The 70242-nt window shown below is 41.1% G+C and overlaps 7 protein-coding genes and 4 pseudogenes across 13 annotated transcripts in view; 6 read left to right on the forward strand and 5 right to left on the reverse strand.

Moving 5' to 3' along the window:
- Nucleotides 1–6113: 6113 nt before the first annotated feature.
- On the forward strand, nt 6114–9026 carry LOC149096299 (uncharacterized). Its single transcript, XM_089281126.1, has one exon. The coding sequence runs from the start codon at nt 6116–6118 to the stop codon at nt 6935–6937; it is 822 nt and encodes a 273-aa protein (XP_089137252.1). The 5' UTR covers nt 6114–6115; the 3' UTR covers nt 6938–9026.
- Nucleotides 9027–13175: 4149 nt separating this feature from the next.
- Nucleotides 13176–21129, reverse strand: LOC149096300 (DELTA-actitoxin-Afr1e-like). Of its 3 annotated transcripts, none has more exons than XM_089281339.1 (7): nt 21092–21129; nt 17550–17658; nt 17128–17154; nt 16959–17027; nt 16098–16197; nt 14575–14769; nt 13176–13725 (listed from the first exon to the last, which is right to left on the reverse strand). In XM_089281339.1, exons 2-7 carry the CDS (start codon nt 17649–17651, stop codon nt 13322–13324), a joined length of 897 nt encoding a protein of 298 aa, XP_089137465.1. In that variant the 5' UTR covers nt 17652–17658; nt 21092–21129; the 3' UTR covers nt 13176–13321. The 3 variants fall into 3 exon arrangements, with proteins under 3 accessions (XP_089137465.1, XP_089137464.1, XP_089137466.1); XM_089281338.1 differs by lacking the exon at nt 21092–21129 and adding an exon at nt 19081–19181; XM_089281340.1 differs by lacking the exons at nt 17128–17154; nt 21092–21129 and adding an exon at nt 19081–19183.
- A 2973-nt stretch (nt 21130–24102) lies between these two features.
- LOC149096301 (uncharacterized) lies at nt 24103–27207 on the forward strand. Of its 2 annotated transcripts, XM_089281127.1 has the most exons (3): nt 24103–24638; nt 25597–25693; nt 26879–27207. In XM_089281127.1, exons 2-3 carry the CDS (start codon nt 25630–25632, stop codon nt 27106–27108), a joined length of 294 nt encoding a protein of 97 aa, XP_089137253.1. In that variant the 5' UTR covers nt 24103–24638; nt 25597–25629; the 3' UTR covers nt 27109–27207. The 2 variants fall into 2 exon arrangements, with proteins under 2 accessions (XP_089137253.1, XP_089137254.1); XM_089281128.1 differs by lacking the exon at nt 24103–24638 and having other exon boundaries at nt 25579–25693.
- An 8372-nt stretch (nt 27208–35579) lies between these two features.
- On the reverse strand, nt 35580–36801 carry LOC149096302 (uncharacterized; annotated as a pseudogene).
- Nucleotides 36802–42146: 5345 nt separating this feature from the next.
- On the forward strand, nt 42147–44090 carry LOC149096303 (uncharacterized). The gene has a single exon (XM_089281237.1). It carries the CDS (start codon nt 43228–43230, stop codon nt 43987–43989), a length of 762 nt encoding a protein of 253 aa, XP_089137363.1. The 5' UTR covers nt 42147–43227; the 3' UTR covers nt 43990–44090.
- Nucleotides 44091–44627: 537 nt separating this feature from the next.
- Nucleotides 44628–45807, forward strand: LOC149096304 (uncharacterized). Its single transcript, XM_089281236.1, has one exon. It carries the CDS (start codon nt 44725–44727, stop codon nt 45805–45807), a length of 1083 nt encoding a protein of 360 aa, XP_089137362.1. The 5' UTR covers nt 44628–44724.
- Nucleotides 45808–47382: 1575 nt separating this feature from the next.
- LOC149096305 (uncharacterized) lies at nt 47383–49159 on the reverse strand. The gene has a single exon (XM_089281235.1). The coding sequence runs from the start codon at nt 49157–49159 to the stop codon at nt 47960–47962; it is 1200 nt and encodes a 399-aa protein (XP_089137361.1). The 3' UTR covers nt 47383–47959.
- A 62-nt stretch (nt 49160–49221) lies between these two features.
- Nucleotides 49222–50613, forward strand: LOC149096306 (uncharacterized; annotated as a pseudogene).
- Nucleotide 50614: 1 nt separating this feature from the next.
- Nucleotides 50615–52348, reverse strand: LOC149096307 (uncharacterized; annotated as a pseudogene).
- A 3650-nt stretch (nt 52349–55998) lies between these two features.
- On the forward strand, nt 55999–57735 carry LOC149096308 (uncharacterized; annotated as a pseudogene).
- A 9318-nt stretch (nt 57736–67053) lies between these two features.
- LOC149096309 (DELTA-actitoxin-Afr1e-like) overlaps nt 67054–70242 on the reverse strand; it is a 7910-nt gene continuing 4721 nt past the window's right edge. For all 4 annotated transcript variants that reach the window (XM_089281387.1, XM_089281388.1, XM_089281385.1 and 1 more), the window contains 3 exons: nt 69943–70042; nt 68453–68647; nt 67054–67603 (listed from right to left, as the gene is read on the reverse strand). In XM_089281387.1, coding sequence (XP_089137513.1) covers nt 67200–67603; nt 68453–68647; nt 69943–70042 — 699 coding nt within the window. In that variant the 3' untranslated portion in view covers nt 67054–67199. The remainder of the gene's footprint in view (nt 67604–68452; nt 68648–69942; nt 70043–70242) is intronic.

Consider the following 70242-nt stretch of genomic DNA (forward strand, 5'->3'; position numbering starts at 1 on the left):
CTTTCACAAGCCAAAAGTAAAATTTTTATTAGCTTTCTTGTCCCACCCACGCACGCTAACTTCCAGCCGTCAAAATCATTTTCAATACCAAAAAAATATCAACATCATCGTCCCAAAGTCGTAACATCGACTTATCCTCGGTTAATCAACACGTTAAATCTATCGTCGAAGAAGAACCCTCGTGTGTACGGTTCGAATGTAACCTGTCGGACCAGTAAGTGTAGTCTTATATGGTATTGTATATTAATACATATAGGCCGAGAAAGGAGACTCTTAATTGAAAGATAAGACCCTAGTATGCGGCATTTTAAATGAAAGTATTTAACTGGACCTTCTGTTAAAGAAGGAGAATAACCAAAGTGATGAGGAATTGAATGAAACATGACAGGGTACATGAGGCGTGGTGTGGCAGCGGGTGGTGTGGTAGCTTTTACTGCCAGACTCGCCCCCAAAACTGAACACGAAGAACAATAGTAAAGAGACGAAGATCAGTGCCCGTATAAACTTGGCAAGGAACAGATTAAGTGATTGATAAGAAACGTCTTTCTTCACAAGTGGATAGAAGATTAACAGTGAGTGCATTGATATAGGTCAATAAGTATTGCGCGAACGACGTTTTATGAATAACCTCGAAGAAGCATCTCACTCCAAGCTCCGTAATTCAAATATTAACTAGCTATAGATTAAGCAAGAGACTTGGCTTTTGTTTTCTGTTTTTGTTGTTGTCCTTGTTGTACGTACAATCTACTTAAGTGCCAAATGCGTCAAGTGGTGTCCATTTAACATTACTTGAAACATGACAATCTCAAGATTCAGTAGCTAATTATCTGAAAACGATGAGATTATCTTCCTTCAGTGAGTCCTTAATTTATTCTGAGCAGCCATCAAGTATCAAGTGAACGAAGGATTACGATAAAGGCGATCACTGAACTAAGGATATTGTGTTGACAAACCTCGCCAAATTCTTAGAACTATAACATCTGACAATTACTACAAAGAATTGATTTTGCGCTTGAAGTCTACAAAAGTGGTCTGGTAGAAGTGTCAGAAAATTTTAACTCTCTAGAACTAAGTGACATATATTCCAGTCAAAGTGATATGACAAATTAATGTACTGGCAGGTCACGACGTGAAGGGCCTCAAAAAGCCAAACCCTTTATCTCCAAATCAAAGAAAGAAAGGAAATATTAGTTTTATGATTGTCCTTTCGATCATGTCAACACCTGTTGGTTTCGATAGGTCGATGGTATTGCAAAACTTCTTTTACTTACTCGAAGGCCCGTCCCGTCCCGGCATTCTCGGCTAACACCAATACTTGGCCAGCATTCATGCAAAAAACCGGTTAGAGTTAGGATTTGTAAGAGTGAGGCTACTAAATAATTTAGACAACAACATTCAAAACTGGCCTTACACTTGCCACTCAGCAGACTGGCAGCTTAGCTTCAGCAGGTAACGTTATACAGGTCTTTTCGGTACCGTGATGTTAGATGGGTTGCAGCTTTGCGCGATTATTCACTCGAGTCGGTTCAGATGCTTGATGACATGCAAGAATTTTTGCCACGACAACAAAACGGCAACAGCAACAACATCCTTTATTTAAAGATGATGCTATAAAAAAAAAACAAACTAATAAAAAAACCCTCTTCTACCGTAATTGATGTAATCACATTATCAGCAGTCTTAATTGTGCCATCGGTTAATAATGAAAGCACCATCATCTATTCTATCTGTGCGATAAATCCACAAAACGTAAGTCCTTTACGTTCCTTTTTTTACGGTTGACAAAGAACATGAGATAACTGAACTAAGCATAGGAGCGTTCTGTCTTCCAGTGAAAAGATCTTATCGGTCATAGTCGATTTTTTCATTGTAGTGAAGGCTGGGCCACATGCTCGCATGGATTCTTTCTTCGAGGGTTCCACCGGGGGTCTAGTGGCGAACTAAAGAGTATCTAATGGGCAGCCTGCTGCAAGCCTTCTCTTCATCCATACTCGTACCCAGACTGTTATGACCAGGATGCTGGACAGGAAAACCCGCGGCAGTGCAGAAGGGATGTACCGAGGAGCTGGAGAGCAATTGTCGAGCATCAAAAAGTTCAGGTGTTGCAAGATGCTTGAAAGTAAGTTGATACACCTTCACCAACTTTTATGTGTATTAGCCGGGCACGTAAAGAAGTACTGGAATAAGTAGAGTACTTGAAATAAGAAAAATGTCGATCAGCACAGTTCACCGTCCTTGTGTTACATAACGACTCTAACCTTTAACACAATAGCCTGGTACATGTATTTAAGGGAGTACTGGAAGTAGGTTATTTGAATAAAGAAACAAAATCGACCGGAATGTGGAGCATAGCTAAACATTCTTGGACTGCATCAGGGCTCCAACCTTAAATACTCGACATTCTGTCGGATTCGATTGCAATAAAACATGAAAAGCTCTGACATTGTCCCCAAATTGCTCGGATTTATTAGCGGTAAGTTTGCATTTCGTCTATTTGCAGGTTCAAAAATTACTTGCCGATTGCTATCAACAATTAGCAATAATATGTATCGGCGTAACTTTTAGAAATAGCTTTGAGATAGTTTTCGTAATTTTTATTGTTAGGTGCAAGGGCGCGGACATCACTTGACCAAGCCAAATCGCGCGTTATGGACGTAAGTTTAAATAACCTAGGAACACTAGCGCATGCTATGGGCTACGGCTGGACAGGAGGTTGCAGAACCAAATGGCCTGGGATGGACTTTAGAAGAGAAGGAGAATAATTGTGTGTAGTAATATCATAGCTGCAACATTGTGACAGATACACTGTATAAGATTATTAAGAAACGCCTATGATACATGTATTAACTAATTATTTAAAGTGTCTGTTAAGTTAATCAGTTTTTCTTAGAGGTAATTTACTCACCATGTCATGGTTTAGTTAAATAATTGCTTTTTTGGCTTGAAAATGATATTTATTGTTCTTGGTTTATGTTGCTCTTAAATCAATTTTGTGATAACCTGCATTGGGCATGGCATAAATTCAGTAATATTTTGCCAACACGAAATGGAGAACTGGGTCTTAAGCAAAGTTCCAGGATTAGTATTTTTGTAGAAAGAAAGAGTTGAGAAATTTGTGACATTCTACCGACAGCCTTGCCATTCGCAACGTCCAATAAGGCTTATTTGTTCCCTAGTGTTGTTCAAATAATGTTCTCTAATTTATATGGCCCATTATTGACTTAGCGCGATAATGGATTTTATGCTGAGGTGGGGCCTTATCTTATCTTACGGTACAAGCTGCAGAGGTAGATAGCCGTTAATGGGTTAGACACCACACGCAGAGCAAGCTTTAAATTCGTGTGCTCTGCTAACCCTCTCCCCTTTTTCTGCCAGCGCCGATCGTGATAGCTGTTTAGCCTTAGAAGCGTACTTTACTTTCTTTCTTCGGAGTCAGGCAAGTGTACCTTTATAGCCCTTACCTTTACTCTAATTAGTCTGTCCTTCTCCATTTTGGCTATTGTTAACCTTCGTTTCAAGTTGCTGTTAGTGCCCTCTCCTTTTATACATCTATGGCTAAACATCGCGTGTTAATAATAGGGCACTCCTTCGTTCACCGACTTGCGGCGTTTGTGCAGAAGAAGCGGCATTTGCATGCGTTTATCACTCTTAGTGATATTGCGGATATTCATTTTCATGGCGTTGGGGGCCGCACAATTGAGAAATTTCGTAAGTTTGACTTTACAGTCTTGCGCCAAATTGCTCCCAAGATCATTATTTTGGAGCTTGGCTCCAATGATCTCGTTAAGGTCGCGCCTGAGACTGTTGGCTCCGAGCTAGAAAAATTAGTTCGAGATTTGCACGATGTATATTCAGTCGAATTTGTTGTAGTAGGGCAGGTACTGCGGCGACGTACGCGGGACTCAGAGGAGTACAATTGTAAGGTGGGCAAGCTTCACCAATATCTTAAGGTAGTGCCCGAGCAGTTGCCTTTTTGTTATTACTGGCGGCACAGAGGTTTCTGGAACTGCAAGCGAGACCTTTATTTACCTGATGGGGTCCATCTAAACAATTTAGGCTACTACAAATTTATGCGTAGTATTCGAGGGGCTGTTTTGAAGGCTGTGAAGTTAGTGGGTGTGTCCGCCGATTAATTGCCGTTGCCCAAGGCCACGTAGCCATCGTGATCTTTTAAAGGCGGTATTACAAAATATTTAATACATGCATCAAAGATACAGATTTCGCAGGCTATATTGGAATTTGTAGTTTCTTGCACTTGACATTTATGGCGTAATTAGTGTGTTATCACCTGGCGGCTATTGTTATACCACATTAGTGTGCCCAACACACTCAGGCCATTATAGGACAACTGTCCTTTTGAAATGTCTCGGATTGTTTTACAGTATTGCACTTGACATTTATGGCGTAATTAGTGTGTTATCACCTGGCGGCTATTGTTATACCACATTAGTGTGCCCAACACACTCAGGCCATTATAGGACAATAGTCCTCTTGAAATGTCTCGGATTGTTTTACAGTGTTGCACTTGACATTTATGGCGTAATTAGTGTGTTATCACCTGGCGGCTATTGTTTAACTGCATTAGTGTGCCCAACACACTCAGGCCATTATAGGACAACTGTCCTTTTGAAATGTCTCGGATTGTTGGTTTTGTTATGTTGCCTGCTTCTATGTGTACTTGACATTCGTTGGCTTTCACGTAAGCCTTTACGAAATGTCTCGGATTTGTTTGTGCCATTTGTTTTCAACATTAATCGCCCTTGGCTCATTGGCTGAAGTGCCAGTCTGCTAAGACAAGGGGAGTACACCCACTAGGTTTGAGCTTCCCAGCGTCTTAATCTGATCTACGTTTGAGTAATGTAATTTCAATTTTTCATAAGCATGCCTCCTAAACGAGCCTCTAAGCGCCAGGCGTCAAAAAGTTCCACACAGGCGGTATCGGCGAAACAGCGCCGTTCAGAGGGTAAGTCTGCGTCTCTGCCTAACAGCACGACGTCCTCACCACAGTTCAGCCTCACCGCACTGAGTGAATTGATCTCAAACGCGATTTCTGGGGCCTTACAGTCGGCCGGCATCGGCACTCTCAACATCTCTCCCGCAGTTGGCGAACAGAGACCTAGTAATCAGTCCACGTCACAGCCCACCGTGGTTGAAGATGCCGCCTCAAAAGAGATTGCAGATCTGACGAACACCGTGGCTGCGGGTAGGCTAACGTTTGCGTCCGAGAAAGCGGACGGCACGTTTTCCAGTGTCATTTTTGACCTCGAGTCTCGCGTCTCGGATCGTATCAAGGCAAAGATATGGGCAAACGAATATGTTGATTTCGGGTCTCTCCTCTCCGTATCACCAGACGAGTCCAAATATCGATTATCTGTCGCAAATGACCATGATCACCCTAGTCTTTGCCTTGAGCACGTTAAGCCAAAACGGCGTAGCTTATCCATTGACCAATGGGTGACTGCATTTAATGTGTTTGTAGCTGTTTATACAATTAGGGTACCTAAGGCGACAAGTTCTCTGATTTCGGACTATCTTATCCAAGGCTTTATTCACGGTTTCTCAATACGATATTTTGGTTCTCCCCTTGCAATCCGATCCCCAAATCTGAAGAGCACCATGGACAATCCGACTAGCGTGAATAATAAGTTGTCAAAAGAGCTCGCAGCGGGCAGAATTGTGGGTCCGTATGATACGCCTCCCTTTGAAACTTTTAGGGTATCGCCCCTAGGCATCGTTCCCAAAAAGTTACCGGGAGAATTTAGGTTAATTCATCATTTGTCTTACCCGGAGGGGTTATCTGTTAATGATGGTATTCCTAAAGAGTTAGCCACCCGTAAGATATGCCACTATCGATGATGCTGTTAGGCTCATTAAAGCAATCGGACAGGGCTGTTTTCTGGTTAAGACAGACATTAAATCATCGTGCAATATATGTGAATCACTCAGCACTGCGTTAGAATGGATCGCTAAATATAGATTGCACGCGTCGTCGGTCATCCACATTTTAGATGACTTCTTATTTATTGGGCATTCGGAGGCCAAATGTCAGGTAGATCTCGATAATTTTCTTTGCGTTTGCCGTCGTATAGGCGTTCCGATAGCCGATGAGAAAACTATGGGCCCCACTAATGCTCTGCAATTCGCAGGGATCACTTTAGATACGGCATTGATGGAGGCTCGTCTTCCAGAGGACAAGCTTGCCAAATGCCGTACTCAGTTGGCGTATTTTTGCTCTCGTAAAAGCGTCACGCTGAAAGAGCTACAATCTTTAATAGGGCTCCTCAATTTTGCCTGCTGTGTTGTGGTTCCCGGGCGTTCTTTTCTGCGCCGTTTGATAGACTTGACTAAAGGTATCCGGAAACCCACACATCACGTCAGATTAACCCAGGAATGTAAACACGATCTCAACGTCTGGGGGGAATTTTTGAGCGTGTACAATGGCAAATCGTTTTTCCTAGGATCGCGATGGGCCACTTCCCAAAACCTCAATTTATTTACGGACGCGGCGGGTTCCTTGGGCTACGCCACAGTATTTGGCACACATTGGTGTTTTGGAGAGTGGCCCGCCGCTTGGAAACAACTCCATATTACTGTCTTAGAGTTCTTTCCGATTGTCCTGGCGCTTGAGATTTGGGGACCGCTTATGCGTGACAAATGTATTGTTTTCTTTTCGGATAATCAGGCAGTTGTTGCTATAATCAATAAGCAAACTTCTAAAGATCGTTCAGTTATGGCTTTGCTTAGGCACTTCGTTCTCTGCACACTTAAATACAATATTTTGTTTCATGCTAAGCACATCGCTGGTCGCGTTAACCGCGAGAGCGATGCTTTATCTCGCTTACAGGTAGAGAAATTCAGATCACTAGCGCCTTACGCAGACGAACAACCGACGCCGGTTCCGCCGGGCTTACTACCCAACAACTGGCGCATCACTTGAACGACCTTCTGCATTCAGCCATTACTGAGGGTTCGCGTAAGACTTACCAAAGAGCTTGGTCGACATTTGTCGATTTTTCATCTGAATTTTGCGAGTCGCGTGCCTCGCTCCTTCCGGTCTCGGTAAACAATTTAGCATTGTTTATATCATATCGCTCAGCGAGGAAGTTTGCCTCCTCGACAATCTCGACGTATGTCTCCGCGTTAAGTTAAGTTCACAAGCTAGCTAATTTCCTGATCCCACTAAACAGTTTTTAGTGCAGAAGATTTTAGCGGCTCACAGTAAGCTATACTCTTCACCAACCGTTCGACTTCCAATAACACGTAGCGTGTGCAACGATTAGTGCTCGCATTAGATCATACCAACTCATCAGCATATCAAAGGCTGTTGTACCAGACCATGTTTTTGGTGGCCTTCTATGGCTTTTTTCGAGTAGGCGAACTCACGGCCAAGGGTGCGATTTTGAAATCTTTAGTACAAATACAAGATCTTCATTTCCAATTTAAAGACAATTGCGTGACCGCCGCGACAATTGTCATCACCGACTTCAAACATAACTCGGGTAGGCGCCCCTTTTCAGTTGTTTTGGACTGCGCAACGGGAACAGAGTTTTGCCCAGTGAATTATTTACAACGTTACTGTTCTATGCGGGGTACCACTCCGGGTACCTTGTTCTGCTTTTCCGATGGATCCCCAGTTCAAACTAGCCATTTTACGCAACAACTGCGGCAAGCACCAAATTTTTGTGGACTTGATTCATCCAAATACAAATCTCACTCTTTTCGGATCGGCGCCGCATCGTTGGCGGCTGACCAAGGTTTACCGGATGCCCAGATTCGCCACCTTGGCCGTTGGAAATCCGTCGCGTTTAAACTGTATATTCGTCAACCTGGAGAGGTGTTTAAGACTTAAGCTCGCCTTTCAGTCAGGGGCTGGGGCATCATAATTATTATTTCTAGTCTTCAGTAAACTACTTCAGCTGTTAGCTGTAGCTAAGATCAATGCTCGCCTTCCAGGCATGGGCTGGGGCGGCAATTTTAGCCTAGTACGTCCTATTTTATTTTTCCAGTTAGTTATTTTATTTTATTCCGACAAAGAACGGGCAAGTGCTGGCTTTGTCTACTATTATAAATTACTATTATTACGATTAATCATAACGTGATCCACAATTTCGCTTATCTCCAGAGTTAGTTTGCCTGTCAGACAAGGGCTGGGGCAACAATTTTATATTAGAGTAGTTGTTAATCTAGAGCGCTGGAACGCGTGCTCTTGTCGAGCCCGAGAACTAGCCGTAACTCGTTGGGGCTTCAAGGACATGTCAGAGAAGGGCCTGGTGTTCCTGATGCCTTCATATTACATAGTTTCCATTATCTTTATATTTGGTCGTTTCTGCACTATTTCATAGTGCGTGCGTGCGTGCGTGCCTGCGGCTTGGGTTGGGGCTCGCCACAGGATGTGGCTTGTGGCTGTTTTTCGCCCCAACTTTATTCACTGAATCAAATATAGCGATGTTTAATTGATTAATTTGACACCTTAGCATTTGAATGGTTTGAAATAAACGCCACGTGAGTGGCCAAATTAATCCAAACAAGTGTTTCAGTGATTCAGTGGTTTCTGGCCGCACGCACGACCGCGATTATAACCATTTCATTATAGTCTTTTGTGCGCTGGGTTTATAAATAGGCGTCGCTCTCGGCATAAAAATTATTTCAATCTGTTGTTTAAATGATTGCCTTATAACCCCATGTCCAGCTTGGGTGCATGTAGGATATTGATGTATTGTTTATCCATGTTGCTGTAAATTATCTTTAATTGATGTGTCAATCAAAACATATCTTGGATATGCTGGCTTTTTCTGGCAAATGTACCTATGCCTCATAATCTTTGAGTGCGTTTGGTTGTGCAGTGCAGACAAAATACAAATACATAATATAACATACTCATAGCTTACTTATAATTCTTGGTATAATTTATTAATAGCAAAATTAACTAATGGTACCCAATTACAGCTCCTGTAGTCCACAATCTCAGTCGAGAAAAAGAACAAATCACTTTGGAATTGAATAATAAAATTATTATCCGAAGCCTATGCAAGTATTCATGATCAGTAACAAAATATCATATTTATCGTTCATGCCAGAGGGATTTTGCTTATACTTATACTTTGAGATATGGTGCAAACTCTTTCAGCAGGAGGAGACTCCATACGAAAATGAAGATGGTTAATGATCTTTGGGGATCAAGTTAGAAAACAAAACTTTTTAACTTTTTACATGTGTATACTATTTTGGTATTTTTTGTGAGATTTCATTTGGTAGAGATTTGGGGACTGCGTATTTTGTAACCACTGCATTTCAGTCATACCCCACAACAACAAAAGATGTGTAAAATTCTTTTGTGCGGGAGTCCCCATGTTAACTAAGAAAGAATATAATGATTAATAACGATGTCTTGTGACCAAAAAGCACAGAAGACAGTTCTGTTATGTGATCAACGTTTTTGGTGGCTCCCCTGATATCCTTGAAATCATGGCGCTATTTTCATCATCACACCATCTTACACCTCAATCTGCTAATGTAATCCTATTTCGGGCTGAAACTATAAAATCGTTCGCAGTTTACCTCACATACATGTACATGTTGGATTATTTTCATTAGCAACAACATCCCAAAAAATTAATAACTGACGAACTCCGCTTTTAGGCTTTGCTAAATCTATATATTAACTTTTTCTTCTATACAAATGTTTTTTTGCTCTTTTGTTTTGTGTATATGGTGATTATTAAAACTCAAAACAGAAGGTTAAACAAAATAGAGAAAACCTCACCGCAAAGTTACAAAACTCAAATCAAAATTGTATCTTTTCCTGGGTGAGCCTAATCGGGCTTTGAATAACCCGGCCCAGGAACTACGCTTTTAGGCTGGCGTAAATTTATATATCATGTTTTTAACTAAACCGAATAAAATCTGTCCTCTCTCTAAATGGCAAAACTAGCCAAAAAGCAATCAAAACAAAACTAGCCGTTTCTCGCGTTTTTTTTTTTCGCTGAAATTCAGTAAAATTTGGCAGACTGTTAGTAAATGTTTGACGTTAGTCGAAGCTCGTTTTTCAGGGAAATTTATGGGGAGTTTTTTGCAGCGGTAAAAGACATAAATTTGGAAAAATCGGAAAAAACGGCCTTTACAAACAATACTTTTTTCGTGTTTAAAATTCGTATCCCGCAGGGTGCGATGCGCTGTGAAAATTTGGAAGATTTCACCGAAGGAAATTTAAGAAAATCACAAATAAGGCCACAAAAAAAGCAAAAAAAAAAAAACCACATCTGTTTGGGCATTTATAATTCAAGACTAAGACCCAAAATTTTAACAGATATGATAGTAAAACACTATTTAAATATTGCTTATTACATGTAATAAGTTCGAGAGGACTGGGTGTAAAAACAAATACAAAAACTGCATCCAACACATAATACTTGCGCGCGCAACTCCATAAATGACTACCTTATGGAGCCACCTTGATTGCTAAGTCCAGTGTAGGGTGGGATTTATTGTACAGTATATTTTTGACTGAAATTCGATGGTACATATATATGTGGGTTATTATTGACCAAGCTTGCTCTGTCAAGATTGCTGGATTTTGACCAAGTTCTTGTTTTCGCTGTCTATGGACGAACAAGACGGAGTCGAGGTCCATAAATACGCAAAAACAGAAGGAGGCTAATATCTAGCCATCTTGACCTAACCAGCTCAGTCAATAAGGGATTTATTACTCGGGCCTCCGTAGGAAAGCCCGAGTCATAAAATGCAAGCGTTTTGGTCGCCAAAATGGGGGTCATGATCGCAAGCGTTCCATGCGCAGACCATGGAAACTGGGGACGGGAAACGCGACATTGCACGCTCTTCGTGACAGAATGCGGTGTTTTGCGAATAAAGTTTTGGCAAGAATCGCGCCTTATTCGTTCATCTAACATACAAAGATGTCGATCGTCTTCGGAAAGGGTCGGTACAAGAATTATATTGCTTGAAAGCCAGCCAGTTACGCAAAGTTCACGCTTGAAACGTGCTCGTGAGATAACAGCTGAGCCGATCGCGGTATGAATTCAAACTACGAAAACACTGACGAAAAATAGCAGTCAATGACTGAATGTGGCTACTGCTGTTATTATTTAGAACATTGCAGTAAACCAAGTCGTATTGCAATAAAACATGCGACTTGCTACTTGCACCAGGCAAAATGTCGATCTCCAAATTTGTCAAGATAAGACTTTTGGTAACTTGAATTAAATATCTTACGTCCAAGTTAGTTGGCTTTCTAGTAGGGTGCAGCAAATAAAAAATAACGTGTGATTTTGGAGGCAAATTGTACCGGAAAATTAAACCGATTGTGCAGAAAATTGTGCGGGATTGTTGACGAACCAATGTTCTTGCTAAGTCCTAAGGAAAATCTGCATTCTGATTGACGATAGTTTAGCCAGTAATTTCACTAGTAGTTCGAATATATTTAGCAGTCTTAGCAGTCGCTAATTCTTTTAGAAAACTGTGTCTGACTGCTAAAGAAAATCGTGTTGCGTGACAAAAACTAGATGTGTATGAAACCAAAATAAATAGCAAAACAGAATGCCGCATCTTCCCTTATAAATGAGAGTCCGCTTTAAAAATACTTCTGCCTTGATTCAATAAAAATATGTAGCTTGAACATTTCTTCATAAATTGCGTTAAGGGTCGCAAATTCTTGGAAGTTATCCGCAAAATACACAACTTGAAAGTTTATGCAAATTATGCGCAATGCAATTTGCACCTTGTCATAGGTCTGCTGTTTTCGCGAAGGAGTATATACATTAGCCCTCCAAAGGAGACATGACTCTTGAAAAGGGTTTAAGATCGCAACACGGCAAAGATGTTCAGCTGCACAATTTACTCGGATCGCCACGACCAGTAAACGAACTTCGTACAATTTCTGCTAGCATGTAAAATGTAATCGCCACAAGTTGTTAAAAGACCTGGAAAGTTCTTTGCAAACAAGTTCTACTTAAATGCGTAGACAGCTGTGCTTCATTCTTGAACCAAAATGGTTTAAACTCACAACTTGCGATTAGATTAGGAGGATACCCAACGAAACAACTTGAATAGTAAATATCTAAGCGGAACTCTTGTGCTTTAATATCCTGATTCTCTTGTTTGCATTGTGTCCATTACGCGTTTTCGTAACATACGATTTGATACTGCGCTGCGAAGTCCGAGTAAACGTTCTCACAGCGTCTAGTTATATGGAAAAAGAACACTGTTTTCTCGCGAGACACAGTGGGCTATCTCAAGGTGGCGTCATCTTGTCCGCTCGGGTAGCCAATGACAGTGCAGGATTTGTTCTTCTTACCCGCTCACAAAGCCAGTCATAGTCAATTAAAATTAAGCGATCTGCTTTAGCAAGATATGTAACGGCTCCAAGTGAGCATCCTTTCATGAGCAAAGTGATTTCGCTTTAGTGTATCAGCATATTTTAAGGCGCTGCAGTAAGTCATTAGACTATGACAATTGAGAAGCCTCGAGTTCAAAGTAAGCCCATCGATGGAAAGTTTAAAGGAAAAAAAGTAGCTTTGATTTCAGATGCAGATACACAAACAAAAAAAGACGTACATTTGGACTTAAGACTATGGATCAGAAAGTATTTATAAGGCTCTCAAAGGGACTAAAGAAAACCTTAAAGATTGAAAGAAACCAGAGGTACTTGGCTAGAATTTCGGTATTGATGAACAATGAAGTTTCACTCACATTATCGGCCAAGGGAGAATAAAAAAATGCATGTAAATTAGTTTGCACTTAGTTCAATGAATTTTTTCCAGAACAGTTCTCCACGGAACCATTCTAGTCATGATAGCTCTGTAACTTAGCTCGGTGCTGCACAAAAGTTTTGGTTACGGGGTAAAGGGAATTTCGTGATTCGGGAATGGCTTAATTTTTTCCCCGTGGAATCAGTTGCCGACAAACCGTTATTTTCCAGAACAATTCAGTTGTGAAAGGCCCAACTTATTTTCTGTGAAAGGTAATCTTGCGCCCCCCTCCCCCCCCCCCCCCCCTCACCCTTCACTTCACCACCCTCTATTGTGGGAGTTTAAAGTTTCTGCAAACTAGGAGTTAGGGGTTAAAATGAGGAAGCCATCGGCGTCTAAGGAAGAGCTCCCCTGACTAACCCATTTAACTTTTGGGTGTAAGTTCAGTTGTGAAAAACAACAAAATACTAGTTTCTTTTTTCCCGTACGTTTATTTGTCACTTCAACTCTTTAGTAATAAGCCCCACAGATTTTCAACTAGAAATCTTTCATACAGCGAATGATCCGACCGTGCTAACCATCACCCCCTAACTAAACTTACTACACAATACAGCCTGTTACTTCTTGACACCGGTTATGCGAGCGCGTGAGGCAAGCATGCTTGTTTCGCTTTCGCAAGTTTCGCTTTCTTTCAGGACATGGATCTCCAAGGTAGCTTGACCAGAGCTGGACATAGAGCCGCAAAATTTTAGACCAGAACCGAGGAATCTCCCATGCCAACCATTTGCCTTGAAGGGCTTTGCGTCATGATACAAATCTACGTACTGATTATGGTTGGTGTGTTTGTTTCCAGGGTATAGCTTAGCATTCCACCAGTTCTCGTGCAAGTGATAATCAAACGGGACAGACCACATCACAGCAAGTGTTTTGTCGATGCTTGGAATGTAGTAGGCCAGGACTCCGACAACTCCCGTTGCGACCGGTCCATTGGTCTTGCGAGTCCCGTAAAGTACGGCATACCCTGTGGAAATAGAAAAGAAAAAAAAAAAAAGGAAAAAGAAAGAAAGAAAGAAAGAAAGAAGAAACGGAGAAACAATTAAAAATGATTGATCTCGGTTCTCGCAAAATATCATGATTTGTTAGTGGCGAGCAGATCAATTATTTGCCAAAGCCGAAGACAGAGGAAAATAATTCTTCTGCGAGACACTGACGAATCACAATATTTAGCGATAACCGAGCTCAATAACTGTTCTTGAAAATGTTCTTGGGCGCTTTGTTGACAACGGTTTTGATTTCCTTCTTAATTATTAATCTCGGTCCTATTTCAGAGGCTCCAATGCTAAAAAATGGGGATATCACTTGAAAAATCATGTAACAAAACAAGCATGGCGCGAAAAGGTGAAGGAAGAAGATTTGTGCAAGAATCTTGCCGAAAAAAAACCTAAATAGAAATAAAACTGTAATGTAAATGTGAAGATTATTTATAGTGGTCATTCACTTAGCTATACAAGCAGTAAGCTTAGCTATTTTACAGGCATGCCACTGAAACAAAGGAAACAAATGCTTCAAATAAACGTAGCATAGTTCAAAATCTAACTGGCAGAAGGCAGACCAGTTGGCTGTTTACAAACCGTGACCCAGAATTTGAACTGAGGGATACCGAGAAACAAATCCCGCTAGTGGCAGGGTGGAGGCTTTGAACCCGGGACCTCCAGATTACAACACCAGCGCCCTAAACCACTCCGCCACGCTGCCTCCTTTGATGCCTAACAGGGTGAAACGGTCGTGTTGGTCATATTGTGTTGGTCAAGTTCAAGCATGATCACTACTATACTAGCGAGCCTCTGTAAATGCTAAATTCACTTTTTACCATCACGAACAGAATAGGGCAGGTTTTCATCTGCAGTGCCAGAATAAAAGTAGGTAGAACCTTCTTGCCACCTAAATCCACTTTCGTTGTCAAGGCCAACGGCGCATTTGCGTTTTACGTTACTGAGGACATTTAGGAGGTTTTTCAGCAGGCCGATTGTAAGCTGAGCACCTGCAATAATAGTTCCTGCAGCAACTGAAATTAAATGAGCAAGCAAGTGAGATCTTAATAAAAGCCCTGCACAGTCTGTATCAACCGAAATCTTGTTAAAACCTTACCAGAAGTGGAAGCGATCTAAGGAAGCATATAGAAGACGTCTGGTAAGGGTTTGTAAAAATCAACGAATCAAATATCTCGACTTGTTACTTGTATGGTCCACATAACGCTCTCCACCGGACAATTAACAATTATTCCACGAGGGCGCGCTCGGTATGAGATGGTAAATAGCCAACGAGGCCGCAGGGCCTCGTTGGCTACGATTACCTCATATCCAACAAGCGAGACTGGAATAATTGTTGTTTTAGAAACGTTCCTAAAACATAGAAGACTAGATCAAAATAAACATTAAAAGGCCCCCAAAAATCACGCGTTTGCATACTTATGACGCATGGCTTATGACCCATGATGGCTAAGCCAATAAAAACTCTTGAATTGTATTATCCACTAGACAGTGGGGATTTATCCGGAGGAGGGCGTTATCCACCTTTCGAACAAATCTTGCCTGGCCCTTTCTCTGTCGCGCAACTTTGCGCTTACGGAAGAGGGACTCTCTTTCGAAAGCGTAGCGTTGCGGGACAGATAGAGAGTCATAACTTGTATAGTTACTCGTTTAATGACAAACTATTGCCGGAGTGGGGTGGGGGGGGGGGGGGGGGGGACTCCCAAGATAAGCTGTGTGGGTTTGTGCCGCTGTGAAGGGAATAGTTTTCAAGCAATTTAGTCTGGGACAAATAGATTTGGTCTAGAGTAGAGTATAATTTAACTGACAAGTGGCCAGTATATATAATTTAGTCTAGAACAGGGTTCTTTACCCTGGGTTCGACAATGGAAATTAAAACTCGAAAGTGACTTTGCAAGATATTGGCTTAGTTAACGTATGTTGGACTGCGATAGTGATAAAGTTTCAGCATGGGAAATAGCTCGTCTAGGATAGAGTACGGTTTTTGGTACCTTGTCCAGAATAGGGTCGCAAAATCAAGCTGATCATGGCCTAGTATAGGGTAAGGGTTTCAGTGTCCCCGCGTCACACCCCTACCCAGGCGGGCAAACCATATCTAGCTAGTGTCAGACTACTTGCTAAACTATCAGATCTTGATTTTCACTAGTTGGTGCAAGCCCTTGCCATCTTTAGGGGGCTCACCTAGCTGGAGTTGCAACTTCCTATGTTTTCATTTGTTTGTTTGTTTGTTTGTTTGTTTGTTTTTCTTTTTTTTCTGCGACCGTCTCTAACTCGGCTTTACAACTATCGAGACAATTCATTTCATGTGTCCGTCCACTAACTACAATGACTAAAGATCATTTACTTCTGCGCTCGGGCTTTTCGCTGTCTTGGTTTTCCAAGTCCATCGGCTCCTGCGGTATAGCTTCAGCCTTATGAGATCGCTTCAAAAGGGCCGTCAGTTCCTATGTAGCAGAAAGTAAAACAGTCAGCTCATTCAGTTGGTTTTAATTCTTCATCTCTTCTTTTGTTATCAGCCGATTTTAGAACTACCTTATGTAACTATAGCATCAATAACATGGCCGAATATCTCCCATAGAAAGTACAGCCAATCGGAATACAGGAAACCCGTTGAATATTCGACGGTATTGCATCAACCTTCCCATCATGCAATGCGCATACGTCACATTGATTGCGTTGGCCAATGCATTTCTATGGCGTGGTATAAGATAGTTATGCAACGCCCTCTCGTGGTATACCATGGAATATTCCACTTATCATTTGTATTATCTTGGAATACACGTTCGCCTAAAAGGGTCGGGTGTATACCGAGGAAATGCAGGGACGGGTAGGATATTCCGTGATATCCACTATCTCTAAACTGGTAACGGTTAAACACAGATAACGAGAAGGTAAATTTCACACGCTTTCAACAATCGATCACTTACTAAATTCATGTGCCGAATATATCAAATATTGTGAAATGTTACTTTTTTAAAACAGTGAAAGAAATGAAGTAATATGGGGCATTAGCAACAGAAAAGTAAATTTAATTTGTTAAATAATTATTACTCCTTTCATAGTGTCAAAGAAAGCATGTTTTTGACCCAGCAGTAATCAGATCATGTGATCTGCGGTTAGTAGTTTCGCAATGATTGAATTAATGAAGCGAAAAGTAAGAAAATTCTATTTCCAAAATAAAAACTTACATTAATATCTTTTTTACCTGGCGATTGGGAACCATTTCAGGAAAGCGGGCCAGACCAACATCTGCTAACAATGCCTCAGCTCCCCGCTTTGTAAGGAAAAAAAAGCTAAAATGTTAGAACAAGAATCAGCAATGTTTCAAAAATGCCCCTTCACACATTTTTATTACCAGTAAAAGTTGTTATCACCTTGGTTTTGGGCATTTCTTCTAGTACCTATGTGGAGAAAAATATATCCAAGGGCTCAGCGGTTATTGTTTAGCGTCTGACCCATGCAAAACGTTTTTCTCCCTTTATAAAATGTTAAAAATATAAATAAAATCATTTTACAGGTACATTTGTGTATTTCAATGAAATTGTGGCCGTTGCAATTTGACTTTCTTGCAAAAGTGTGTCGCAGCATAAGTGCCAGATTCTAAAAAGCACCTCGATTTGTTAAAGCTAATGTTCATGCTCTTTCACATTTTACATGATTGTGTTAAAATTATAACTTCATTAATGGCGTAAAACGGACCAAATATATCATGGACATTTTAAGAGAGACGCCATTTAGGGTTGCGAACATAAAGTTTGATGAAAAGCAATAACACAGGTCATTCTTTTTTTTGTACCTCTCCATTTGGATCGTTTGCTTTGATCGGCGCAGATCCAAAGGTAGTAGTAGTAACCGAAAAGATTAACAGCAAGGAGAAGATAAAACTGAGGTGGTCCATGTTCAACCTAGAAAACAATAATTATAACCAAAAACATTCATTACCAATGACAAGAAAACTTCTCGCGTCTGAAAAGTCTGTGGTGGGTTAGTTGGGTTCAGTGATTCTAAAAATCTATCTATAATAATTATAACATGGAATAAACAAACAGTACGTGGAGGAACATTATCCTATGTATTCTAAGGTTTTGGTATGAATAATTCGAATTTGTAACTTACATTTGCAGGAGCGTGGACGCTTTACGTAAACAAATCTGTGCTATACTTGGCAAGGGATGAGAAGATGGTATGATGCATTTTCCGCTTGGTTAAATTTTTTTCGTCCGTAATTAGGTAGAGAGTTATTATGTTGCGTCTGAAAGGTCTGTGATGGGTCAGTTGCGTTCAGTTATTCTCAAAGGAAAACACCGTTTCGGATCATAAATCGCTGAGAGGGTTGTAAATGCGAGAGAAAGCTCACATCTCGATTGTTCTCTAATTTATGTTTTGTAGAGTTTAAAGCGCCAATTCATAATTCACAATTATTCCCTAAAATATCTGCACATGCAGAAAGCATGTTGCTCTCACAAACAGACTTCCCGAAAGCTGCTTTCGGGAAGCAAGCTGATGCTTGTTAAAAAAATCAATTTAGAGACAAAAAATATACAAGAAAGAAAAAACTGAGCTACTGTTTTCCACGCTCTACATGTATCTGTTTCTTCACGACCTGATAAGCTTCTATGTGAAATCGCTTTGTTACATCTACCATGGAACCCCGCCGCATCCAAGAGAGTTCCATTTTTTCTATTTCGTCGCTAAATTTTGTCTTTGTTTCTATTCGGTCAAAATATTTCTAGCCTCGTTCCGTTCCGTTTCTGCACTTAGTAGCTCATTTTTGCGTACTTTTTTTGCATACTTACGGTGCAAGGTGTTTTCTCAAAATGACACTTTCTGTTTCTACATCGATGAAAGAGAACTAGAAAGGGAGTTGAGGAAAATTACGTGACTGAATTCATGAACAGAGTTGGAAGTTTGATTGCTAGTTTTCTATATATTAAAGACTCACAAAAATAAACTGTTGTTTAGCATAGCTATTTCGTATTGCCCACTTAAAGTTACGTGAGGTTTTGGCGTCTCGCAATGCTGCTTTACCGTAGTTTCCAGTCTGTAGTAACCTCATCGTGTCAAAAAATACAGTCTCCACGTTTAAGGACGAGAGCAATTCAGTCGAAATTGCACCTTCACTGTGTGTGACTAATCAAACTTCCCTTTATAGCGGAGGTTTTCAATACAACTTGTAGATAGCGAAGAATTATGTTCTTTGTTTAACCTTATTCAGTTTTACTTGAGGATAACGAATATGTTTTTGAGAACAAAATATCCTAATGCATATCAAGGTGTATAGTGCCAGCTTACTTTATCAAGAGGAACTTCAAATAGGAGATACAAACCTACTGTTTGTCTTGCTCACTCTGTACTTTGATGAAAATTTTCAGCAACAGGTAAGATCGTCTTTTCTAGAAACGTTTCCGAAAAGAATGAGAGCCCGTATTTTCTGTGTTTGCTTTTCAACGGTCCTAATTAGACGGGAAACTGACAGGTGCCAATAGTCAAATTCGTTAATAACGTGCGGATGATACCTGGCAGACAAATTGTTTCCAAAATGGTTTTCAAACAGCGCGACGCCTAGAGATATTTTTCCAGTGGAGGGAGGGCTTTCGGTGTTCAGTAGCTACTTATATAATCTAAATTCGCTAGAAAACTACTGATTATTTGTTACATGTAATCCAACTTAAACTTGATCAGAAAGGAAACATTTGTATTTGGTTACCAAGGAAATCATGTCTTCTGTTCAAAATCACCGATGATATGAAAGATGAGATAAACAAAGAATACGTACAGGCAGAATTACCTTTGTGTTTATTCTGAGGAACTTCCCTCAATTTATTTGTTTTTGCGAACAGTTATGCCAAGTCAACTATACTTGCGGTTCTTGTCATCGTTTGGTCGAAGTTAAATACTTAAGGTGCAGCTTTAGTTTACAGCTTTCTTTGAAAACTGAACAGAACTACCGCCCGAAGTAGACTTTGCAAACAGCGCATGACTATTTCCATTTCTTAAGGGTAGGAAAAGTTTTTGATGATAACATTTTCTGATTGAAGCTTTTTGATTAAAATAGAAAGCTTAGAATATGCATATATCTCTGATAATTTTTCGTACACCTAAAGTTAAGCATTTATAGTTCAAGAGCCATTCCCACACTAAAAAATTCTGGATTGTGGTCAATGTTCTCAACGAAATCCACCTTAAAAATACACGATTTGAAACAAAGGAGAACAAAACTTTTTTTAAGTGCGTAGAAACACGCAGAGATGTTTGCTGTTACCAGGACATCAATGTATCTCTTAAGCATACTTTACATGAAACTCGAGTTGAAAATAAGATAGATATGTCGTGCGATATGAAATATTTTGGTAAACAAGAAAAACAATTAATGGCTGCCGACAAACGTATTTGCAAATATCTTTAAGTAGTTACGATATTATCAATTGAGAAAAATACTGCAAAACGTCCGATTAAAAACATCTAAGGTGAGGCGATGCCATTGCAGTGATCTAAAGCACAGTCAATAGAAGAGAAACGTTGCTTTATAAAACTTGCCCGGTTTGAGTCAGCATGAAAAAAAAGTCCTTTTATTGCTTTTGTTATCTTTCCAGACGATGCCATTCTAACAGCCTAAAGCACAGTCAATTAAAGAGAATTTGCTTTATAAAGCTTCCACGATTTGAGTAAGCATAAGAAATAATATGTCAATCTATTGCTTGTTATACCTTTTCAATTTCTTAGGATGGGCGTAAGATCAGTTATAGCAAAATAAATGTAAGGAAGCGTTTGCTAATTAATACTTCCTCTGCGTGGTAAAACTGCTGGTGTAACAGAGGATGTTTCCACTCTGAACAATGCATATATAAGTCCAGTTAAATTAAACAACCAAAAGACAAAATGCACCCATAGCTGGGGGGAAACAAATGTATACAATGTAGGTAAAGGGGACAACATTTTAATAATCATATCAACTAACAGGTAAATTGCTAAGTTTCTCAGCTAACATTTCAGGGATGTCTACATATGGTTTTCACTGGAGGGAACAATCACTCGCCAGTCGGAGTTCGTGAGGTCTCTAACTGGGGGCGTAGTAATCATTAGGGTTAGAGGTCTAATAATTAAATTTAAAAAAGGCGTTTTACTTAATTATATCACTTTGCTCTTAAGTCTCGTCCCGGAGGGCGAAATGGACCGGAAGAAGGTTATTTGGGGGCGAGTAGCACTTTGTAAGTAACCATGTTTATGAGCGAGTTATTGTAATAATGACAACGATGTCATCCTAAAATAAAAGGATTATTTTAAGTTCTGGGTAAGCGTATCTTGGTGGGAAATAGAGTTGAAACATTTGTGACTTACCCGACTCAGATGCGTTGACCGAATAAATTGAAAAACTACAATGACAAAATGTAAGTTTTCTGCGGACTATTAAATTAAGCTATGTATTATTAACCAGGAAATAGGCAACTAGTAAAACTTGTCTTGCTGTTTTAATTAAACAAGGTGCTGGTGATTGTGCGTGTAGCCTAATAATGCTACAAGAAACACACAATAGCGAAATATTAACCGAACCAAAAGTAATTTTCTAACTCACTGGACCTTTCATTAACGGGTAAGTTCGCGATTGAACGATTGAAGAAACCAAACCTTCCAACAAAGGACTCGAGTGATTTACCTACTGGTAATACTAACAGGTATTCATTGTTTAAAGATATTTTTCCAGTGGAGGGAGAGCTTTCGGTGTTCAGTAGCTACTTCTATAATCTAAATGCGCTAGAAATTTACTGATTATTTGTTATTTGCCATCCCAAAATAAAAGCATTATTTCAAGTTCTGGGTAAGCGTATCTTGGTGGGAAATAGAGTTGAAACATTTGTGACTTACCCGACTCAGATGCGTTGACCGAATAAATTGAAAAACTACAATGACAAAATGTAAGTTTTCTGCGGACTATTAAATTAAGCTATGTATTATTAACCAGGAAATAGGCAACTAGTAAAACTTGTCTTGCTGTTTTAATTAAACAAGGTGCTGGTGATTGTGCGTGTAGCCTAATAATGCTACAAGAAACACACAATAGCGAAATGTTAACCGAACCAAAAGTAATTTTCTAACTCACTGGACCTTTCATTAACGGGTAAGTTCGCGATTGAACGATTGAAGAAACCAAACCTTCCAACAAAGGACTCGAGTGATTTACCTACTGGTAATACTAACAGGTATTCATTGTTTAAAGATATTTTTCCAGTGGAGGGAGAGCTTTCGGTGTTCAGTAGCTACTTCTATAATCTAAATGCGCTAGAAATTTACTGATTATTTGTTATTTGCCATCCCAAAATAAAAGCATTATTTCAAGTTCTGGGTAAGCGTATCTTGGTGGGAAATAGAGTTGAAACATTTGTGACTTACCCGACTCAGATGCGTTGACCGAATAAATTGAAAAACTACAATGACAAAATGTAAGTTTTCTGCGGACTATTAAATTAAGCTATGTATTATTAACCAGGAAATAGGCAACTAGTAAAACTTGTCTTGCTGTTTTAATTAAACAAGGTGCTGGTGATTGTGCGTGTAGCCTAATAATGCTACAAGAAACACACAATAGCGAAATGTTAACCGAACCAAAAGTAATTTTCTAACTCACTGGACCTTTCATTAACGCGTAAGTTCACGATTGAACGATTGAAGAAACCAAACCTTCCAACAAAGGACTCGAGTGATTTACCTACTGGTAATACTTACTGGTATTCATTGAGTTTTATTTAACCCTGTTTTGAGCCACTTATGGGATCACTTATCAGAATATCGCCTTTTCCGCAGATATACCATTCAGTGCTATTTTCGCAAGGTTTTGACAATACATCACATTACCGGACTAAAACTTGGCTTTCTGGTATGTTTGACTCTAATCAAAGAGAAGGCGACATTAATAAACAAAAATTAAAAAACGTTTATCAGCCGTACATTTGGTTCAACTAGTAGAGATGACTCTAAAAATATATATTTATTCCCAGCAATTCCATAGCTAATTGTGATTCTCAGATTGGGTCTCATTTGGTCAGTCTCAACTGCACTTCTCTTCATTAATCACTGAGGAGAGTTGAGTCACTATTTTTAAGGTGAAACTTTCCAAACCTTTCCTTTTTATTTTAAAAATATCTTATGTAATGTGGTAAGCTTGAAATAGATAACACCTATTGAAACTCCCTCGGACAGAGTGAGTAAAAAAAGCACCAGAGAAGCTTTCCTTGTTATTTGAAAAATATCTTATGTAATGTGGTAAACTTGAAATAGATGACACCTATTGAAACTCTCTCGGACAGAGTGAGTGAAAAAAAAAACACCAGAAAACACTTAGGTAAGCTTAAACACTTTCCATGTTTATCAAAAAAAAAAAAAAATGATATTTTTAAGAAAAGCACAAAATTTTCTCCCAAACTTTCTTTTTCTCCATAATTCTGTCCAATTGACCATTCTTAGCCTCTAATGAGCAAAATTTGGCTCGATGAAGGAATTCATACATTTTTGGTTAACCACATCATTATTTACAATCAGTGTCACAAAAATGAATGAATATAGAGTTACACATTTACGACGAAATAAAAACACCATTTTTATTCAGTAAACCCTGACCTGCCGTTTATGTCAATTAAAGTGAATTTTCTGGTCTTTCAAGTCGATAACAAATCAATAGAAGGAAATGTAAATTTGGTATTTGAGACGTTCATTGCTATGCCCTTTCGGTTATTGAATTACCGGCATTTTGATCGTGTTTCATTGTGGTAAGAAGTTTCAGAAGGACAATCAAAATGATCGCGCTCTCTTCCACAGCTGTTGTTTGACGGCAAATACCCAAAACAAAGAAGATTAAATGTAGTATTTACAAAGAAAGTAGCTGTGTTAAAAAAAAAAAAAAAGCAAACAAACAAACAGACAAAAACAAACTTATCCTTTTGCGATACAGAGAAAAGTAGAAAAAGGTCACAGCAGGACATTGCTTTGGCCATTTAGCGAAAAAAATTAAATGATGTCTGAACAGCTGGCCATATGATTTAGTGCAGGCTCGAATAGCGAAACAATGGCTAACTTAATTAGTCTTACTAATATCGTACTAATTACTGCTCTTGAACTGATATGCCACTTAAATCTCTTTATTGGAAGGTTTAATGACACGGCCCGATTTACCTGAGTGTCTAAGGAGTCAAAGCTTTGTTCAACTGTAAAACAGATAAAAAAAGGCTCTGTAGTATTTAGCATGATCGTTGAATCCTGACCTCGAGTAAATGAAAATAAAATATATACAAGAGAGAGGCTTCCCTCATAACAAGAAAAGGCATAAAATAACATAAAGAAAAACTGTTGCTATACTATGCAAGCAAAAGTCAATAGGATACGATACTGAGTTTTTTCGTATTTCTGTCTTTGTTGTTTTTTTGGATGAAGTAAAGTTTGAATAGAATGTCTTAGAGCATCAGTTGCTTGTGAATTTCAATAATCTTGTCGTTTTAATAGTTCATGAGCCTAGAGCAAAAGAAAACTCATAACCGTGGCGCCAGTTTAATTAGCAAAGACAAGGTGATTTTTTTTTTGTTTACTTATCACCTCGCTTTCTTTTCAATCACACGAGAAAGAGATGAAAGTTATGTGATATGTTAGTATACATTTCATTTGGATACTTTACTTGTTATCTCCTCGGAGGTTTATACCGCGAATTTAGGGTATTGTATGTTGTCCAGGAGTGCACTGTCCACGAGAAGCTCAGCGTAGTGTGAAATTAACTACAAAGTTTGCGGGTGCCTGTAGCAAGCTGTCACTGAGCCGCTGATCTCGTTATGGCTACATATTAAATCCGCAAGGCCCATGATACAGCCTGGCTAAGAGGAAACAGTGTTCTTCAATCGTGGTGGTGAGTGTTAGAAAGATGATTGAATGCATTGCTTAACTTTCTAAAATAGTGTTATCCCGTTATCGCTTTTACCCTGTAGTCGTGTGGACAAGGCAGACTTTCAAAGTGTGTTCAGTGTTAGTTGCTGTAATTATTTCGCCCCACAAACGTTTCAGTCTTTCGCCATGAACAAACATTTAATTCATGGGGTTTAACTCATGTCGCTACGAAAAAATTAATCTGGGGGAGTTTACTGTTCTTGGTCTGCAGGAATCTATAAGTAATTAAAACAGTTATAATTTTGCCATTGTGCTCATTAAAACTGTTATTCCTCCTCAACGTACTCTAGTTGAATGCCATCGTAAAAATTGAGCTTTTTCTTTCTTCAGGATGCTACTCACCTGAAAATCCAATGTTGGAAATTAGTATACAATCAAACTCAACTGATTTCGTAATTCAGTTTTTGGGACTCCCGGATTATTCAGATACAGCAACGTAAATCGACTTCGCTCTTTCAGACGCCGTAACTAATATTTTAGAATATAAGGACCCAGTAAAGGCAGAATCGTGTGCGCTGTGCTGTCAGACGAAATTGTGGTTACATTTTCGAAAATTTCGACTGGCCAATGGAACAGCATTTTCCGAAATTTCGAGAAAATATGACAAATTCGCGATGCATCTGTATATCCAAATTTTCGAAACTCTCTTACCAAGAATTTCCTGTCCATGTCATTTTTCTCTCCCCGTATTCTGGAATTTTCGTTGAAAGGTTCGCACCTTGGGAATACGACAATTTTCGGAATTCCAGGTAACTTTCCCGAAATTTCCGTACCACTTGGCTCTTTTTAGATGTTGTGAAAGTTCCGGTTTTTTAGGTTGAATGGGAAGCGCCTCCAGTATGTTAAATCCCAACTCGCCTAATCAGGAATTAGGACAAATCGAAAAAATATTTTCTTAGTATATATCTTTTTTATTGCAGCCATATCTTAAACAAAGAGAGTTCCAGTTTACGATGTGGCCGACAGGTCCAATTTGGATGGTCTTTCTGCTTTGTGGCTTGTTTGCATCCTTTTCAAGTAAGTACTTGTAATTGTTTTGATTTAGAAATGACTACAAGTCCACGAATAAGGGTATAGGACGTTAAAAGAATAAGCACGAAACGTGAATTTGAAAAAAAATAAAAATACTTGAGTTATGCGTTGACCAATCAAAATGTTAATGACAAATTTGTCTTTCCGTTCTTACGGAGCTTTTAATGTAATCACCAGGCGAAAGCAAGATAAGGCTAAGAGAAAAATGAGCAAGTGTATAATTTAAACAAGGAAAATTAAATTTGAAACTTCATGCCTGAATAACATTAAAAAAAAAAAAAATAAAGACATTTGCATGAATCCAACTGAATGCGGAGGAAAAGCAATTATCTAACGATAAAGGAATTTACACCTGGTCACTCTATGAAGAATTTTCATCTCAGTTTCTTCAAAATTCAAACGTCCCGATCTCATATCCAAGTCCCAAGCACTACTAATACTTGAGTTAAGCGTCATAACTGGCGACAACAATACAAGAAAGGAAAAAAAAAAAAAACAATTACCCGTTGCGAAATGTTTTGCGCATCAGGATCACAGAACAGAAAAACTACGACCAATATAAAGTGTTCTCTACTTTTTGACCAGCTAGTAACGTTAACAACCACGTTCAGTCCCATTATTTAGACAATTTAGTCTAATAATTGACAACTGATGACCGTGACATATAAATTGAAACCGTAACCTTTAGAATCTCAACATAACAGAAGCAAATAACAACGTACGATAAAATAGCGATAAAAAAGTATTTTTTTCGATCTCCTCGTAATTTTCGATCCATTTGGTATCTGACACACACAAACCGTTCCATTTGCTTGGAAAATCCACTTGCTTTAATCCCAATTCAAAAAGTTAAACTTTTTAATCCCATCTCCTTCAAAGATTCTTTGACTGCAGCGACGGAAACGTCTTTCAACTGCAGTCAAAGGAACATTAACAGTTTAAAGGGAAAAATTAAAAAACTTTCAAACCTACAATAGCTGAGCTTGATTCAATTTGACTCACTTCATCCCGATATGGATTCAAATGTGCTCATACACTTCCTCTCTACGTCTCTTTAGTCCGTTAAGCACATAACGGTAAAATGTGTCCGTTATCAATGCATATCAACTCAATTGACATGATTCACAAATGGTTATGATTACATTCAAATGCATTTTTTTTTTTCTTCAGCTGCAACACGCTCATGTTTTCTACAAGATTGGAGCAATAGCTTTAACGGAGAGGGAGAAACACAGTGCGAATCATCCTCTGGATATTACAATCTCGTCGGCTTTGAACGGGATGGCACGGACAACTTGCAGGGAACAAAGAAAGCCAAATGCTGCGGGCGCGATCGAACTTTCTGGAACACACCAACAATATGTCAGATGCCTGATTGGACCAGCTCAATGGACCAGTAAGACAATAGACCATATTCGTGTTCTCGATACTGGACTGAAAATAGCTTGCAACTGAGGCTAACGGGTGGAGTCTTTTCAAATGCAAGTTAATTAACTTCTTTGTAGTGATATCCCCCCTCATGAGCCTCCATTGCAAGCTAGTTCCAGTCCAATACCGAGAATACGAATATGGCCTATTTAGTCATAGTTCTTCTTACTTCCTGAACAGTGACGTGATTCAATCCATCTTCTTTTTCTTTTTTTTTTTCTTTTTTTCTTTTTTTTTTTTATTTTTGCCATCAACCTCCTCCCCAGAGCCCGCGCTTTTTCAGTCAGCGGCTACCGAACTCCTGACGGCCCTGTACGAACTCAAAGAAGCAGAAAATCCCTGTTCCGGTTTGATTGCGCGCAAGGGTTCAAGTTCAGTAACTGATCATAAACCTGCCTAAAGAGTGTGACCGCTTTGACTAATACTGGCTCAGAGTTCTCTAATTCTGCTGCTGACCAAAAGGATCGCTGCCTTTGGGAACGAGATTGTTTTCGTCTACTCTTCTTGCGAAAAAATTCTTCCGACATAAACGGTGACATATTTTCGAGGGATTTGTTGAAGTTTGTTTCAGTTAATTGTGAATGATACAAAAGACAAGTCTAGATCCTCTATTGCTATACCAGGCAAATAAAAGGATGGTTTAGGGGCTGGGCACACGTCCAAGCCATAACGTTGACCCGCTTGAAAATTCGTCTCGTTCAGTAACGCAGCAACACTCTCTTTTTACGCTCCAACGCTCTTGCACTACCCACACTTATAGAAGATAACCTACTCGGGTCTCAAGGACAACTCCTTTGGCCCGACTATTTAATTCTACATTTAGCTAAATGCGGCTTTTTCGTGTTATTTTGGCTGTTGTGTTGCTATCGTTGTTGTTGGTTCGCTGTTTCTTTTCTTCTTCTTCTTCTTTTTGCTGTTGTTGTTGTTGTTGTTGTTGTTGCTAAAGTTGTCGTGGTTCTTGTTGCTGCAGTTGTTTTTCTTGATTTGAAGATGTGGCTGTCTCAGTTGTTGATTTAGTTCCCATGTTGTTCTTTTTGCTCTTTATTATTGTTGCCGTTGTTGTTGTTGTTGCTGTTATGCACGATATTGGCAACAGTTATTGTAATTCTAAATGTATCTTACGAGCAGGACGAGCCAATGCCAGGAAGGCTTCTTTCTGAGAGGTTTGTATCGTGGAAACGGCAATAATGTGGGCAGTATCGAGTGGGGAAAATGTTGCAAGTCATCTCACCATCCATATGAATAGGGAAACTGCTTTGACGAAGATGTGAGCAATACGTTTAACAAAGCCGGCCTCAGTGAGTGTAAAAGAGAAGGCTATTTTATCGCCGGGTTTGTCACACGCCAATCAGGAGGCAAATTGTCCAGCATCAAGAAATTTAAATGTTGCAGTATGTGGAATGGTGAGTTTTTACCGTACGTAGCCCCTTAAGGAGATATGATGTCTCGGATTAAACATGAATGCTAAATGTTTAGTATTAAAATAGACATTCACAAACCAGACTTTAAGAAAGACGCACATTTTCCAAGTGTGCAGAAATAGATATGTATCTTGAAATTTTCTTTTTCTCTTAGTTTACCTAGATGATTAACTCCGGGATATACTAGCTAGGGAGGTGGGTTCAAAAGGTTGAAAAGGGAACTTTCGACTTTTTTGATATTCTTGTCCACAAACATTGCCGGATTCAATTGCTTTTTTTTTTTGTTGTTGTTGTTTTTTGCAATACTACACTTTATTACTTATTACAAAAAACTAAAGTTACTTACATCACTATCACTACTTAAAAATTACAAATTACAATACCAATCAACATTGCTTACAACACCACTACTGCAATAACAACCTCTTTAACAGGAGTTAATCCAAAATAATGAATAATATGATTCAATTGTTAATCGCGCCATTAAGTAGAGGTAATTTAAATCCTTTCTTGAATGTTTAGGCAAACGTAGGAAGCCATTCTTGAAAATCAAATACCAATTGATAATTGGGTCTAAACTAGGTATGGAACATAGGATAGCTTGTTTTAAAATTCAATAAGGCTTTCAAGACATTCCACTCGCTCCCATCAAACACATCTGGACGCGTTACGATGAGAAACATTGCTTATGATTGCAAATAAGAATACCGGATGCATTGCTCTTTTCCAGAAATTCCCCAACTTAACAACCTGGACGGACTGAAACAGCGCGTCATGGATTCCACCTTGTTCTACATTGGACAACTAGCCAACATGATGGGATTTGCATGGACTGGTGGATGCTGGTCTAAGTACGCTGGCGAAGATTTTCGCCGCAGAGGCGACACTTGGGAATCCAAGTACAGGTCGAATTGGTGCCTCGGAGACGGACCCAGGAAAGACGTTCGCCTAAAGATCACGTACGAGAATTTTGCCTACACCATGAAAGATGTGACATTCGGAGAGTCTGTTAAACAGTCCATCCCCGTGGATCAGGAACAACAGTTGCTGAATTCACCTGACAGAAGCTACAGCAAAGTCGCCTCTAACAATAAGAACAATGCTGGCTATTCCTCCGAAGTGGGGATTGAAATGCGTGTTGCAAGTACCCTCAAAAATGTCCAGCGAACCAGCTGGGATTCAAAATTTGGAATTGAAGTTGGCGTGGAGTACGAGCCACCAAGCGCAACAGGTGGCGTGGGCTTTTCGGCGAAAAGCAACTTTAACTATGAATGGGGAGGAGATGAAGAAGATACCACTGTCAACCAAGACTGGCATATTCTAAAGGTGACTGACAAGAAAGAACTTCCACCCAAAACATTTGCAGAATGGCACGCATTTAAAAAGCCCGAAAAAGTGACCCTTCCTTACACAGCTACCATCGTTCCCACATTCTCCGTTAAACTGGAAGGCTACATGAAATGGGGAGGCGGTTACCATGGAGCCACTACCAATTTCCATCAGGATCATCGCGGCTCTGGTGATCGTAGCAATGTAGAGCACACTTTTGGAAGTGCTGAGATCCCGTTCTACGAAGACCTCAAAAACCAGATTGAGCAGAATATGTTACCTTGGCAATGGCATGCTATGAAACAGAATTACCCCTCCGCAGACTACTTTATCGATCAGCTAACAAATAAAGATCTCTATGCATTCACTATGGCAGGTCAGTTTGAAGAAACAACAGAAAACGAGATAAAGTCATATTGGTATCCATCGCGACCCATCAACGAAATGTCAGACGCAATCACGAATTTAACTTTAATGACTGATCAGGGGGAAAAGTTTCCGGAGTTTCCGCGTATCCGCCCTCCACCACCAAAAGTCAAGACTATTGACAACATTAAGGAGACGAAGGTTCCTCCTATTAAGCATTTTAACGATAATGATGGGGGAGGACCTGAGCCTACCATGTTCCCTCGCATTCATCCTCCTGCACCAAAGGTGAAGACCATCAACAACAATAAAGAGAAAAAGCCTCCTCCTGTCAAGCTTTACAGTGAATAAGGCACTAAGTCATGTTGGGTAGTTAAATTCTAACTGAGTTTTCCAAGAATTATAATGCACCCGTTATAAATACAAAGTAATTAAAGGAAAATATACGTAGAGCATGTTTTTCTTATTTCTTTTAGAAAATTCCGCGATGAAAAACAGAAAACAACTTGATTACTTTGATCACAAAATGTCAACTCTCTCTGCTTGTGCCATCATAATGTTTCTATCGAGTTCTATCTCAATACCACCTTGCTAAATAATAAATATGGATCATTGACCAAAGGTTGGGATCAAGAGCGTTTAATATTGGCTATATTCCTTTTTGCGTGTTTATATCTGGGTCCATATATGGGATAAGGAACACCGAAGGATGGTTTATGTGCTCGAGTCACAGCGGGCATTCCCGAAAGCAAGTATCGTGCCCGAGCACGTTGGCATGAACACGGCGAGAAAAGTACCAAATATTTCCTAAACTTAGAAAAAAGAAATCATGTAAAAAAGCATATAAGGAAACTAGTCATCAGCGGCGTCGTAAAGACAGATCCTTTTGGCATTCTTCAAGAACAAAAACGATTTTATCGAGAGCTATACAAAAGTTCAAATAGTGATGCGGAAAACCGTCACAACATTGTAAAGTTTCTAGAGAATTTGAATATACCTCAATTAACCGAAGAACAAATGTTAACCTGCGAAGGCAAAATTTCAGCTGAGGAATGTTACAATATCCTCGAAAGTTTTCAAACCAACAAAACTCCCGGGAATGACGGAATTCCTATAGAATTCTACAAATTGTTCTGGCCTTTAATAAGCGATCCTTTTCTTAAATGCGTGAACGAAAGCTTTGAAAAAGGTGAAATGTCTTGTTCTCAAAAACAAGCGGTAATTACTCTAATAGAAAAAAAAAAAGGAAAAGATCGTTCTTATATTGAGAACTGGCGTCCAATCTCTCTCGAAAACGTTGACACAAAAGTTATGTCTAAAGTGATCGCCACAAGAATTAAAAATGTTCTTCCAAACATTATACACCATAACCAAACTGGATACGTGAAAGACCGATATATCGGCGAAATAATTAGATCAGTTTTTGATATTATGGATTTCACTGCAAAAGAAAGTATTCCGGGACTAATGATATTTATTGATTTTGAAAAGGCATTTGATAGCGTAGAATGGGATTTTCTTCTCTATTGTTTGAAATCCTTCAATTTTGGCGCTAATTTCATCCATTGGGTTAAAACGTTCTACAGAAACATACAAAGCTGTGTGATAAACAACGGACTTTCATCTGAATACTTAAAGCTTGAACGTGGGGTACGACAGGGGGACCCGCTCTCTCCTTACCTCTTTGTAGTTACTATGGAAACATTAGCAATTGCGATTCGACAAAATAAAGATATAAAAGGTATCTCTATTGGGAGTGAGGAGACAAAAATTCTTCAATACGCAGATGATACGACAGCAATACTTGCCGACACAAGCTCTGCTACTGCTCTTTTAGGCTATTAGATGATTTCAAGATTGTCTCTGGCTTACAGATTAATTGTTTCAAAACGGAAGCTATGTGGATAGGTTCTTCAAGGAACTGCAAAGCACAGCCTTTTGGGATTAAATGGCCTAACGAACCGATAAAGGCTCTAGGAATTTATTACACGTATGATCAAAAATTGCTTATTGAAAAGAATTTCATAGAAAGATTAGACAGTATTAAAAACCTGACTAGAATATGGTCCTCAAGAGGTCTTTCTATTTATGGCAAAATTACACTTATCAAATCTCTATTAATCCCGAAGTTTGTTTATGTGTCATCTTTAATACCTACCCCACAAGAATTTGTAAGTCAGTTAAACCAGTTATTATTTCAATTCTTATGGAATGGTCCTGATAAAGTCACACGTAGATCGGCGATAAATGAACACTCCAACGGAGGATTAAAGATGATTGATTTTGATAGCATGTTAATATCGCTTCGATTGGCATGGCTAAAACGAATAGTTAGCTCAAATGATGGCACCTGGAAAAGGTATCTGACATATCACCTAGAACGCTTTGGCGGCCTTTTCTTGTTTCATTGCAACTATGATGTTAGCATCCTTCCACTGAATATTTCTCTATTCTATCTAGAACTACTGCAGTGGTGGTCAGAATTTAGAGATATGTTCTGTACAGAGAAAAACTGGCGTTATATTCTTTGGAATAACAAACACATACTCATTAATAATAAAACAGTTTATTATAAAAGCTATTTCGAAGCTGGTGTAGTTCATATCAGCGATCTATCCTTTGATTTAAATAACAAAGATTCCTTTTCCCTAGTTTCTAACAGGATTTCGAAAACTAATTTTTTAGTTTGGGCTGGTCTTCGACACTCCATTCCTTCCATTTTAAAAAATAGTACTCATAAATCAACAACAAGTGAACTTTCTCTAAAAATTGACGAAAATATATTTGATGTGACAAAGAAGAAATCTAAAGACTATTATACTTTACTTGTAAGCAGAAAGGCTCTTTTTCCAACTATTGTAAACAAGCTGCAAAATGAATTTCATTTTACACTCGAGGAAGTTAAACAAATTTTTACGATCCCGCATAGTGTTGCCCTTGAAGCATATGTAAAGGCATTTCAATACAAAATTCTTAACTCCATTCTTTACACTAATGCTAAACTTTACAAAATTGGCTTTAAAATGAACGACTCGTGCTCATTTTTTTCATCTGAACCAGAAACGCTATATCACTTCCTGTATCTCTGTCCTTACTCGATAGATTTCTGGCGTGACTTCGAAGTATTCTGGCACCAACTTTTAAAGGAAAACATTCGACTTTCGTTGCAAGATGTTTTAGTTGGAATGATACCACAAAACTCCCCTTCTGCTAAGCTGCTAAACAATCTAATTATAATTGGGAAATTGTACTTATGGGATTGTAGCAGAAGTCAAATTCTTCCAAATATATATGGATTTAAAAAGAAAATTGCTGTAAAATATGAAACGGAAAAATATATAAGTCTGCATAGTAAAAAAACAAAGGATTTCTTTGAAGCTAAATGGATAGTGTCGCCTCTTGTAAAAGCTTAATTATTTAACGGTGTTAATATGCATTCACTTTCTGTATGTTGACCTATGTAACACTAATTAATATGTTATTTACATTATATTTTGTAAATATTTAGTTATAGTTTGTTGGAATTTTTTTTTTTTTGGTTACCGTCTACTGTTCGTGATATTGGTGTTTTTAGTGTTGTAATAACATTAGTTGTAGTAGTATTATTAGTACTAATTAGTTGTATTATATTATTAGTATTAGTAATATTAGTTGTTATTATAATTATGTAGGTAAGTAACTAATTTGCTGTATTAATATCAATTTGTTTCAATAAAGATTTAAAAAAAAACAAAAACAAAAACAAAAAAAAGTATCGTGGCGCCATCTTTTTTTGCCGGCCCGCTTAGGTAGCCAATCACATCGCAGGAATTGCTTCATATTGCAACTTACAGAGCTAGCCATGTAATAAGGATATCTAGAAAATAGCCTGAAGAAAAGATGTGTGCTGATTGGTTGAAAATCGCTTCACTGACTGAACCTTTTTAAGCCGTGCTCGGGAATATTGGCCCTCGGTCGTTTTTGTACAGACCCCGTCGCGCTCGGCTCGTACTGCAACAAACTCGGGTCAATACTAATCTCTTATTAACCCTCCAGTATGGCCCTCTGGCGCAAGGGCCACACTGGAGAATATTGGCCCAAGGTTGTGGCAGCACGGAAAGAGGGCAAAGTGGTCTGTACAAGAAAAGAACTAAGGGCCATTATTCTAATCAATAACTAAAATCAACCAATGGGATTTATCCATTGCCAGTCCAATATTCTCCAAATATTGTACCGGGCACTATCACGCACGATCGCTCCTTAACATTTTCTATTCAAGCAATAGAGCTCTTTTTCCGTAATTACAAAGCCTCATCTAAACACGCGGAGGATTGGTAGAATTCGAGACAATTATGCAAACCCCAGACGAAGTCGAGGGTTTAGTTAACTTTCGAGAGTTCTCCCAACCCCCCGACTGTTTAGATGAGGCTATGCAAACATGGAGAAAGTGTTCTATTGCTTAAATAGAAAATTTTAAGGAGTGATCGTGGGTGACACGTCACAGCTGTGTTTACATGCTCTCATCTTAACACACCTATAGACCAATGAGAGCGCGCGAGTAGCTTCGTTATTTTATAAAGTTTTATTACTTACGTTTCTGAGAGAACTTGCTGTGACATAAAAGGTTCCTTTTCTGTTTCTTCCAACTGTCTTTCCCTTTTGTTTTACTTAATATCTGACTTGAGTATATGCCTAATATACGCCTAGTCGACGATGTTTTTCCAGTCGATGATAGTATCATTTTATTCTTAACATTTTTAGTCGTGTACTATTCCGGCTTTCAGAAGCAAACAATACACTGCTTTTGATGGTTTTTATAGAAACGATCCGTATGGCAAAATTCCGGCTAACAAAGAATCAATAAGGACTTCAGTTCTTACTTACCTCGAGACTATCTTGCCATATAATAATCTCCGGTATGGCTCTCGCGCTGGGTTTGTAAAGGTTATTAATTTTTTATGTCAATATATCTGCGTATGAGACTCATGATACATGCTCATGATATTCGCTTTGTCAATGCAATCATTCTGCTTCTTCATTGGTCCTGACAAGTCCCAAGGGGGAGTGGCCAATTAAGTATACATTTTACATTTTTTGTGCGCACTCTTACTGAGTGTTTTTGAATGCAAAAATTATTAACGAGATCTACCGGAATAGCAATGTAAAGGAAGATGGTGATTGATTTGAGAAAGAAAATATGATTGATTGTAGAAATCTCTTCTTGTTTTTAGTAGCACTTTTATTCGCTCGTCAGTCATAACAAAAAAAGTGCGCTTTTAACCAGGATGAGTGCATTTCCCAAACGGATCAACTAGTATTCAATGAAACATCATAAAGTACAACCACACTTTCATTCTTCTTTGTCTCACTTTTAATGTGACAACGGAGTATTACAAGGAAAATCGTAATAATTTGATTTCTTCACTTGCTTAGGTAGTCCGTTCCGCAAAAACGGCTGCGGGGAGACTATTGCTTAGGCGGAAAGCGTAGCATTTACACCTGGCACGTTTGCAACGGGTTTATCATCCCACTGCACATCGAAATCCAAGCCTGCCACGTCATGAAACATGCCATGGAGCTCGAACTCGTACAGGCTCTCGTCGGTCAGTACGCCAATTACCTCTTGAACGTACTGATTCAATTCCTCGTCCTCTCCATGCATCATATCACTCCACAGCCAAGGGCTGTCACCTCGTTCGCTGACCTGCTTCAAGAACTTGTAAAAAGGAACACTGTCTGTACCGAGTGTGTATTTAAAGGGAGGTCGCTTGGTTTTACCTTTGTGCGTCTCTTGGAAGTTTTTTTTTTTTTTTCAGGAAGCCTTCAAATTTAACCTTGAACTGGACTTAAATGGTGGCTTTGTAAGGTACATTGACTTGCTTGTTGGAAGTTATCATCTGGTATGGTGACCCAGAATCGGCATCTGTTGTTTGCGTTTCTTTCACTTTAACGATGTCCCACTTGATCTTCCCGTCTTCATCTGTGTTCAATCCAGCACTCTCGCTTCCTCCAGACAAGGTGATGGACGCTTTGAAAGTTCCAGCAGCTAAGCCGAAAATGCCGGGAGACGTGTAACCGAGCGTCACTGAAGCTCCGAAAGTGGATTTAAACCTGGTGGTAGAGGAATGGGTGACGGTGCGAACAGACTTTATTTCTCGTGAAATACTCGTTTGGGTTGGAGTCGAATCCATGTTGTTGATCTCTCCGACATCCTGTACAATAGGCTTTATTGACTGAATTTCTGGCTTCCCGTAGTCAATATTCTTTACTTTAAAAGAAAAGTTCTCGTAGAAGATCTTCAAACGTTCTTTTGCCTTCTCTCCACTGCATCCGTTTTGATAATGGGACCTCCAGCTGTCACCATCTCTTATAAAATCTTGGCCATTATGCTGACCTCTGCATTCTTTTGACCAACCGTATCCCAAGTAAAACGCCAAAAGACCCAAGTTATCGAGCGTCAAATCCATAGTTCTCGTCTTTACTTCATCTCCCGACTTCAGTGTTAGGACTTCTACAAGGAAAAGCGGAGTCGAGGCTCTAGCCATTATTAGCACGGGAAGAGGTTGAGACATGCGATGCAAATTCATTGCATCGCATGAAGTAAGCATTAACAACACCAGTTATTGGGCTTTGCCAAGGTTTACATTTTCGACCTTAACTTACCAGCTTTAAATAAAACGCGACCAAATTTTTCTTTTCAATACTAACAATTTTCAATGCAGGAATATGCCTTTTGCAGCTAAGCCATCACGTGACCTATTTTTCATAACATTCATGGGCTATAGCTTAACGAATGCCAGAAATGGAAAAAGCATGTCGAAAACTATCAAAATGGCCAAGTTTGAGGCTAACATCATTAAAGAATGAGAATTTATGACAGTCAGAATTTTTACAAGAATAAAAGATTTCTATGGAAAAAGTTGTTTGAGAGCAACGCCTTGCTCTCCAGCAACATTTTCTGTAAAAATCCTCTAAATTTTCTGAAAATTCAAACTAACGTATAAAGACTCTTTCAATCCAGGGGCCTCAAACTTGGCCATTTTGGTATTTTCGATGCGCTCTCTCCATTTCTGGCATTCTTTAAGTTATAGCCCATAATGTAAAAATTTCTAGGAAAAATTTGGTCACGTGACCCCAGCTGCAAAGGGCCTATAACTATTTCGCCTGTTGTCAGGGTGAACCTGTGCGAATATGGCAATAGGATCCTCTAAAATAAGGTTACCGGCAGATCACTAAACCAACAATTCGTAGAGGTCTGACTAAGTAAAATGAAAAAAACTATCAACTAGTACTTCTTTCCGATTATTTTGCCTTTTGGACGACACATATTAAACTTAGCTACCTCGTAGAGATGACTCAATTAGGTTCTATGGGAATGGGCGAAAGTAATATAGTGATATAGAAAAAGGTTAAAATTAGAAATAAAAATTGAAATTAAATATACACTTTCTGTCTCAGGTGGTGCTCAAGTGAACTATGTAGTCGCAGACGGGGTAGCAAATTTGTGTTTTTGTTTAGCATGGCACGGCATAAGGTTTCCCAGCCCCTGCGGAGCCCTTGCCCTTGCGTAACGTTTCCCAGCCCTGCGGAACAAAATGTCCGTTGTGTAAGGTTTCCCAGACTCCCCGGAGCAATACTGCTTGATCTTTTTCAAATTCCCCTCCCTTCCCCCAAGCGGACAATTACTCACCGTCATACATGTTGCAGCATCTAAGCTTGGTGATGCTAGAAAGTGACTCAGATGTGTAATCCAACTACATAGAATCCCTCATCGTTGCATTTCCATGTATGACCTGCACCAACATCTTGATCTTTGCTTTGTACCAGTAGGGCTGTAGTGCAGGTTCACAACACTGCGCCCACTGGATACTTTTTAACTGATGACTTCTTCCTCTGTGGAAACCATTCAGGAAATGCCCTGATGGACATGTAGCCCACCCTTCTCTGAAAAATGGAATTTAACCTACTGTGTAATCAACAACACACTGTTCAGGTGCCCTTAACAAGATGTCAAGAAAGCGCTGGCTCACGTATAATTAATGTGAATTTCAAAACGGTCATCTAATCTCAGCCTGCCTGAGAGGAAGGAAGAAGTCAGATTTACTGACACATCTTTGTGGTGAGTAGCAGAGAAAAAAAATTTATATCACCTGTTGCCAAAATATAAACTATACTAGCCAATGAAATACAACTTTTACTCTTTTGTCGCAAAGACAAGAAAGATTGGTCCAAAGGGAGAGTCAATTCAAGTGCGAGTAACTCTGTATAGCTTCAAAAATCAGACTTCGAAATTTTGGAAAACGGATTTCCTTAAATTAGTGTAGCTGAGAAATACTTGTGTTTTTTTGTTAGGTATATGAAGCTTTTATTTTCAGTTACCAGTATTCATCTGACTAGCCGTGTTCGCATTACATGTTTGCGTAAAGTGTACTTCCTTTTGTATAGAAAGAAGTAACTGCTTTTGTCCTACCAAAGATTCCTAATTTTAGTGTAAGGCTCTCACTTAGTAGACACTCACTTCAAAAAGCACTTAGAGTCACTGAGTTTAGTTCACCGTGAATTTACTTGACTGAGTTAGCGTTGCATCGTTACGCGCCAAGGAAATCTAGGTACCTTGGAAGAGTTTAAGAACAAGATATCATGAAAGGCGCAAGGGCTCAGTCTTTCCTTCGGATGCTTAATTGAGTACGTCTTGCTTTGTTTCCTTTCCCTAAGGTCTTGGTAATTTCTTGGTAACAAAAAGAAATTGTTGGCAAAGATACACAAGTATCAAGGGAAGCCAAAATCTAGTACTGAATTGAAATTCAGTTTCATTCTTCCCTCGGACAGTAGTGGAGTGTGAATTCCGATAGGGGACAGTACTTAACAGGAGCTACCTCACGGCTTGCGCATCTTGAAAAGCCTAGCCTAAATTTTTTTAAGTTTGTCGTTTCCAATCCGTGTTATATCTTCTCCATCCTTGATCATCCTTGTTCCTTTATGGTTTATTAATATCTCTTAAGTGTTTTTCTATGTTAGTAAACTATTATTTTCAGGTTTACTTAAGTTTAAAGTTTATTTTGTATGTGGCCAAAACAACTCAAAATACCTTGACTGAGCTCCTTTAAGTCATCCCAGCCGTCACCGTTGAGGTCTTGACGTGAAACGAAACTGTCTACTTTCTACATTACAGCATATCGTACATTCCTGCTTATGATGTGGCCAAATAGTCCAGTTTGGCTGACATTCTTGGTGTGTAGCTTATGTTCGTCCTTTTCAGGTAAGTGCAGGAAATATCATAGATTGGTCATTTATGTTCAGGTACAATATTATGTTAGGAAATTGGAATATGATGTGAGAATTCGAAAAGTTCAAGAAACGGCGTCGTTTCGTCAGGGAGTGGGGTGGTTTGACTAATAAAGAGTGTATGGGGTTCTAAAGTGAAATTTAACTTGCTTGAACAACTCCATCATATCTTATCAAGGGAGGGGTGTTTAACCTACTTAAATTGCCTTCGAATATCCTACAAACAGTCACGAAACAGATGGTTGAGGGGAATAAGATTTGTCGAGCAGAAAACAGTTGAAATTGAATTCATATATGTAGCAAGAAAAGAAAGAATCAATTTAACGGGGCTACACCTTCAAGAAGCGTTTTGTAAGATCAAGCTGAACTACTTTGGACCCTGTGTGATTAATTTATGCCTTTTACTAAAGATTTAAAGTTGGAGGTTGGAATGTGCTCGGGCTGGGTCATTCTGTTTCGTATAGATTTTCTTGAACTAGGTCAGGACTCACCACAACCAGGGCTAAAAGCAGGTACCGGTCAACCGTCAGGGTAACATCGCTAATCTGTTAACAAGGGCATCAGCGATATTCGTTATCCTTAGAGAAAGTCTAGATGGTGCAACATGCAAGTTTTGTAGCGTGCGACTTACAATGTGCAAAAACCTTATCGTACGTAATTTTAACTTTAAAGATTGTTTTAGGCAGGGATTCTCCAGGGGTCTTTGAACATGTTTCGTAAAGGCCAAAGTCAACGGTTGTACCATCTAAAACATCCCCGCGGAAGCTTAAGATAATCATCGGTACATGCAAGTATGTAAAACTAATCAGTTTCTACCGGAACTGATCATAAATGTGACCCATCCGATTAAATTCCTTAGATTGGAATGATTTTACTTGACTTCAGGAGGTGGTAAAAGCACTGGCTGCTTTTCATATGTTAATTTAACAGTCGATTTTAGGTTTTATCATCGAGCTGTTAAGAATGCACGTGGGAAGACAGCATGGAGGGCATTGAGAAAGCCCAAAAGTTACACGAGCTGCGGTCGAGAGCTGTAGCTTTGAAGACATCACGATAATCGATCATGTCATTTCCCTGGTCAAGTCTTTCTCAAACACAAATTGGAAACGGCCGGTGTTGGTGCGTTTTCAAATTTCTCCGGCGTAGTGTGGACAGAAACATTTGATGCGTTTTTAAAGTGAAAACGCCATTTTCAAATTTAATCCGACGTACTGTAGACGTGGCCTTAACGACAAACGTGTTTTCTCTCCTGCCCAGTTGCTGCACGCTCATGTTTTATGCAAGACTGGAGCAATAGCTTTAACAAAAAGGGAGAAATGAGGTGTGAAAGGTCTGACGGATATTACTACGTGGTCGGCTTTGAACGGGATGGCACGGACAACTTAAACGGAATAAAGAAAGCAAAATGCTGTGCGCGAGATCAAGCTTTCTGGAACACGCCTAACCAATGCCAGATGCTGACTGGGCCGCAAAAATGGATGGGTGAGAAACATACTGTTTTCTCTTTTCGCACTTTAGATCCACCGCAAAGTTTATCTTGCCCTTTGTAGGTGATTCGCTAAAAAGAGGGTCAATTATACTGTGGTGGTTTGACAACTTAAGTCAGTTTTGAGTGCCGTTTGGCGGGTACATTCACATTTATCTGGCGGTTCACAGTTAAGAAATTATCGCGCAGTTTGAGGAAATCATAAATTTGGCCCGCGGTTTTCGGTACGTTTTTGCATGTTTTTGTGGCGGTCATTCAAACAGAGTTACTGAGCTCAGAGAGGTAACTTTGTCTTGTTTGAAGCTTCTCCTTTAACAAAGATTGACTTTAGGGCTAGAGTAAGTATTGTGGTGTTTGTGCAGAGAAATACGATTATTGAGCTAAAGATCATTTATGATGACGCGCGTTTTCGGTTTTTAGGAGAGAATAAAAGCGGTCTGCGATTTCGAAGATACAAAATTTGGCGGTTTGCGGAAGGTAAGAGACCTTCTAAAAAAATAAAACATCACAAAACAAAAAAATACCTACATTATGAAGCCAAGATGAAAAAATTGCCTTGCGATCACGTGATAAAAGGTAGCGTTCTTTTAATAAAAAATGGATTTTTTTTTACAAGACGGACCTCTTCAACAGTCTGTGTAATTCCTGGCGAGACCAACAGATCAAAATTGATGTTTGGAAATAAATGAATCGGTGATCTGATTTAGGTGATTCCACTAAATTTCTTTTTGTATCCTTGCTGCGTTCGATTTTCGCGTCATCAGCGCGCGCCCGACCGCGCGAACATAAACAACATTATTTCTTTCAAGATAAGCTCGACAGCGAAATATATATTTTTCAGAAATTATTATTAAATCCTGATAGCTAGGGTAACCTTAGGGGGTTAAAGAGTTACTAAAACGGTCATAAATATTGCCCAAAAATAGCGCAGTGATACCCATTTTTATTGCACTTTTACAATACGGCGGTTTTCAATTGAGAGTCGAAAGTAATCAGGCAATTGCTTTGGTTTTGGTTTTGGTTTTGGTTTGAGATTGGCTGAGCGGTCTGATTGGTAGGTAATTGGCTTGGTTCCAGTTTTAGTACATTCAATCGAGAGTACTCCATGCCAAACATAATTACCTGCAAGCCAAGTTATTTTTTTTTATAAATGCCCCTTCTTTTTAAATTGCATTCCCCCATTGCATTGAAGTCTTCAATTAACTTTATTTTATTACTCTTGCTGCTCTGTTTTCGCCGTCCTATTGCCAGGCTTTTGTTGTTTTTGTTGTTGTTGTGTTTTGTATTTGTTATAGCAATCTTTGTTAACATTATTGATTATCATTGAAATATGTGACTATGCTGACGATGATACTGATAATGATGACGGTGACGATGATAATGATGATGATGGTGATGATGAGGAGGAGGATGATAATTAATAGATATTTCACGAGCGCGAGCGTTGGAAATGAGATGGTAGGTAGCCTCAGCATCTCAGCATGGCATCTAACTCCCCTAAACGTTGACGAATTTAGATCTCTGCTCAAATGTTAGGACAGCGGCAGTTGTTAATCCTCTGATTAGCGTACTAACTTTAGAGTGTCTGTTCTAGTACGAAAAAAAAAAAAAACCAGCAAATCGCATACGGTCGAACCTCCCGTAAGCGACGACCCAAAATGTCAAGGAAGTGGTCGCTTACGATACCTTAGACTATATTGGGTCAAAATTTTGCCTCTGTCGCAGATGGTAGCAATATAGACTTGCCCAATGTTTTAAATGTTTTATTTGTATAAGAAGTCAATCCCGAGAAACACACATATATAGTGGGGGTTCTGGCACAGCACTCACGCACCCAGTGCAAGCGTAACACAACACCTCATCTGAAGATTCGGTGTTGTGTTACGCTTGCACTGGGTGCGTTCGCTTGTGACCAGAACCCCCACTATATATGTGTGTGCTGTGCCAGAGCTGCGTGTGTGTGTGTGCTGTGCCAGAAATGTGTGCTGTGCCAGAAATGTGTGCTGTGCCAGAAATGTGTGCTGTGCCAGAAATGTGTGCTGTGCCAGAAATGCGTGTGTGAGTGCTGTGCCACAACTGTGTGTGTAACGCAACAGCACAGCAGTAAAATTAGGCAAAATAGCGAGTCCAGCGAAGCTGCAAAGTCTGTAATCAATATGCGCGGATGTGCCCTTCACTAGTATATACAAAATTGTGCCAGAAAAGTTTTCCTATTGTAGAAGTGCATGCTCAGTGTATACGCCGTCATGGCTGCCGCAAGATACTCGTCAGATGTTCTGCAAATGTTCTACGGCGCAATATCGAGGGAGGAACAAACAAACCTTCCCGAACCGTTACAACCAGATTTTACAGCATTATACGACGGGTTCCAAATATCCCAAAACGATTTCCAAGAATGGCTCCGTGTGTGGAGAATGGCTCTATCCGAAAGGAACCCAAACAATAAAGATCTTTTGAAGTTCGCAAGAGAAAACAAAGAAAAGATCACCGATTTGGTTGGACAAGAAACCCAAAGGTTAAACAGCGTTAAAGTAAGTTTCGGGTTACAAGTAAAGTTCTCAATAGAAAGAAACGATGAAACGCAATACATGGAGCACTATTTCAAAGACGATGAACCGCACGTTTTCAAAAGGAATGATGAGGACCTGATAAAACAAAAATTGGATGAATTTATTGAAAACGCAAAAGGAGAAATAGAACACTGGTCCGAGATGGGATCAGGATGGGCGGTTGAAAGGATACAGATCGCGTACGTGAATGTTGCGCGCTATCAGCCACTTCGCGGAGGGACCTATTTGCCTCTTCCTGCCAAAGTGGCGAAAAAGAAGGCAATAGTCAACGTGAAAAACATGGATAACGAATGTTTGAAGTGGGCACTCAGAGCCGCTTTATTCCCTCCAAAAGATGGAAAGAACCCGCAAAGACCAAGCAAATATCCGGTCAATGACGGTATCAACTACGTAGGCATTGATTTCCCCACACCGTAAAACAGATAGAAAAGCTCGAGGCACAAAACCCGAAACTCGCAATTAACGTATTTGGCTGGGAAAACGATTGTGTGATCGTGCACCAGATAAGCAAAAAACAAGCGAATGCGCCGAGGATAAACTTGATGTTAATCGAGTCAGGAGAAATCCAGCACTACTGTTACGTAAAAAGAGAAAGCGCTTTGCTTTTCGATCAGACCAAGCACAGAGACGCAAAGCACTTTTGCATGCTGTGCTTAACCGGTTTCTCAAGAGCAGACTTGCTCGTGAGTCACAAAAAATATTGCAACGGTGTGAACGGCAGGCCGACAAGGATCGTGATGCCGGAAGAGGGGGAAAACATACTTTCCTTCCAAAACTTCAAAAAACAGATGAAGATGCCTTTCATTGTTTACGCGGACTTCGAGGCTCTTGTAAGAAAGATTCAGAGCTGTGAGCGTGAGAGAATGGAAACAAGCTACACAGAGAAGACCGAAAGGCACGAGGCATGCGGTTACTCTTACCTTGTTGTGAGAAGCGATGGTGAAGTGGTTGGTTCGAACACTTACAGGGGCGAAAACGCGGTGGGGGGGGGGGGGGGGGGGGTTCTAAAGTGACGTTCTGCAGGAAGACGAGAAAATAAGAGAGATTTTGGCCACTCCAAAGCCGATTGTTATGACGTGAAAGGACTGGGAAAATTTCAAAAAAGCAACTGATTGCCACATTTGCAACAAAGCTCTGATAAAAGACCAATTCATGGATTTTTTGCCTGTATGGAACGTTGAAGAAGGTGAAGGCGAAAAATTGAGTTATTGGGGCCAAGGACACAAAAAATGTTTCTACATGGCACAGAAAAAGAAGGAGAAATGGGGCGTTCAAAGGCTGAAAAGACTGGAAGACGAAAAATACCAGTTGGAAGCAAAATCACAGGAAAACTGTAAATACTGTGAAAAACCTTTACTTCAAAAAAACTTCAGAGACGCGGTAAAGGACCATTGTCACATAACTGGCAGGTTCCGCGGAGCCGCGCACGACGAATGCAACAAGAAGTTGCGAATAAACGCCAAGACGGACCCAATACCAGTCGTATTCCACAACCTGAGGGGCTACGACGCGCACCACTTGATGCAAGCGATGTCGAGGCTGGAGAAAGAGGTCAAATGTGTCGCCAACAACATGGAGAAATACATCACATTTTCGGTCGGAGGTCTGCGTTTCATCGACAGCTTGAACTTTTTGCAAGGAAGCCTTGATTCACTTGTAAGAGCGACACCGAAGGAATCGTTGAAAATAACATCAACGATTTCGAAAGGCACAGACCTGCTTTACAAAAAAGGGATCTACCCTTACGAGTACATGGACTCAAGGGAAAGATTCAGCGAGACAAGGCTTCCGGACAAAGAGAAGTTTTACGACAAGCTGAACGACGAGCACATAACAGACGAAGAGTACGCGCACGCGCAGGCTGTCTGGGAGTATTTTGAATGCAAAATGCTGGGCGATTACCACGATCTTTACGTGAAAACGGACGTCGCGCTTCTGACGGATGTTTTTGAGAACTTCAGAAACCTGTGCCTTGAGCAGTACGGGTTGGATCCGGCGCATTATTACACGTCGCCAGGCCTCTCCTGGGACGCGCTCCTGAAAAAGACGGGGCTCGAGCTTGAGCTCCTCACAGACTACGAAATACATCTCTTCGTGGAAAGGGGAATGCGGGGCGGAATCTCCGTGGTGAGCAAGAGGTACGCCAAGGCAAACAACCCGCAAGTACCGGGATACGACCCCAGCAAGCCCAAAAAACACATCATCTATCTCGACGCAAACAATCTCTACGGATGAGCGATGAGTTTGCCTCTCCCGATAAGAGGCTTCAAGTGGAAAAGAGAGTTACCCACAGAGGAGGAGATTCTTAGTATGAAAGAAAACGCGAAGAAGGGGTGCATTCTCGAGGTCGATCTCGAATACCCGCAAGAACTTCACGAGGAGCACAACAGCTATCCTCTGGCGCCGGAGAAAAAGGCCGTAAAAAAGGAGTGGATGTCGGACTACCAAAAGGGGTTGATGAAAGACCTGGATCTGAAACCCCCGGAAAGCAAGAAGCTGCTGCTAACGCTTCGTGACAAGAAGAACTACGTTGTGCATTACAGGGACTTGCAGTTTAATCTGAAGCAGGGCATGAAACTTAAAAGTGTGCACAGGGTGCTGGAGTTCGAACAAGAACGCTGGATGGAGCCGTACATCCCGATGAACACAGAGTTTAGTAAGAAAGCGAAGAGCGACTTCGAAAAGAACTTTTACAAGCTCATGAACAACTCGGTTTTCGGCAGAACCATGGAAAACCTGCGAAACCGCGTTGACATAAGAATAGTGCGCAGCAACGAGACGGAAAAAATAAGGAAATTGATCGCCAGCCCTTTGTACTCAAGGCATGTTTTATTTTCAAACGACATGGCGGGGATAGACATGCGAAAAAACAAGCTGCTTCTCAACAAGCCGGTCTACACGGGGATGACGATCCTCGACAACAGCGAAATCCTGATGTATGACTTCTTTTACAACGAGCTTAAAAAGCAGTATGGCTCGAAGTGCGAGCTCTTGTACATGGACACCGACAGCCTTCTGATTCTAATCGAAACAGAAGACGTCTACGAAGACATGAAAAACAACATGGACCTTTACGACACGAGCGACTACCCGAAGGAGCATCCTCTCCACTCAAACAAGAACAAAAAGGTCTTGGGCAAAATGAAAGACGAATGTGCAGGGACCCCCCCCCCCCCCCCGCCCCATCGCAGAGTACGTGGGTCTGACACCGAAAATGTACTCCATCCTGAAGGTGGACGAAAAAAATATCAAAAAAGCGAAGGGTGTGAAAAAGAATGTTGTCAAGAAACAAATAACGCATGAACAGTAATGGCAGCAATGGCATGGAATGAATACTCTTCGAAGTGAGGGACACGGGATCTACGGCATCCATCTTAACAAAATTTCGCTTCGCCATTTGATTCAAAACGATGGATAGGTGACGATGGTATCCATACAAAAGCTTACGGATACATCGGCATGGATATATTGTCAACATTAACGGATGATGAACTTAGAGTGTTGGAAGCCGAAGTTTCAAAGTTGCTCTGGGGATAGCTGCGTGTTCGGAGGGACAACCAGCAGCTCTTCACGCACGAAGCCGCGCTTGGGCCCGTCGCGCATATAGTAGAGAACGGGCTGATCCGATTTGGAAAAAGATCTTTCAATGCTGTAAACTTTCAAAGACCAGATTGGATCCGTGGCCCTTTTCACACCCCCTTCAAGCTCGCCGGGCTGGTAGAGATAACGAACTTGGACAAGAGGGGGGAGGATTTTTTCGCGTTTACCGACAGGCCGTGAATAAGGTGTCGACGGCCTTGCATAAACAGATTTTTCTTTGATGGCGACGGCGGGTTTCTTGCCGATAAGGCTTGTGACCTCGTTGTTCAAAGCCAAGACAACTTTAGGAAGTCTTTTCACCCAGGCGGTGGACCGCTTGCCCTCAGGGAGAAGCATTTCCATGGCGTACTGGTGACCGAACAAGCGCTCGGCGAGGGTGCGGTTGAAACGTTCAACAATGGCCTGGTCGCGGTGAACGTCAACGCGCCCGCGCCGGATAAAGGTTTTGTGCTTGTCCATCTCTTGTGTGACAGCGCCCATGAACTCGCGCCCGGGGTCAACCTGCAGCATTTCAGGCCATTCGAGAGGCGAGCGCTTGTAAATCTTCTGAAAGGCCTGGGCGACCTCATCAGAATTCTTCGAAGTCAGGGGTTCGGCCTCTTTGTAGCGGCTGGCCAGTCGACAACGGTCAGCGGGTATTTGAAAACTTTGCGGCCGCGAGGGAGCTTGTCGTGCGGCAGAAAAAGAAGGTCCGCCTGATGGACCTTGTTGGGCGTGGGAACGTCGAATTTCGGCCGAGGAATTCGCTTCGGCGCGGAGAGGAATATCTGCCAGAGCGCTTGCCTGATCAGCCACTTTTTTGCGGCTTCTTCAGGTACCTTGGCGGCTTCGGCCAATTTTTTGATCGCGGCGATTCCTTTCCAGTAGCCCCCGGGGCCGTAGTAAAATTTCGCGAGTTTGGCGTCCATATAAGTAAGGCGTAAAAAAGTTTAAAGGAACCGGAAGGCCGCGTAGCCCAGAGCGAGCGCCCTGGCGCCCACGAACGCGAGTTCACCCTTTTTCTGCTGCTCGCTTGCTCCCACATGTCCTTGCCTTCGATGCCGTCGCTGTAAAGCTTGTTGGGCGCGCCGTTGACCGTGACGCTGACTTTCGTCAGATCGGGGAAGACGAATTTTTCTGAATCTCTGGCGCCCGCGGTATACGGTTCTACAAACAGGAGGAGGAGGGCTTTTAGCGACCTTCTCGGGGTGTTGACTTTCATGTTGATCCTCGTGTCAGTGTCTTTTTTTAAGTCCACCTCTTTGTCATGTAGCACGTTGTTGAAACTGAACTCTTTGCCGCTGGAGTAAACGCTCCGCGCCTCGTCTGCCAGAGTCTTGCTGCAGATCATTTTGTACTCGAGCTGGATGTTTTTCAGCTTGTATTTCAGCTGGGTTGTGTCGGAGCCTTTGACCACGTGTATAGCTTGGGCAAGTTTTACATCGAACGTGAGGTCGTTGGAAAGGACCTGGGGGTAGAAAACGCCGTGGTCGGTTAAGATCTGATGGTCAAGCCTGATCCGGTACTTTTTTCCGTATACATCGTTCAGCTTGTGTTCAACGGCGGCTTGCGAGTCATTTTTCTTGTCTCCCGCGTCTGAGCGGATCTTGCACAGATCCTCGCTCTGAATCCCTTCGAGAATCCTGTTGTCTCGCTCTTCCTGCGAAAGGAAAAGGTCTTCGAACGTTTTGTAGATGTCATACCCAACCGTGTCTTGCAGGATAGTGCCTGCAAACTTCACGACCAGCCTGTCAACGAGCGCCCGCGTGACGTTCTGGACGAGGAAGTTGTTGGCTTCCCCTCCAGAAAGGTCGATGTCAAAGACAAGCGCTAGCGAGCCCGGCACCAGAACCTCGTTCTCGTTCAGCTTGGGCACGGAAACGTACAGCGTACTGCCGGGGTTGGCTTCGGAAGGGGAAAAGGTGATTCGATTGACCGAGCGCTCGGCCTTCATGGCGTGTACGGTCTTTTCGCTGTACGTTGCGCGAAGGTTCTCTGGAACTGACATTGTTAATAAAACACAGGCGATTATTTCTAATTTGAAAAATAACTTGCTTGAAATATATCGCTATGGCGGAAGGCGGTGGCGAATTTGGTTACAAAGACCCGGAACTCGACAATCGGCTTGACCACGACTCTGATGATGATGGCGAACAAGAGGTTGACACAACCCATCCTTTTCAGCCAGGCGCAGCGTCCACTCCATACCAACCTGGCGACCCCTACCACGGGGGCGAACAAACGGAAATGCGTACAATGCAGCACGAGCAGTCCGGCCTGCCTGACACTTCTTATGAAGAAACCCCTTTGTTAGGCGCGGAAGGTGAACAGCAAAGATCATGGGACAGTTTAACGAGAACTTTCCCGCATGCAAGCGCAATAAATCTAGAAACTGAATACAACAAGGCCTCCGGCCGACTGCAAGTCAAAATGAAGGGCTTCGGCAAAAAACTTTATGACCTCTTCACCACAGAAAAGAGGACAGGCAGGCAACAGCTAAACCCAAAACTTTCAAAAGAGATCAAAGACTCTCTTGGCCCGATGGCACAGGAAGTTATTGATAAAGAAAATGAGACCATAAGAACCGTCCGACAAAATTTGATAGACGCTGAAAAGCAATTAAAAGAGGCGGAAACACTCGCCGCGGAAAGGGAAAAAGCCTCACAAGAGTTACAGGAGCTTAGGCAAAGAATAGAGAGAACGCAAGCAAAGATTGATGCAATTCACGATGAGCATGGGTGCAATGTTGAAAGTGAAGCAGAACTGCGCAGACAGAGGCAACTGCAAAAGAATTTACAAACAGATTTTGAAAAAGCAAAAAAAGAGGTGGCCGCGCTTGAAACACAAGCAAAAAACAAAGAAGAAGAACAAGCAAAGGTCGACAGACTTAGAGCAAGCCTCGCGGCAAAAGAAAGTGAAAGAAATACCATCGAAGAAAGGCTCAACCAAACAAAACCGTTGGACGACCTGAAAGAGCAGGAAAGCGAGCTGCAGCGCCAAAACGAGGAAGACCAGGCGATCATCTAAGATGAGAATGCCTCGCCCTCCGAAAAAGAAGCCGCAGAAGACAGAGTGGCAGAAAGAAAGGAGGAGATCGCGCGTTTGCAAACTCAGATCGCGGAAAGGGAAAGGGGGCGGCCTCTCTTGGAAAGGGTCAAAGAGATCTTCAAAAACTATGGCGTGACATTGACCGCTATTCTTCTAGCCGCCGGGACCACAATCGGAGCTGTCATCGGGGTCCTCACCAGAGGTTTGAAAGCCACCGGCAAAGCTTTGGGAAATGCCCTCAAAGATATTGCCGCGAAACTTGGTTCACTGCTGCCCGGGCTGATTGGCTCGATTGTGAGCTTCCTTTTCAAAGCCGCCGGCCAAGTCGTCGGTTTTCTGGCCGAGCACACCTGGCTGCTCATTCTTGCCGCGGTGGCCTTTTTGTTCGAAAAATATTTTAAGAAGCAGCGTTAACTTACCGCCAAGCCATTAACAGCAAAGCCGACAATCCTACTACACCGACAATGACAGCCGTTTTGTTAATTTCGTGTTGCGGTGTTTTATCCAGAGCCTCGGGCTCTATTTTTTCTGCCGTTTGCTGCGCTTGTTGAGTTTCGGTAGAAGATGGTTTCCTGTGGGGTTCAACCCCACGCCCCGGGTCGAGGGGCTTGCCCCTCCTTAATTCGGCTGTTGCGGCTTTGTGTATCGGGTTGGACGGGTGGCTGTTGAGTGGGTTAATTTTTGACGGGCCGCCTGCCATGAGTTTGAGCTCAGCTTTTTTTGTCTCCCGGTTTACCTCGTTGTTGACCCCCAGTTTCATATCCCGGAGACCGCCTGTTTCAGCTTGTTGTTGTAACCGATTGTGCTTGCGGTGTTGATAATCATTTGCGTGGTCATGAGCCAGGTCATGGGGGCTACAGCGAGATTGAGCCTGACCTTCGCTTGATCTACCGCGAGCTGGTACCTTTGCACACTCGCAACCAGGTCGGCCTGTGTGATCGCGCTTTCCATCAGCACCAGGAACTCGCTTCGGGCTTCTCTTGCTCGACCGCCCGAACCGAGGATGCTGCTGCGGACGTTGACTTGCGCGCACAGGACACAGTAAACGAAAGCCTCGATTGACTGGTTGATTCGCGCCAAGCCCGCCTGCGTCAAACCATTCGCGGTGTTGGGTGCAAACCAGTCCGATTGGGTATCAGAAGCGGCCCCCGGCTCGATGTAATAGATCAGGTTTCCTTGATTAGCTTTGCCGCCTTCATCGCTGAATTTGTTCCATCCCGGGTATAGGTAGTCAGTTTTCGCCGCACCGCTCGCATAGACGTAAACGCTACCCAGGCCGTGGTTTGCCCAGTGCGTGTAGCGGAAATCGCTCGACGGATCTATACCGAACTCGTTGCATATCCTTTTGTACGAAGCAACGTCATAATGATTATTGTATTGGTTGAAAGGCGGGTCTCCGGGCAAAGCGCTCATGCTCTGAATACCTCCAAGCTGGTACAAAATGCGCCTGACCGTGAAGTACACGTGGAATTTATAGAAAGCTCTTATCTGCGGGGGGAGATCCATCCCGCTGTCAAAGATTTCGCGAGAAACTCCGCCCCCCTGTGTCGCGCAGAAAACCACGAAGTTGAGCTGCTGCGGCCAATATTTCATGTCGGGCCCTCCTAACCAGTGTTTTGATTCGGTTCCAGACGTGTGCCCCAGTTTGGTGTCTTGAAATATTTCTCTGAATTTTGTCGTGAAATATTGGTCAGGCGTGACGTAGATTTGGATTGCGTCGTTGAATATTTTTTTCAAGCTTGGCGCTTTGCCGTCGAAAGGTACCGCAGGGATGGGCAGGGAAACTTTTGAACCAAGCGGCGTCAATTGATAAGGAAAACCACCGCTGTCTCCCAAACCAAGCGCCTCTTTCATTTCCGCGCTCCAATGGCGCCTGTCTGAGCCGAAGACGCTTTGAAACGAGTCTTCGTTTTCTTTGAAAAACACCTCCGCGGTCACGTTATTTTTCTCGTCGACACTTCCCTGCGAAACGAACCGGCTTTTGTCCGCTTTGGGGAAGCGGGTTAAAAAGTTTGTCCATGCCTTTTTCTTCGCCGCCTCCGCTTTTTTTAACGCAGGACCATTCCACAAATTAGCCATCTTATTTGAACACAATTTTATTTGTTAAATATAAAATGGTTGTTCTCACTATTGTCACGCAACAGAACGGGCAGACAATATATTTTGAAGAACCGATACCGAAAGGGCATTTCATGAAACTCATTTCTTGCAGTTTGTACAACAGCTGGGACACTTTGAAAAGGGAAGGTTCGGCCTCCTTGGGAGATAAAAACAAAGATAGAGCTTTGTCAGCTAGTAAAATACTCCCAGGGCTTTTTAATAATTTAGAAAGCATGGCAAAAGAAATACAAGGTCTGTTCGCAAAATATAAATATGACCTTGTAACAGAAATAAGTCAACCTCTTGGCCAGCTTGTAATCAAACATTTTGGGGGAAAACCGATTGAACTTGATCGCGATTTAGCCGGTTTGTTTAATATTAAGCGAAATTTGGCTTTTATGGCATTCGTGAAAAGGCTTACAGCTCCAACGACATATTTTATTTATTGTAATTTGATCGACACAGAACGGAATCTGTTCAATGGCAAAAGGTCAAATGTATTAGCCCTGTTTGATGTGAAATGGAAGCCTTATGAAAAGGTAAGCTACCAGGGTTCTCCGCAACAGGTTTTGCGAGACTGCTCTACAGACGAGTTCATAAATAGCATCACCATTAGCGTCAAAGATGAAAATGGCGAACTCTTTGATTTCAAGGGCTTCCCTCTTCTTTTTGAATTAGAGTTAAATTAGATTTCTATATATATACAATGTCTTCGGCAAATCTGTTGCCACCAGGCGCGCCGCCTGCCGAGAATGGAAGAAAAATCTATCCAAGCCTTCCCGAAACGACAAATGCCGAGAATTTCCGGCTAACCGAAATAAGCAGAATTGAAAAAGAAATATCTGCTGAGGTCGAGCATTACAGGCTTGTGTTGAAAAAATACAAAAAAGCCCGGAAAGCGCTTCACTATTCCGTGGTTGGCCTTGGCGCTGTCACGGCAGCTCTGTCTTCTGGGGCTGTTGCAACATCACTCACTGGTGTTGGAATTGTTGTCGGCGCGCCTGTTGCCGGGATAGCCGCTTTATCTGGCGCAGTTTCCACTGGCCTGTCCGTTGTCAACAACAAGGTTAATAAACACGCGAGAATCCACTCCCTGGCTATTGCAAAACGTGACTCGATAAACTGCTCTGTCTCACAGGCTCTTAATGATAATCGGGTTTCTGACACGGAGTTTCAACTGATCACACGTGAAATGTAGAAATATCGCCAGCTTAAAGAGACTTTACGCTCGAACTTTGCGCAAATACAAACAAATCCAATCCAGCCAGATATTGAAAAAATAAGAAACCAGGTTCGGGACCAGGTTCGGGAAGAATATAGAAAAAAAACTTGCGGATTAAACAGCAGATTTGAACTAAATTTTGAGCGAAAAAACACAAAACTTTCTCTTAGTCTTATCAAGAACAGGTGATTGTGTTACACCGCGTTACCTTTACGCGTGACGTTGCGTGACTGGGTTATGTTACTGTCACGAGTGACGTTGCGTGACAGCTCACACAAAAAAGCAAAATCCCTGTCGGGGGGGTGCTAGTTGGCTGTTCTTTTGCCTAGCCTCGGCTAGGACTTTTCGCGCCGCTGACAAGGCGGCTGTCCCGTTTTACCTCCGGACGAGGTTTGACATCCCGAGGGACCTCTGACCACCCCCCAGTCACCACTGGGCCGGGGCAGGTTCACCCGGGGTTGTCACCGTGGACGGTCTCACCCCATATCCCTGTCAAGCGCCTGTACGCGCCGTATTAGGAATCAGAGGTGGCCACCCTCACATCCCAAAGCACCATCATTTGCTCGCTGATACATGGTAAAACTACTCAAGCTATATACATTGATCCAGTCGCCTCTCCTTTCACTTGTGGTGTTGCTTCTCTGTCCTTTGCCTAAATTCACAGGTTTTCACACATACGCATGCGCTTTTAGGTGGGGAGATGATGTCATGCTTGAGCTATATTTAGAGGTTGGCTGAATAAATTATATCCCAACAGTACTTCTGAAGGCCAAAATGATTGTGCCGTTCCACGCTATTTGCTTTATTTTTACGGAACTTTCTACGCCCGTTTGGCAGAAAGAGGTCAGACATATAACATATCAAGTCGTTGAAGCCATGCGAGAAGCAGAGAAGACTTAAACAGGCTCGATCGAGGCCCTTCTTCAAGGAATAACACATGTTACGAGCGATCGAACGCTGTGATCGAATCTTGCTATTTTCTCGTTTCCTCCTGCTCGCTTCACTTCGGTAGATTCTGTGGTGAAAAAATAACTTACAGCGCGTTGACTGAGCGTATTTTTTTCCGTGAATTCTGTTCTGGTTCGTTATTTCCGGCCCAAACAAAAAAATCTTGAGTTGTCCTCCATGTTTTTCTGTACTGCTCGTCCAAGGAGCCTGGGGAATATTTGGTTCCAGTCTTCTGAAAAAATGTCACGCAACTCGCCGATTTCAAAATAAAACTTTGCTTCGGACGAAGGTTTGTCGCCGCCTTTTTCGCTAACGCTCCCTGCCAAAAAGGAACCACTCGTGCCAGTCATAACCGTCCCAGGAGCATACTTTAAAAAAATTCTTGTACTCAGGGCTGGCTTCTACGAGAGGTATTATCGGCTGTCTTAGCGTGGCTTTATGAACAGTTCCCTCCTTTTCGAAACAGGGGAAACAACACTCCTCGAAATAACAGTCCGGATATTCGAAACAAATAACCATCGGCACAATCTGCTCCCTGTATTGACAGAAAGGCAGTTTTAAAATATTCTTCTGTACCTTGTCCCACCCCACTTCCTTTTTTTCCTTATTTTTATCGCTATGTACTCCTTGAGAATCATCTGACGAAGCCCTGGAGGGAGGCTTTGAATGGCCTCTGAAAGTCCACCGGCAGCCATGACGGCGTATACACTGTGCATGCACTTCTCCAATAGGAAAACTTTTCTGGCACAATTTTGTATATACTAGTGAAGGGCACATCCGCGCATATTGATTACAGACTTTGCAGCTTCGCTGGACTCGCTATTTTGCCTAATTTTACTGCTGTGCTGTTGCGTTACACACACAGTGGTGGCACAGCACTCACAGACGCATTTCTGGCACAGCACACATTTCTGGCACAGCACACACACACACGCAGCTCTGGCACAGCACACACATATATAGTCGGGGTTCTGGTCACAAGCGAACGCACCCAGTGCAAGCGTAACACAACACCGAATCTTCAGATGAGGTGTTGTGTTACGCTTGCACTGGGTGCGTGAGTGCTGTGCCAGAACCCCCACTATATATGTGTGTCGAGAAAAATATGGTACTTCCCATTGAGAAATTTGCGTCTTTTGTACTATTTAGGAATACGATAATGTTACACCACCGTATTGTTCAATTTCCGCTCTATGTTTTGTGAAGTGGTCGCTTACGGGAGGTTTTTTTTAAAAAACAAAAGAAAATTTACAACTTTAAACTCTAAAAGTGGTCGCGATCGCTTAAGAGAGGTGGTCGCTTGCAAGAGGTTCCAAATGTACTGATTTGCCTTGGAAACTTTTGGTATAGACTGAAATGAGGAAAGGTTTCCAGTAGTAAATATTTCCTCATCAAAGCTGGAAACATAAATCCAAAGTTCTGCTCCAGTTGCAATTCTTAGTTTAATTTGATATAAAACGAGTTACAGTTTAAGTACAGAGATCAGTTAATATTTTGCAATGAGAAAGATTTGGATCTTGTGGAGTAACTGTATATATTTAACGGAAGTTAGTGGGCAAACCGTTAGTTCCGTCTGCAGTCGTCATTACATGAATGAAATGACGCAAGAAGAATGACTGATGCCTTTCTTTTTTCTAGAAATCCCCCAACTCGCAACACTATACCAACTGAAACAGCGTGTTATGGATACCACCATGAATTACATCGGAACGCTGGCTAGCTATATGGGGTATGCATGGTCAAGTGGGTGCTGGGCTAAAAGGGTTGGTGAAGATTTTCGCAAGAAAGGCGACACCTGGGAGTCGACATACAGAGAAGATCGCTGCGAGCTTAAAGGTGGACCCAAGAAGGACGTTCGCTTGAAGATCACCTACGAAAACTTTGCCTTCACAATGAAAGATGTGAAATTTGGAAAGTCAATCAAGCCCCCTATTACCTTGGAGCAGGAAAAACAGCTGATGAATTCCCCCGACAGAAGCTACAGCAAGGTCGCCACAAACAGAAAGAGTAACCCAGGTTATTCATCTGAAGTGCACGTTGATATTCGAGTTGCAAACACCCTAAAAAACGTCCAGCGAAGCAGTTGGGATTCCTATTTCGGAATGGAAGCTGGCATGGAATACGAGCCACCAACTGCGACAGGCGGGGTGGGGTTTTCCGCCAAAACAAGTTTTAGCTACGGATGGGGTGGGGATGAAGAAGAGACCACTGTCACTAACGACTGGCACATTTTAAAGATTGTTGAAAAGAAAGCACTTCCACCGAAAACCTTTGCTAAATGGCATGCATTCAAAAAGCCCCAGACAGTGACCATTCCCTACACAGCTACCATCGTTCCTACATTCTCTGTTAAACTGGAAGGCTACATGAAATGGGGAGGAGGTTACCATGGAGCTACAACCAATTTCCATCAGGATCATGGCGGCTCTGGTGATCGTAAGGAGGTAGAGCACAGCTTTGGAAGTGCCCACAAACCATTTTACGAAGACCTGAAAGACCAGGTGGAGCAGAACATGCACCCTTGGCAATGGCATGTTATGAAGCAAAGATACCCATACGCATAATTGTACATCGATCAGCTGACAAATAAAGATTTCTATGCATTTACTATGGAGGGCCAGTTTGAGGACACCACAGAAAATGAAACAAAGTCATATTGGTATCCATCACGACCCATCGAGGAAATGGAAGAGGAAGAAGAAATGACAAATTTGACTTCACAAGCCGACCAAGCGGAAAAGTTCTCAGGGTTTGCACGCATATTTCCTCCGACACCCAAGGTCAAGATTATCGACAACAGCAAGGAGCTGGAAATTCCTCCTGTCAAGAACTTTGACGACCAAGACGAAGCAAAACCTGAGCCTACGGTGTTTCCTCGTATCCATCCCACGGCACCCAAGGTTAAACCCATTGATAACAGTAAAGAGATGAAGCTACTTCCTATTGAAGAAAAGGACGAGTAAGACTGGGACTGAGTTAAAAGCAAGCTGTTTGAGTGTTAGCTAGAATGTAGAGTGTACTCACTCTCAATGTAAGCCGATTAAAGGAAGAATTATGCACTCACTTACGCCAGCTTTATTGATTAACTTACTATGCGCCTTTTTGCTTTATTCAGGGTGAACCAGGGATGGTATGGAGGCTAGAGCACTCACCTCTCACCAGTATAGCCCGGGCTCGATTCTGGCCCGGTCCCATATGTAAGTTGAGTTTGTTGTTGGATCTTGACTTGCTCGAAGGGTTTTCTTGGAGTCTCCAGTTTTCCTCCCTCGTGTAAATCCAAGATGTCCAAATTTCAATTTGAAAAGGATAAAGGAAACCAGCTAGGGCTGATTTATTTACTTACAATGGAGTCAGGCTAAGAATCATCAGTCTTCTCCTTTTTTTTCTCAGCCAAACTCTAATTTAAATGTTTTATAATTTTGAATATCCTTTAAAAGGTAGCATCATTTGAGCAATTTCAATTTAATTTTTTTCACTACCAAAACTGTATTGATAAGTTTATCGACTCCATTAAGAGAAAGCCCTACTCTGAGATCTTTTCTGCCACTCTAGACTCAGGCACTCTGTTAAGCTTCCCGCAAATGGTAAACTTCACTGTGTCTAGGTAAAGACTAAATCCACTACGGAACCCGATGGATGATCGAGCAGGTACCCGTTTCTCGAAGGTCCCGAAACGTTTTCGCGCCCAGAACGCCAAAGCAAAATATCCAAGCTTACGATTACAGAACTGTTTATGAACAGAGGTTCCCATTATGCAAGAAGTCTTAGGCGTACGCACCTTTCTGCTTTTAGATACTGATAAATCAAAAGTGGCTTTAAATTGCAGGCCCGAAACGTTTCCGAGGCTTTCGAGAAACGGGCCCTAGGTCCGGCGTTTAACTTTTGGAATGTTGATTCTCTCCTTAATTGTGCTCTAATTCAGAATACCCCTAATATTTGGTAACTTCTTCCATGTTCCTGGTATCTTGTTCAAAGTTCGCTTTATAGTAGTATTTCACGGGAAAACGCCGTTGTTATTTCTTGTTTGCCGTGCTTTCCTCGATCGTGCACACAAACTATTTACCTTTGAAGAGTTATTCATGATCTTCCTAACTAAAATAAACTTTTAATCTGGGGGTCACTATTTCAAATGCTGTAGTAACTAAAACAATTATTCAGCTTAGTAGAGGTCAAAGTAGAGATTATAGGTAATGTTAAGTCTTCATACGAGTCAAATGGCCCATCAGGACGAATCTTATCCCGGTTTCTGTAGCATGAAGCGACTTGGAGTATTTCTACTCCTCCCTGGACGGGATGCTAGTCCATCGCAGGGTTACCCCCAGCATTAAATTCGCCAGTACCCATTTATACACGTGGGTGGAGAGAGGCACTGTGAGAGTAGTGCCTTGCACAGGAACACAACACATTGTTCCAGGCCAGGGCTCGAACCCGGACCGCTCGATCCGTAATCGAGCGCACTATTATAACCATGAGGCCACCGCGCCACCCACTTTGCTGACTGATTGTTAATTATTACAAACTTAAAGCTCTCAACCTTTGTGAGTTCGAGTGCGGACTGATTTGTCTTTTGCAGCGATGCAAGCCGGCGCATCAGCTCATTATTTTTCAGTCGCGTAACGGTGAATGTCCTTCTTTTAGTCTTCTCGAGAATTGAACCATCTACTAAAATTTCTAAATCTCATTTCAAAACTGTTACGAAACGGAAAAATGTAGCCTTTCGCAGTGACGGAACGGACAAAATCCAACCTATATGAGTCGTAGAGTTTAAGGCGACCGACCTACATTACCATTAAGCGTACCGTTTCGTTTCCCACGTTATTAAAGCTGATTAGTTAAAGAGGGGACACTGCTTGGTTTGAATCAAACAGAAAGATTTTTTTCACTGGGTAACAAGATCACTTTACCACTGTTTTTAAAACAACACTGCAAGTTGTCGTTCAGTACCCTTTCAGGGAACTCCAAACCAACGATTTTTTGAGTTTGAATTTATTGTAAATATTGGATGCGTCCATAAATCTCGTGAACAGAGTAAGCGTTTGCAGTTGGCGACCATTTCTCCGCTGTTCATTACAACATAGTCAGTCTTAATTTCAGAATAATTAGATTTCTAAGCTAGTGACGTACTGAAAACACTTCGCTGACAGGCGCAGATAAATTCAAAGTTAAAGTTTCCTCGGCGAATTAGCTTAACATCGTTTAGGCCTTCGTAAAATGATCAGGATGAAGCCAAAGTATGATTATTTTCGTTCCATCTAGCAATTTCTTCGGAACATCTGAGATCATATACGTTATTTCAAAGAAACTTTCACAAGCCAAAAGTAAAATATTTATTAGCTTTCTTGTCCCACCCACGCACGCTAACTTCCAGCCGTCAAAATCATTTTCAATACCAAAAAAAATATCAACATCATCGTCCCAAAGTCGTAACATCGACTTATCCTCGGTTAATCAACACGTTAAATCTATCGTCGAAGAAGAACCCTCGTGTGTACGGTTCGAATGTAACCTGTCGGACCAGTAAGTGTAGTCTTATATGGTATTGTATATTAATACATATAGGCCGAGAAAGGAGACTCTTAATTGAAAGATAAGATCCTAGTATTCGGCATTTTAAATGAAAGTATTTAACTGGACCTTCTGTTAAAGAAGGAGAGTAACCAAAGTGATGAGGAATTGAATGAAACATGACAGGGTACATGAGGCGTGCTGTGGCAGCGGGTGGTGTGGTAGCTTTTACTGCCAGACCCGCCCCCAAAACTGAACACGAAGAACAATAGTAAAGAGACGAAGATCAGTGCCCGTATAAACTTGGCAAGGAACAGATTAAGTGATTGATAAGAAACGTCTTTCTTCACAAGTGGATAGAAGATTAACAGTGAGTGCATTGATATAGGTCAATAAGTATTGCGCGAACGACGTTTTATGAATAACCCCGAAGAAGCATCTCACTCCAAGCTCCATAATTCAAATATTAACTAGCTATAGATTAAGCAAGAGACTTGGCTTTTGTTTTCTGTTTTTGTTGTTGTCGTTGTTGTACGTACAATCTACTTAAGTGCCAAATGCGTCAAGTGGTGTCCATTTAACATTACTTGAAACATGACAATCTCAAGATTCAGTAGCTAATTATCTGAAAACGATGAGATTATCTTCCTTCAGTGAGTCCTTAATTTATTCTGAGCAGCCATCAAGTATCAAGTGAACGAAGGATTACGATAAAGGCGATCACTAAACTAAGGATATTGTGTTGACAAACCTCGCCAAATTCTTAGAACTATAACATCTGACAATTACTACAAAGAATTGATTTTGCGTTTGAAGTCTACAAAAGTGGTCTGGTAGAAGTGTCAGAAAATTTTAACTCTCTAGAACTAAGTGACATATATTCCAGTCAAAGTGATACGACAAATTAATGTACTGGCAGGTCACGACGTGAAGGGCCTCAAAAAGCCAAACCCTTTATCTCCAAATCAAAGAAAGAAAGGAAATATTAGTTTTATGATTGTCCTTTCGATCATGTCAACACCTGTTGGTTTCGATAGGTCGATGGTATTGCAAAACTTCTTTTACTTACTCGAAGGCCCGTCCCGTCCCGGCATTCTCGGCTAACACCAATACTTGGCCAGCATTCATGCATAAACCCGGTTAGAGTTAGGATTTGTAAGAGTGAGGCTACTAAACAATTTAGACAACAACATTCAAATCTGGCCTTACACTTGCCACTCAGCAGACTGGCAGCTTAGCTTCAGCAGGTAACGTTATACAGGTCTTTTCGGTACCGTGATGTTAGATGGGTTGCAGCTTTGCGCGATTATTCACTCGAGTCGGTTCAGATGCTTGATGACATGCAAGAATTTTTGCCACGACAACAAAACGGCAACAGCAACAACATCCTTTATTTAAAGATGATGCTATAAAAAAAAAAAAACTAATAAAAAAACCCTCTTCTACCGTAATTGACGTAATCACATTATCATCAGTCTTAATTGTGCCATCGGTTGATAATGAAAGCATCATCATCTATTCTATCTGTGCGATAAATCCACAAAACGTAAGTCCTTTACGTTCCTTTTTTTACGGTTGACAAAGAACATGAGATAACTGAACTAAGCATAGGAGCGTTCTGTCTTCCAGTGAAAAGATCTTATCGGTCATAGTCGATTTTTTCATTGTAGTGAAGGCTGGGCCACATGCTCGCATGGATTCTTTCTTGGAGGGTTCCACCGGGGGTCTAGTGACGAACTAAAGAGTATCTAATGGGCAGCCTGTTGCAAGCCTTCTCTTCATCCATACTCGTACCCAGACTGTTATGACCAGGATGCTGGACAGGAAAACCTGCGGCAGTGCAGAAGGGATGGCTTCCTATTGGTTGGATTGTACCGAGGAGCTGGAGAGCAATTGTCGAGCATCAAAAAGTTCAGGTGTTGCAAGATGCTTGAAAGTAAGTTGATACACCTTCACCAACTTTTATGTGCATTAGCCGGGCACGTAAAGAAGTACTGGAATAAGTAGAGTACTTGAAATAAGAAAAATGTCGATCAACACAGTTCACCGTCCTTGTGTTACATAACGACTCTAACCTTTACCACAATAGCCTGGTACATGTATTTAAGGGAGTACTGGAAGTAGGTTATTTGAATAAAGAAACAAAATCGACCGGAATGTGGAGCATAGCTAAACATTCTTGGACTGCATCAGGGCTCCAACCTTAAATACTCGACATTCTGTCGGATTCGATTGCAATAAAACATGAAAAGCTCTGACACTGTCCCCAAACTGCTCGGATTTATTAGCGGTAAGTTTGCATCTCGTCTATTTGCAGGTTCAAAAATTACTTGCCGATTGCTATCAACAATTAGCAATAATATGTATCGGCGTAACTTTTAGAAATAGCTTTGAGATAGTTTTCGTAATTTTTATTGTTAGGTGCAAGGGCGCTGACATCACTTGACCAAGCCAAATCGCGCGTTATGGACGTAAGTTTAAATAACCTAGGAACACTAGCGCATGCTATCAGCTACGGCTGGACAGGAGGTTGCAGAACCAAATGGCCTGGGATGGACTTTAGAAGAGAAGGAGAATAATTGTGTGTAGTAATATCATAGCTGCAACATTGTGACAGATACACTGTATAAGATTATTAAGAAACGCCTATGATACATGTATTAACTAATTATTTAAAGTGTCTGTTAAGTTAATCAGTTTTTCTTAGAGGTAATTTACTCACCATGTCATGGTTTAGTTAAATAATTGCTTTTTTGGCTTGAAAATGATATTTATTGTTCTTGGTTTATGTTGTTCTTAAATCAATTTTGTGATAACCTGCATTGGGCATGGCATAAATTCAGTAATATTTCGCCAACACGAAATGGAGAACTGGGTCTTAAGCAAAGTTCCAGGATTAGTATTTTTGTAGAAAGAAAGAGTTGAGAAATTTGTGACATTCTACCGACAGCCTTGCCATTCGCAACGTCCAATAAGGCTAATTTGTTCCCTAGTGTTGTTCAAATAATGTTCTCTAATTTATAAATTATTCCAATCTGTTGTTTAAATGATTGCCTTATAACCCCATGTCCAGCTTGGGTGCATGTAGGATATTGATGTATTGTTTATCCATGTTGCTGTAAATTATCTTTAATTGATGTGTCAATCAAAACATATCTTGGATATGCTGGCTTTTTCTGGCAAATGTACCTATGCCTCATAATCTTTAAGTGCGTTTGGTTGTGCAGTGCAGACAAAATACAAATACATAATATAACATACTCATAGCTCACTTATAATTCTTGGTATAATTTATTAATAGCAAAATTAATTAATGGTACCCAATTACAGCTCCTGTAGTCCACAATCTCAGTCGAGAAAAAGAACAAATCACTTTGGAATTGAATAATAAAATTATTATCCGAAGCCTATGCAAGTATTCATGATCAGCAACAAAATATCATATTTATCGTTCATGCCAGAGGGATTTTGCTTATACTTATACTTTGAGATATGGTGCAAACTCTTTCAGCAGGAGGAGACTCCATACGAAAGTGAAGATGGTTAATGATCTTTGGGGATCAAGTTAGAAAACAAAACTTTTTAACTTTTTACATGTGTATACTATTTTGGTATTTTTTGTGAGATTTCATTTGGTAGAGATTTGGGGACTGCGTATTTTGTAACCACTGCATTTCAGTCATACCCCACAATAACAAAAGATGTGTAAAATTCTTTTGTGCGGGAGTCCCCATGTTAACTAAGAAAGAATATAATGATTACTAACGATGTCTTGTGACCAAAAAGCACAGAAGACAGTTCTGTTATGTGATCAACGTTTTTGGTGGCTCCCCTGATATCCTTGAAATCATGGCGCTATTTTCATCATCACACCATCTTACACCTCAATCTGCTGATGTAATCCTATTTCGGGCAGACTGTTAGTAAATGTTTGACGTTAGTCGAAGCTCGTTTTTCAGGGAAATTTATGGGGAGTTTTTTGCAGCGGTAAAAGACATAAATTTGGAAAAATCGGAAAAAACGGCCTTTACAAACTATACTTTTTTCGTGTTTAAAATTCGTATCCCGCAGGGTGCGATGCGCTGTGAAAATTTGGAAGATTTCACCGAAGGAAATTTAAGAAAATCACAAATAAGGCCACAAAAAAAGCAAAAAAAAAAAACACATCTGTTTGGGCATTTATAATTCAAGACTAAGACCCAAAATTTTAACAGATATGATAGTAAAACACTATTTAAATATTGCTTATTACATGTAATAAGTTCGAGAGGACTGGGTGTAAAAACAAATACAAAAACTGCATCCAACACATAATACTTGCGCGCGCAACTCCATAAATGACTACCTTATGGAGCCACCTTGATTCCTAAGTCCAGTGTAGGGTGGGATTTATTGTACAGTATATTTTTGACTGAAATTCGATGGTACATATATATGTGGGTTATTATTGACCAAGCTTGCTCTGTCAAGATTGCTGGATTTTGACCAAGTTCTTGTTTTCGCTGTCTATGGACGAACAAGACGAAGTCGAGGTCCATAAATACGCAAAAACAGAAGGAGGCTAATATCTAGCCATCTTGACCTAACCAGCTCAGTCAATAAGGGATTTATTACTCGGGCCTCCGTAGGAAAGCCCGAGTCATAAAATGCAAGCGTTTTGGTCGCCAAAATGGGGGTCATGGTCGCAAGCATTCCATGCGCAGACCATGGAAACTGGGGACGGGAAACGCGACATTGCACGCTCTTCGTGACAGAATGCGGCGTTTTGCGAATAAAGTTTTGGCAAGAATCGCGCCTTATTCGTTCATCTAACATACAAAGATGTCGATCGTCTTCGGAAAGGGTCGGTACAAGAATTATATTGCTTGAAAGCCAGCCAGGTACGCAAAGTTCACGCTTGAAACGTTCTCGTGAGATAACAGCTGAGCCGATCGCGGTATGAATTCAAACTACGAAAACACTGACGAAAAATAGCAGTCAATGACTGAATGTGGCTACTGCTGTTATTATTTAGAACATTGCAGTAAACCAAGTCGTATTGCAATAAAACATGCGACTTGCTACTTGCACCAGGCAAAATGTCGATCTCCAAATTTGTCAAGATAAGACTTTTGGTAACTTGAATTAAATATCTTACCTCCAAGTTAGTTGGCTTTCTAGTAGGGTGCAGGAAATAAAAAATAACGTGTGATTTTGGAGGCAAATTGTACCGGAAAATTAAACCGATTGTGCAGAAAATTGTGCGGGATTGTTGACGAACCTATGTTCTTGCTAAGTCCTAAGGAAAATCTGCATTCTGATTGACGATAGTTTAGCCAGTAATTTCACTAGTAGTTCGAATATATTTAGCAGTCTTAGCAGTCGCTAATTCTTTTAGAAAACTGTGTCTGACTGCTAAAGAAAATCGTGTTGCGTGACAAAAACTAGATGTGTATGAAACCAAAATAAATAGCAAAACAGAATGCCGCATCTTCCCTTATAAATGAGAGTCCGCTTTAAAAATACTTCTGCCTTGATTCAATAAAAATATGTAGCTTGAACATTTCTTCATAAATTGCGTTAAGGGTCGCAAATTCTTGGAAATTATCCGCAAAATACACAACTTGAAAGTTTATGCAAATTATGCGCAATGCAATTTGCACCTTGTCATAGGTCTGCTGTTTTCGCGAAGGAGTATATACATTAGCCCTCCAAAGGAGACATGACTCTTGAAAAGGGTTTAAGATCGCAACACGGCAAAGATGTTCAGCTGCACAATTTACTCGGATCGCCACGACCAGTAAACGAACTTCGTACAATTTCTGCTAGCATGTAAAATGTAATCGCCACAAGTTGTTAAAAGACCTGGAAAGTTCTTTGCAAACAAGTTCTACTTAAATGCGTAGACAGCTGTGCTTCATTCTTGAACCAAAATGGTTTAAACTCACAACTTGCGATTAGATTAGGAGGATACCCAACGAAACAACTTGAATAGTAAATATCTAAGCGGAACTCTTGTGCTTTAATATCCTGATTCTCTTGTTTGCATTGTGTCCATTACGCGTTTTCATAACGTACGATTTGATACTGCGCTGCGAAGTCCGAGTAAACGTTCTCACAGCGTCTAGTTATATGGAAAAAGAACACTGTTTTCTCGCGAGACACAGTGGGCTATCTCAAGGTGGCGTCATCTTGTCCGCTTGGGTAGCCAATCACAGTGCAGGATTTGTTCTTCTTACCCGCTCACAAAGCCAGTCATAGTCAATTAAAATTAAGCGATCTGCTTTAGCAAGATATGTAACGGCTCCAAGTGAGCATCCTTTCATGAGCAAAGTGATTTCGCTTTAGTGTATCAGCATATTTTAAGGCGCTGCAGTAAGTCATTAGACTATGAAAATTGAGAAGCCTCGAGTTCAAAGTAAGCCCATCGATGGAAAGTTTAAAGGAAAAAAAGTAGCTTTGATTTCAGATGCAGATACACAAACAAAAAAAGACGTACATTTGGACTTAAGACTATGGATCAGAAAGTATTTATAAGGCTCTCAAAGGGACTAAAGAAAACCTTAAAGATTGAAAGAAACCAGAGGTACTTGGCTAGAATTTCGGTATTGATGAACAATGAAGTTTCACTCACATTATCGGCCAAGGGAGAATAAAAAAATGCATGTAAATTAGTTTGCACTTAGTTCAATGAATTTTTTTCAGAACAGTTCTCCACGGAACCATTCTAGTCATGATAGCTCTGTAACTTAGCTCGGTGTTGCACAAAAGTTTTGGTTACGGGGTAAAGGGAATTTCGTGATTCGGGAATGGCTTAATTTTTTCCCCGTGGAATTAGTTGCCGACAAACCGTTATTTTCCAAAACAATTCAGTTGTGAAAGGCCCAACTTATTTTCTGTGAAAGGTAATCTTGCGCCCCTCCCCCCCCCCCCCCTCACCCTTCACTTCACCACCCTCTATTGTGGGAGTTTAAAGTTTCTGCAAACTAGGAGTTAGGGGTTAAAATGAGGAAGCCATCGGCGTCTAAGGAAGAGCTCCCCTGACTAACCCATTTAACTTTTGGGTGTAAGTTCAGTTGTGAAAAACAACAAAATACTAGTTTCTTTTTTCCCGTACGTTTATTTGTCACTTCAACTCTTTAGTAATAAGCCCCACAGATTTTCAACTAGAAATCTTTCATACAGCCAATGATCCGACCGTGCTAACCATCACCCCCTAACTAAACTTACTACACAATACAGCCTGTTACTTCTTGACACCGGTTATGCGAGCGCGTGAGGCAAGCATGCTTGTTTCGCTTTCGCAAGTTTCGCTTTCTTTCAGGACATGGATCTCCAAGGTAGCTTGACCAGAGCTGGACATAGAGCCGCAAAATTTTAGACCAGAACCGAGGAATCTCCCATGCCAACCATTTGCCTTGAAGGGCTTTGCGTCATGATACAAATCTACGTACTGATTATGGTTGGCGTGTTTGTTTCCAGGGTATAGCTTAGCATTCCACCAGTTCTCGTGCAAGTGATAATCAAACGGGACAGACCACATCACAGCAAGTGTTTTGTCGATGCTTGGAATGTAGTAGGACAGGACTCCGACAACTCCCGTTGCGACCGGTCCATTGGTCTTGCGAGTCCCGTAAAGTACGGCATACCCTGTGGAAATAGAAAAGAAAAAAAAAAAAAAGGAAAAAGAAAGAAAGAAAGAAAGAAAGAAGAAACGGAGAAACAATTAAAAATGATTGATCTCGGTTCTCGCAAAATATCATGATTTGTTAGTGGCGAGCAGATCAATTATTTGCCAAAGCCGAAGACAGAGGAAAATAATTCCTCTGCGAGACACTGACGAATCACAATATTTAGCGATAACCGAGCTCAATAACTGTTCTTGAAAATGTTCTTGGGCGCTTTGTTGACAACGGTTTTGATTTCCTTCTTAATTATTAATCTCGGTCCTATTTCAGAGGCTCCAATTCTGAAAAATGGGGATATCACTTGAAAAATCATGTAACAAAACAAGCATGGCGCGAAAAGGTGAAGGAAGAAGATTTGTGCAAGAATCTTGCCGAAAAAAAACCTAAATAGAAATAAAACTGTAATGTAAATGTGAAGATTATTTATAGTGGTCATTCACTTAGCTATACAAGCAGTAAGCTTAGCTATTTTACAGGCATGCCACTGAAACAAAGGAAACAAACGCTTCAAATAAACGTAGCATAGTTCAAAATCCAACTGGCAGAAGGCAGACCAGTTGGCTGTTTACAAACCGTGACCCAGAATTTGAACTGAGGGATACCGAGAAACAAATCCCGCTAGTGGCATGGTGGAGGCTTTGAACCCGGGACCTCCAGATTACAACACCAGCGCCCTAACCACTCCGCCACGCTGCCTCCTTTGATGCCTAACAGGGTGAAACGGTCGTGTTGGTCATATTGTGTTGGTCAAGTTCAAGCATGATCACTACTATACTAGCGAGCCTCTGTAAATGCTAAATTCACTTTTTACCATCACGAACAGAATAGGGCAGGTTTTCATCTGCAGTGCCAGAATAAAAGTAGGTAGAACCTTCTTGCCACCTAAATCCACTTTCGTTGTCAAGGCCAACGGCGCATTTGCGTTTTACGTTACTGAGGACATTTAGGAGGTTTTTCAGCAGGCCGATTGTAAGCTGAGCACCTGCAATAATAGTTCCTGCAGCAACTGAAATTAAATGAGCAAGTAAGTGAGATCTTAATAAAAGCCCTGCAGAGTCTGTATCAACCGAAATCTTGTTAAAACCTTACCAGAAGTGGAAGCGATCTAAGGAAGCATATAGAAGACGTCTGGTAAGGGTTTGTAAAAATCAACGAATCAAATATCTCGACTTGTTACTTGTATGGTCCACATAACGCTTTCCACCGGACAATTAACAATTATTCCACGAGGGCGCGCTCGGTATGAGATGGTAAATAGCCAACGAGGCCCGCAGGGCCTCGTTGGCTACGATTACCTCATATCCAACAAGCGAGACTGGAATAATTGTTGTTTTAAAAACGTTCCTAAAATATAGAAGACTAGATCAAAATAAACATTAAAAGGCCCCCAAAAATGACGCGTTTGCATACTTAGGACGCATGGCTTATGACCCATGATGGCTAAGCCAATGAAAACTCTTGAATTGTATTATCCACTAGACAGTGGGGATTTATCCGGAGGAGGGCGTTATCCACCTTTCGAACAAATCTTGCCTGGCCCTTTCTCTGTCGCGCAACTTTGCGCTTACGGAAGAGGGACTCTCTTTCGAAAGCGTAGCGTTGCGGGACAGATAGAGAGTCATAACTTGTATAGTTACTCGTTTAATGACAAACTATTACCGGAGTGGGGTGGGGGGGGGGGGGACTCCCAAGATAAGCTGTGTGGGTTTGTGCCGCTGTGAAGGGAATAGTTTTCAAGCAATTTAGTCTGGGACAAATAGATTTGGTCTAGAGTAGCGTATAATTTAACTGACAAGTGGCCAGTATATATAATTTAGTCTAGAACAGGGTTCTTTACCCTGGGTTCGACAATGGAAATTAAAACTCGAAAGTGACTTTGCAAGATATTGGCTTAGTTAACGTATGTTGGACTGCGATAGTGATAAAGTTTCAGCATGGGAAATAGCTCGTCTAGGATAGAGTACGGTTTTTGGTACCTTGTCCAGAATAGGGTCGCAAAATCAAGCTGATCATGGCCTAGTATAGGGTAAGGGTTTCAGTGTCCCCGCGTCACACCCCTACCCAGGCGGGCAAACCACATCTAGCTAGTGTCAGACTACTTTCACTAGTTGGTGCAAGCCCTTGCCATCTTTAGGGGGCTAACCTAGCTGGAGTTGCAACTTCCTATGTTTTCATTTGTTTGTTTGTTTGTTTGTTTGTTTTTCTTTTTTTCTGCGACCGTCTCTAACTCGGCTTTACAACTATCGAGACAATTCATTTCATGTGTCCGTCCACTAACTACAATTACTAAAGATCATTTACTTCTGCGATCGGGCTTTTCGCTGTCTTGGTTTTCCAAGTCCATCGGCTCCTGCGGTATAGCTTCAGCCTTATGAGATCGCTTCAAAAGGGCCGTCAGTTGCTATGTAGCAGAAAGTAAAACAGTCAGCTCATTCAGTTGGTTTTAATTCTTCATCTCTTCTTTTGTTATCAGCCGATTTTAGAACTACCTTATGTAACTATAGCATCAATAACATGGCCGAATATCTCCCATAGAAAGTACAGCCAATCGGAATACAGGAAACCCGTTGAATATTCGACGGTATTGCATCAACCTTCCCA

The sequence above is a fragment of the Orbicella faveolata genome, unplaced genomic scaffold (genome assembly GCF_042242905.1).
Source record: "Orbicella faveolata isolate gen_17 unplaced genomic scaffold, um_ofav_v1 contig_48, whole genome shotgun sequence".
NCBI classification, from domain to species: domain Eukaryota; kingdom Metazoa; phylum Cnidaria; class Anthozoa; order Scleractinia; family Merulinidae; genus Orbicella; species Orbicella faveolata.

Bases quoted from the DNA above. Each gene is read 5' to 3' on its own strand.
- LOC149096299 (XM_089281126.1), top strand. From the start codon at position 6,116: ATGGGCCCCACTAATGCTCTGCAATTCGCAGGGATCACTTTAGATACG.
- LOC149096300 (XM_089281339.1), bottom strand. From the start codon at position 17,651: ATGGACCACCTCAGTTTTATCTTCTCCTTGCTGTTAATCTTTTCGGTT. The intron at 17,155-17,549 runs GTACAAAAAAAA...TTCTCCACATAG, and splicing joins CAAACGATCCAAATGGAGAG to GTACTAGAAGAAATGCCCAA. The intron at 17,028-17,127 runs GTGATAACAACT...TTCCTTACAAAG, and splicing joins AAGAAATGCCCAAAACCAAG to CGGGGAGCTGAGGCATTGTT.
- LOC149096301 (XM_089281127.1), top strand. From the start codon at position 25,630: ATGTGGCCGACAGGTCCAATTTGGATGGTCTTTCTGCTTTGTGGCTTG. The intron at 25,694-26,878 runs GTAAGTACTTGT...TTTTTTCTTCAG, and splicing joins CTTGTTTGCATCCTTTTCAA to CTGCAACACGCTCATGTTTT.
- LOC149096303 (XM_089281237.1), top strand. From the start codon at position 43,228: ATGCTCAGTGTATACGCCGTCATGGCTGCCGCAAGATACTCGTCAGAT.
- LOC149096304 (XM_089281236.1), top strand. From the start codon at position 44,725: ATGGATTTTTTGCCTGTATGGAACGTTGAAGAAGGTGAAGGCGAAAAA.
- LOC149096305 (XM_089281235.1), bottom strand. From the start codon at position 49,159: ATGTCAGTTCCAGAGAACCTTCGCGCAACGTACAGCGAAAAGACCGTA.